Source organism: Oncorhynchus mykiss, chromosome 12 (assembly GCF_013265735.2).
Source record: "Oncorhynchus mykiss isolate Arlee chromosome 12, USDA_OmykA_1.1, whole genome shotgun sequence".
Lineage (NCBI taxonomy): Eukaryota > Metazoa > Chordata > Actinopteri > Salmoniformes > Salmonidae > Oncorhynchus > Oncorhynchus mykiss.
In genome coordinates, this window is record NC_048576.1 from 22506504 (window position 1) to 22567451 (window position 60948).

General features: G+C 43.2%; 2 protein-coding genes across 2 annotated transcripts; one reads left to right on the forward strand and one right to left on the reverse strand.

Annotated features, from left to right (window-relative positions):
* Positions 1-33528: 33528 nt before the first annotated feature.
* Positions 33529-40304, reverse strand: LOC110537218 (mucin-17). The gene is made up of 4 exons (XM_021623091.2): positions 39721-40304; positions 34945-38219; positions 34702-34776; positions 33529-34602 (listed from the first exon to the last, which is right to left on the reverse strand). The coding sequence occupies exons 2-4, from the start codon at positions 38151-38153 to the stop codon at positions 34350-34352; spliced, it is 3537 nt and encodes a 1178-aa protein (XP_021478766.2). The 5' UTR covers positions 38154-38219; positions 39721-40304; the 3' UTR covers positions 33529-34349.
* A 13678-nt stretch (positions 40305-53982) lies between these two features.
* cbln17 (cerebellin 17) lies at positions 53983-60430 on the forward strand. The gene is made up of 4 exons (XM_021626102.2): positions 53983-54259; positions 54360-54422; positions 54648-54776; positions 60073-60430. The coding sequence occupies exons 1-4, from the start codon at positions 54010-54012 to the stop codon at positions 60354-60356; spliced, it is 726 nt and encodes a 241-aa protein (XP_021481777.1). The 5' UTR covers positions 53983-54009; the 3' UTR covers positions 60357-60430.
* The last annotated feature ends 518 nt before the right edge of the window (positions 60431-60948 follow it).

Here is a 60948-nt window from a genome sequence, read left to right on the forward strand (position 1 = left end):
TACAGCCTTATTCTAAAATTATATTACATTATTTATTTGTCTCATCTATCTACACACAATAGCCCATAATGACAGTGAAAACAGGTTTAGACATTTTTGCAAATTTATAAAAAAAAATTAAAAAACGTATTTACAGCGGGGCAAAAAAGTATTTAGTCAGCCACCAATTGTGCAAGTTCTCCCACTTAAAAAGATGAGAGAGGCCTGTAATTTTCATAATAGGTACACTTCAACTATGACAGACAAAATGAGGGAAAAAAATCCAGAAAATCACATTGTGGGATTTTTAATGAATTTATTTACACGACTGATCCGTGTAAAGGAAAGAATGAATGGGGCCATATATCGTGAGATTTTGAGTGAAAACCTCCTTCCATCAGCAAGGGCCTTGAAGATGAAACGTGGCTGGGTCTTTCAGCATGACAATGATCCCAAACACACCACCCGGGCAACGAAGGAGTGGCTTCGTAAGAAGCATTTCAAGGTCCTGGAGTGGCCTACCTATGATGAAAATTACAATTACCTCAGTAAAAGTCACCTAAAGACTCAGACCATGAGAAACAAGATTCTCTGGTCTAAGGAAACTAAGATTGAACACTTTGGGCTAAATGCCAAGCGTCACGTATAGAGGAAACCTGGCACCATCCCTACGTTGAAGTATGGTGGTGGCAGTATCATGTTGTGGGGATGCTTTTCAGTGGCAGGGACTAGAAGACTAGTCAGGATCGAGGGCAAGATGAACAGAGCAAAGTACAGAGAGCTCCTTGATGAAAACCTGCTCCAGAGCTTTCAAGATCTCAGACTGGGGCCAAGGTTCACTTTCCAACAGGACAAATACCCTAACCACACAGTCATGACAACGCAGGAGTGCCTTCGATACCGACAATTGCCCCGGACTGGGCAATCCAGGAAGGATATAACTCCACCCACTTTGCCAAAGCACGCCCTCCACACCACTAAAGGGATATCAACAGACTACCAACTTACTATCCTGAGACAAGGCTGAGTATAGCCTACAACGAACTCCCACACAACACGAGCCCGAGGGTGTGGAAGACCGGACAGGAAGACAACCTCAGTGACTCAACCCACTCAAGCCAAGTATAGCGAAAAAGCCTGGCAAGACATGATGCACCCCTCCTAGGGACAGCATGGGAGATTACTAGCAATCCAGTGACTCATCCCCTGTAATAGGGTCAGAGGCAGAAAATCCTAGTAGAGAGAGGGGCGCCGGCCAGGCAAAGACAGGAAGGTTGATTCATCACTCCAGTGCCTTGCCATTCACCTTCGAACGCCTGGGCCAAACTACACTCAATCATAGGACCTACTGAATAGATGAGTCTACAGAAAGGACTTAAAGGTTGAGACCGAGTCTGCGTCTTTCACATGGATTGGCAGATCATTCCATAAAAATGGATCTCTATAGGAGAATGCCCTGCCTCTAGCTGTTTGCTTAGAAATTCTAGGAACAATAAGCAGGCCTACGTCTTGTGACCATAGCATATGTGTAGGTACAGTATGTCCGGCAGGACCAAATCAGAGAGATACACTACATGACCAAAAGTATGTGGACATCTGCTCATCAAACATCTCATTGCAAAATCATGAGCAATAATATGGAGTTGGTCCCCCCTCTGCTGTTATAACAGCCTCATAGATACAATGTTCCCCTAACTAACGGAAAACTGGAAGAACATTACGGGTAACATTGCAAAAACATCCTCTCTCCCTAGAATTGTTAGCTGGGTGAATGGTCACTTCATACTCAGTAATGGTGAAGCGGGCATGGACAAACAAGCAGACACTTGCCCCAACTACTGTAGCACAGCACAGCAATGAGACCTGATGGAGAGGAGGGGACTGTGACAGGTATGCACTGAAACATATCTATCATGCAGCCCAAATCATCCAATTGTGGTTATTGATCTTATCATGGGAGGACAGGTCAAAACACTGCTTATGTTCCTATCTGGAGCCGGAGGGACAAATGGTAAATAGGCAGAGTCTGAGGACCAATGGGCTTATGTAAACTAGGCATATCAAATCACTCATGCCTTAGCTCACCTCCATAATCCAAACATAATTCTTCATAGATGGAGGGGCACACACACAAATGTACAGTAAATGTGAGCTAAATTGTGCCATTCCATTTTCTTTCTTGCATAATATCCTCCGTATGAATTTTTGTATGTTTGACTGCAGTGGTATCAAAAAAATAGAATTCAGTTAAAAGGCCAAAAATGGCAAGTCCATAAACATTGATTTGACAATAACAATCTACCATAGTCTGGACATGGCATTACCACCCTACAGAATGTAAGCAAACATTGACATTTACAGTAGGCTTTGACAAAAGACATGTCTGTACGGTTAGTGGCAATTAAGCCATTTCTTAATATAAATAGAGAGAGGGGAGAGAGGGAAGGGAGATGGGGGAGATAGTGTTTGTGAGAGACCAAGAGAACGAGAGCAATAATGTATAATCTGCAATATAGATATTGATTTACACAAACAACAGTGGAAAAGTGATATTGATTATCGGAATGGATTGCACTTTGTAAAGTATCATAGCCTGACAAGCATTTGAAATGATTAGGATTTAAAATGAGGAGTCCATGGCCTCTCACTGTATTAGAACATTGTAAATGTCTCACCTGCATTGTGCCCTTTAGAAAAACCAAGTGAAACCTTCAAGTCAATATAGATTCCTCTGTGGAGTGAACTCTTGTCTGTTTCCATGGTGACTTGGTCTCCCAGTCCCTGGTAATTCCAACCTCCAACGTTGTCTTGATGCCACATGAGTAGGGTTCTAGGTACTGTCAGGGAAGGGACAGAGTTCTGAGAACAGAAGTGAAAATTTAGCCTGTTCTGGGAACATTTGTTTTTACGTTTCAGGGAGGTTCTGAGAACGTTTTACTCTGGTTCTTTGAAGGTTTACCTGGGAGGTTTTATTAATGCTCTGAAAAATAGAAATGATAGGTTATTTGGACGTTTTTGAATAACTTCCTTAAAACTTTCACTGAATGTTTCAATAAGACTTTTAATAACTCTGCTAGGTTATTTTGGGTTACAGATAGGACACATATAAATTAATTTCCTTTCTGAACTGCTGCACTATAGCCATCGGTCATCCAGCATTGCCATCAGCCATTGAGGAAATGCTTCCTTTGAAATCAATGAAAGCTGCTAAACCGCCCGTGTTGCGCTAACGTTGCATCACATCCAACGGCAGCGTCCAAACTCAAGAATCATGGAGGTTTAATTCTCAATGGCTGACGTGCAAGTTCATTCTATCGTATTAATTGAAATATTGAGAAATAATGTAGATTTTTGTTGAATGTACTCTCGACTATACAGCATTGGATGTGGTACTAATATTTATAAAGTCAAGAAGCTACTAGCTAACAGAAACTATAGCTAGCTAGCTACATTGACTGTTCACAATATAAACAAAAGCAACTTCTGTAATTAAGAGTACAGCCACTAGCAACAATTTAATGAGTACTTGCGAAAAACTGGACCAACGCTATTGTACTTACGCATAATCAATAAATATGGTACAATACATTACGGGCAATAGAATAAAGACCCTCTTCTCCTCTACTCTCCACTTTCAAAACAATGCGCTCTGTGTAGCAGTTAGAACGTCACATTGACAGGAAGCTGATGGCTACGCAACTCAAATAGTGGAGCTGAAGTGTTACAGGCTGACTACACCGCTCGCGTTGCAAAATAAATTTAGAAATTTGTATTATTCAATTATTGCACCCACACTGCTCGGGTGCGCCAACGAACGTCTGCGTTGCCAAGGGCTAAAATAGAAGTCAGTTCTATTTGTGACGCAGATCACGCAGCAAGTCTTGTCTCTCCCATCTCCTCATTGGTTATACCCACGTGGGTGACTGAAAGACGAACGAGGTCAGTGGCGGTAATGCACCTAATTTATGAAAGTTGCCAATCACAATATAAAGTCAAGAGAAGAAAAAGCCTAGGAGGAGAGATGACTAGAAACGATTCGGTTGACCGTTTTATGTGTGGATTAATTGTCGGAGTAGAGGATCTTGTGCATTTCATGTAAAATAACAACTCAATGTTTATATCCCAGGACCAATTAGCTATCAACAGCAAGCTAGCTAAATAGGACAAATTAGCTAGCAGGTCCAAGCTAGAGGAAATTGCCATAAATGTTTAATGCTTTTCGACCTGTCCCCAAATTAATGTAATTGGATCAGAGTTTGTTTTGATATTTAACCTGCGTGTCGTGATCGCGTTTGGTGTAGGGGGACAAAATAAATGTAGGCACCATGGCGCACGCACCCAGCCGGTTTGGGTTCCGTGTTAGGCATTAATCATGCAAACACATAAAAACAATTATTGTGACACAGCTTCAGTGAGATTCTAACCTATAATCTCCTGTTCTCCAGCTATGGAATTTGTCCACTGCACCACCAGGATGGAGCTAGCATGCCATGTCTTTTTACTCATACAAAGCTGTTCATTTTAGTATGTTCAAACAGACCCTATTTCAAAGGAAACAAGCACTCATTAAGATTAGTTGTGGCCAAATAGTGGGTGCAGCCAACACGCCTGAACACACTTAACAAGATAGAAGCTAGAGTGTTTTGTTGCTGCTGAGAATGAAATGTATATGTTTTTAAAAAACATTCTTAGACCGTTTTAACGGGTTCCCACTAGATAACATAGCTACAAAGTCTGTGAAGAGCATGAGGATGCTGCATGGCTGCACATGCTCCATCTGTTCCTTGTTTACATCACACTTCCTCACCAACACCTGGTCTGGAATGTAATTACATGCTAACTTGTGGCTAACATGGTTTGCCTGAGCTAGCTACCGAGCGAGCATATGAACTCGTTAGCACAGAGTAAATTCTCCATATCATGTTGATAAATAGTGCATTGTAGGTAGTTTAGAAGAATTAGGGAAATAAATTAATAAATATGTAATAACCCCAAAACATAACTATGTTTGTAATTACAGGTAACCAAATCGTGACTATAACTAAGTTACTAAGTCTTTGACCACACTTTGGTGAGTAAAAACTCATGCTTTTGTCAAGTTCCTTAAAGGGATACTTCAGGACTTCCCCAGAGTTAGATTAACACGTGGGTACCATTTTTATGACTCTGCATACAGTTTGAAGGAAGTTGCTAAATAGAGTTAGCACAATGACAGACAGTCTATGGTAACTGCTAGCATGCTAGTAGATACCATAGACTTCCAGTCATTGCTCTAACAGTATTTAGCTTGGCTCACAAAATGACCTCTAACTTCCTTCATACTGGATGCAGAGACATAAAAATGGTATGAATTAGATTGGTAATCCCGAAGTATCCTTTTAAATGGGCTGAGAATGCTCCAAAGCTAAGTAACTATCCTGCACCATTCCCAGAAAGTTGAAGGTTGTAAGCAAAATAACCATAGAACAACCACACTCTCACCAAGCTCTAAGAAACACATGGTTCTAGCTGGGATAATTTAGATGCACCCTTAAACTGAACCAACTCATGAGCTATTAGGTCTACCTTTTAATTTCGCTCACGTTACTTATGTGCCCCAGAACAAAGGGAATGGGTGAAATATGGCAAGGGTTTTTTCTTGAGGCAAGTGTTCGGAAGCTGAAGTTTACACCCTTTGTCAGTGATTAGTCAACAGTAATATTGTCTTTTATTCTAGTTTTTCGAGAAAGTTATTTCGGGAACACAGACGGTTGCTTATTTTAGAAGTAAACCAAACGTATGTACGCGGACACATTTACAGTAAATTATACTTAACAAAAATGTTCACGCAACATGCAAGAATTTCAAAGATTTTACTGATTTGCAGTTAATGAGGAAATCAGTCAATTGAAATAAATTCATTAGGCCCTAATCTATCGATTTCACATGACTGGGAATACAGATTTGCATCTGTTGATCACAGATACCTAAAATAAATTGGCCTCACAATGGGCCTCAAGATCTCGTCACGGTATTTCTGTGCATTCAAATTGCCATTGATAAAATTGATTTGTGTTCATTTTCCGTAGTGTGTTAGACCAGTGGGTTGGATCAAAACGTTTACACAGATCAGGCACAGTCAGAGTAGGATTAGCTCAGTTTCGAAGGTGTTTATTAAAATAATAGTTCAAAAGAAAATAATGGGTCTCCTCCATGAGACCCTCTCCGGGATACCGTCTTCTGGGCTCTGGGTCTTGCTGTATCCTGTGGGGATCAAGCACTGAACTCACTCCTGTTACCTCTGCAACCGTCCCCAACTATAGGGGTGTCCTTTGTTCCCCCAGCATCTTCCCTGTGTGCTGCCTTTATGGGACTTGTACAGCGGGTGAGCAATCAGCCCTTGATTACTCACAAACTCCCAATCAGCCCCGGGAGAGCCCGTCGAGACCTGGCACGTCCAGCAGATGGAGCCATCGCCTTGACGAGTCTCCCCCTGGTGGCTGACCTGATGTACGGGGAGGGGACTGTCATCAGTGCAACGTATGTCTCCCTTCTCGATAGGGCATCCATGTTTCCATGCTATGCCCCTGCCCTGTGAACAACAGAAAAAGAGAAGCGTTGAAGGGACAAGAACCACCTGGTGACCCGATCATTTGTGTCCGTTCCCCTGGCCATCCAGACCAGGGGAGCATGGTCCGTGACCAGGGTGAAGTGGGTACCTAACAGGTGATACTTGAGTGTCCCACTTCACCGCTAGATGTTCTTTCTCAACAATGGAGTATTTTTTCTCTATGGGTATCAGCTTTCGGCTGATGTACATGATGGGGTGCTCCTCCCCATCGTGTACCTGGGACAGAACGGCCCCTTGTCCCGTGTCACATGCATCCGTCTGGACCAACATCGGCACTTGGAAATCGGGCATTACGAGCATTGGATGGGAGCACAGCGCTTCCTTCAGGCGTCTGAACACCGCTTCTGTCTCGTCCGTCCATTTCACTGTTTTCAGGAGGCGGAGCCTGGTTAGATCGGTGAGGGGGGAAGCTATAGCCACAAAGTTGGGGATAAACCGGCTATAGTATCCTGCCAGTTCCAGGAAGGACTTGACCTGAGTCTTGGTGCGTGGAACGGGCCAGTCACATACCGCGTGAATCTTCCTCTCGTGGGGCTTGACATTCCCCCGTCTGATCAAATACCCCAGGTACTCCACCTCCACAAACCCTAGTTTGCATTCCTTGGGGTTCGTGGTCAACCCGGCTTGTCTAAGCGTGTCCAGCACCACCTGGATGTGCGTCAGGTGCTCTTCCCAACCTTGGCTGTGGATGATGATATCATCCAAATAGGCCGCTGCGTACTGCTGGTGGGGTAGAAGTACTTTGTTCATCAGTTGCTGGAATGTGGGCGAGGCTCTTTGGAGACAAATACAATCCGTCTGGTGTCGAAAACCTCGTCATCTCCCGGGAGGAGGCTGCCAACGGTACCTACCAATATCCTTTGGTCAGGTCAAGTGTGCTGATGTACCAGGCCTTTCCCAATCGGTCGATGAGCTTGGTAGGCGTCAAACAAGCTTATGTCGTTCACACCCTGGAAATCATTACAGAAGCGAAGGCTACCGTTTGGTTTGGGCACCAACACAATGGGGCTGCACCATGTACTGTGGGACTCTTCAATGACCCCACACCTCAGCATAGCTTCCACTTCCTGTTTCACGGCCTTCTTTCGGGCCTCCAGATTCCAATATGGCCTCTTTTGTACCGTTTCCCCGGGCCGGGTACGGATGTGGTGTGCAATCAGCCCTTGATTACTCACCAACTCCCAATCAGCCCCAATTAGTCCTGGCCGGAGAGCCTGCGAGATCTGGCACGTCCAGCAGATGATGCATACTGATGTATATGTGATCTATACTCCGTCTGTCACCAGGCCTCGACGAGTCTCCCCCTGGTGGCTGACTTGCTGGACGCCACAGTAGTTTATGCCTGCCCATACCATAATCCCACTGACACCATGGGGCACTCTGTTTACAACATTAACATTAGCAACCTCTCGCCCACATGACACCATGCACGTGGTCTGCGGTTGTGAGGCCAGTTGGACGTACTGCCAAATTCTCTAAAACGATGTTGGAGGCAGCTTATGGTAGAGAAATTAACTTTGTCTGGCAACAGCTCTGGTGGACATTCCTGTATTCAGCATGCCAATTGTACACTCCCTCAAAACTTTAGACATCAGTGGCATTGTGTTGTGTGATAATACTGCACATTTTAGAGTGACCTTTTATTGTCCCCAACACAACCCACTGTATAATAATCATGCTGTATAAAACGCTTCTTGATATGACACACCTGTCAGTTGGATGGATTATCTTGGCAAAGGAGAAATGCTCAGTAACAGGGATGTTAACAAATTTGTACACATTTTAGAGAATTAAGATTTGTGTGTGTATGGAAGATTTCTGGGATATTTCACCTCATGAAACATGGGACCAACACTTTACATGCTGCGTTTTATATTTTTGTTCAGTGTACATTATTCGTTTTCCTGGTAGATGTCCCATGAGAATTGGCCAAAAATCTACCCAGGGGATTTGTGTCCATTTACCAGCATGTGCAAGTGACTGTTAACTGGTGAGCCTGAGCCCTTATGAAGGACAATATCGGTGTGATCTGGAAGTGTCATGGAACTACAACACACCAGTTCCTAGGCAGTCACGATAGCTAAAGAAAACTACTGGGTCATCAGCTCCTGTCTGACCATCATCACAGTATTTCAGCAGTGCCACAAACACGTGTGACACTGTCCCATTCTATTCACCAGCTCAGAAGTACTATTAGGACTACTGAGGCGCTCACGTTGTGGGACCTTTCGTCAGATATTTATACTGACATGGTAAATCAATGTGAGGCTAAAGGTGGGATTATCACCCATTATAAACTGGGTGTTTTGAGCCCTTAATACAGATTGGCTGAAAGCCGTGGTTTTCAGACAGTATGAAAAAGAAACGGAGAGCCTCACACTCTAGGAGCTCAGATACAATAATTTAATAACCAACGTTTCGACAGACAAGCTGTCTTCATCAGGGTATAATGACAAACACTGCGGGTCACTAATTTATATAGTTTGGAAGGACACATACAGTGTGGAGAACAAGTATTTGATACACTGCCGATTTTTAAGTTCTGCTTTTCTGATGTATCAAATACTTATGTCATGCAATAAAATGCAAATTAATTACTTAAAAATCATACAATGTGATTTTCTGGATTTTAGAATCCGTCTCTCACAGTTGAAGTGTACCTATGATAAAAATTACAGACCTCTACATGCTTTGTAAGTAGGAAAACCTGCAACATCGGCAGTGTATCAAATACTTGTTCTCCCCACTGTAGGTTTCTGTAATCGTGGCTGGGTGTGACTTGATGTCATTGGTTGATTTACAGATATAAATAGAACATATAAAAAACATGAATGGATAACATGTGATCATAGTCAGAACTGTAGGATAAATAAAGGGGGCATATAAGCAGACAATGAAAGCTCTTACAATATTTGATGAGAGAATAATTAAGAAAAATTATAGATAAAATGTATCGGTGCTCGTCGGCCATTGGACATAAACCTTACACAACAAGTTGGAAAACGCAAATTCAACAATGAGTGGTTTGGAAGGAATCAGTGACAGTGGCTAACTGCAAGCATTGCAAAGCAATCACTAGCCTGCTATTCGGTGGAGTGGCTGTGTGGTCCCAAATCTGGGATTAAGGGGTTATTTTCCAAGTTTAAAATGATAAACATTCAACATTGGCCATGCTGTCAATGAAGCATGATTTGTGCTGCTTTCAAAACAATTGTTAACTCGAAACTGCGACAACTTGACTCAGGACAACTGGGAAGTCGGGAATAAATTAGCTTTAAATGGTCATCCAACTCGGAATTATAAATCCGGCTTCTTCCTAGAGCTACGACCTGAAGATCAATGACGTCATCATGATTTGAGTTCCCAGTTGTTTGAAAGTACCATAAATCCAGAGAATGCCAGACTTTAATGACAACATTTTCCCACGAAGGACAGCTGCGCCACCTTCCTGTTCAAGTGAGCACAGCAAAAATATATTGTATGCTGCTGCATAAATGATGTAATATGCCAGGGAGATAATACTATAGCTAAGAAAGTAATACTAAGTGTATGTTGTGTAGTAAGATGTTAGTAGCCCATGTGCCTCACCCTAATAATTTGGTCTATTTACCCCTCTTAATTTCACCTACTGTTCTGACTTGGTGGTGCACTTGTAGCCTATAACCTGTTTTAGAGAAATGTAATCATCAAATATTGTAAGAGCTTTCATTGTCTTCTTATATGTCACCTTTATTTATTCTACAGTTCTGACCTGGAGTACAGTGAGAATATTGTAAGAAATGGCCATGTTCTGAATTCTGTCACTGTAGATTTCAAAAGTGCTAAACAAATAGTTATATTGACCACGTCTGTCCTAGCTTGCTCATTAATGTCTTAATCAAAATTACGGCTTGCCTCTTATCTGCTTGCCATATTTTGTAAATCTCAATTGTCATTAGAAACCACATTTTGTTTAAGCAAGTTAGCCATAGCAGCTATGTTTTTTTAAAGGCAGTAAATGAGGCTGAATGAACTGTTTCGCTGCCAGACAAGGCTCCGCTGATAGCCAGGTGTAACAGTGGTAAGATGTGGGGACTGCTGTTGGGACATCTTTATGTAGGCTGTTTGTATGCACCGTTTGTCACCGTTATAGTGCAAATAAAGTATAGTATAGTTTAGTGTTGTGTTGTGTAGTGGCTTTGCTGGCATGCACCCAACTAATTTTCTTTTTTGCCCCACCAAGATTTACATGCTAAAACCGCCACTGACCAGCAGTATGAGCTCTATCATTGAATCTCTTGATCCTCTCCCTGAGAATACTTTGTTAGTTACTTTTGAGGTTGAGTCGTTATACACTAATATTCCACACAAGGGCTGTATTGAAGTCATGGAACATTTTCTTCTGCAACTTGACCCCAATGAACTACCTTCCAGTGAATGCATTACAACATTGGCTGAAATAGTACTCACACATAATTATTTAATGTTTCTAAACAATGTCTTTATCCAGACGAAGGGTACTGCTAAGGGATCCCCCATGACTCCTAACTATTCTAATTTGTATGTGGGTTACATGGAGAAATTCTCAATTCTCTCAAATTCGTTTTTTGCCTAACATTATTTGGAAACAGTATATTGATTATATTTTTGTTTTGTGGAGGGGTGACGTTAAACAGCTCCAGCTGTTCCATGCTTTTCTTAACTCTTGTTCTGAGCACCTGAGATTTATTATGCAATCTGGCACACGTCAAATCAGTTTCCTTGACCTTTTGATTTTGTGTGAGGATAATGTTCTATACACTGATCTTTACAGGAAACCTACTAATCGTAACAGTTTGTTTTGGGCTGATAGCTGTCACCCACTTTCCTACAGCCAATTCTGTCCAATCATATTTTTTTTGCAAAAAACGATCAGATTTCAACAGAAATATGGCTGAGATGCAAAGAAATTTCAAGGAGAGGGGGTACAAAAATGGTCAGATTAAATCTGCTACTGAGAAAATGAAACAAATTGAGACATGATCTCTTTCAAGGACAGTCTGGCAAAAATAAGCATTCATGTGTTACACGCTATTCAAAGTGCTCTGAACAAATTAAGGGATTCCACGCTCCAAGACTGCTTCCATCACGTGGACTGGGATATGTTTCGTATTGCGTCAAACAACAACATTGACGAATACGCTGATTCGGTGAGCGAGTTCATTAGAACGTGCGTTGAAGATGTCATTCCCATAGCAACGATTAAAACGTTCCCAAACCAGAAACCGTGGATTGATGGCAGCTTTCACGAGAAACTGAAAGCACGAACCACTGCTTTTAATCAGGGCAAGGTGATGGAAACATGACCGAATACAAACAGTGTAGCTATTCCCTCCGCAAGGCAATCAAACAAGCTAAGCGTCAGTATAGAGACAAAGTAGAATCACAATTCAACGGCTCAGACACAAGAGGTATGTGGCAGGGTCTACAATCAATCACGGATTACAAAAAGAAAACCAGCCCAGTCACGGACCAGGATGTCTTGCTCCCAGGCAGACTAAATAACTTTTTTGCCCGCTTTGAGGACAATACAGTGCCACTGACACGGCCCGCAACCAAAACATGCGGACTCTCCTGCACTGCAGCCGAGGTGAGTAAAACATTTAAACGTGTTAACCCTCGCAAGGCTGCAGACCCAGACGGCATCCCCAGCCGCGCCCTCAGAGCATGCGCAGACCAGCTGGCTGGTGTGTTTACGGACATATTCAATCATCCTTATCCCAGTCTGCTGTTCCCACATGCTTCAAGAGGGCCACCATTGTTCCTGTTCCCAAGAAAGCTAAGGTAACTGAGCTAAACGACTACCGCCCTGTAGCACTCACTTCCGTCATCATGAAGTGCTTTGAGAGACTAGTCAAGGACCATATCACCTCCACCCTACCTGACACCCTAGACCCACTCCAATTTGCTTACCGCCCAAATAGGTCCACAGATGATGTAATCTCAACCACACTGCACACTGCCCTAACCCATCTGGACAAGAGGAATACCTATGTGAGAATGCTGTTCATTGACTACAGCTCAGCATTTAACACCATAGTACCCTCCAAACTCGTCATCAAGCTCGAGAGCCTGGGTCTCGACCCCGCCCTATGCAACTGGGTACTGGAATTCCTGACGGGCTGCCCCCAGGTGGTGAGGGTAGGTAACAACATCTCCACCCCGCTGATCCTCAACACTGGGGCCCTACAAGGGTGCGTTCTGAGCCCTCTCCTGTACTCCCTGTTCACCCACGACTGCGTGGCCACGCACGCCTCCAACTCAATCATCAAGTTTGCGGACGACACAACAGTGGTAGGCTTGTTTACCAACAACGACGAGATGGCCTACAGGGAGGAGGTGAGGGCCCTCGGAGTGTGGTGTCAGGAAAATAACCTCACACTCAACGTCAACAAAACTAAGGAGATGATTGTGGACTTCAGGAAACAGCAGAGGGAACACCCCCCTATCCACATCGGTGGGACAGTAGTGGAGAGGGTAGTAAGTTTTAAGTTCCTCGGCGTGCACATCACAGACAAACTGAATTGGTCCACCCACACAGACAGCATTGTGAAGAAGGCGCAGCAGCGCCTCTTCAACCTCAGGAGGCTGAAGAAATTCGGCTTGTCACCAAAAGCACTCACAAACTTCTACAGATGCACAATCGAGAGCATCCTGTCGGGCTGTATCACCGCCTGGTACGGCAACTGCTCCGCCCACAACCGTAAGGCTCTCCAGAGGGTAGTGAGGTCTGCACAACGCATCACCGGGGGGGGGGGGGGGGGGCAAACTATCTGCCCTCCAGGACACCTACACCACCCGATGTCACAGGAAGGCCATAAAGATCATCAAGGACAACAACCACCCGAGCCACTGCCTGTTCACCCCGCTATCATCCAGAAGGCGAGGTCAGTACAGGTGCATCAAAGCAGGGACCGAGAGACTGAAAAACAGCTTCTATCTCAAGGCCATCAGACTGTTAAACAGCCACCACTAACATTGAGTGGCTGCTGCCAACACACTGACTCAACTCCAGCCACTTTAATAATGGGAATTGATGTAAAATATATCACTAGCCACTTTAAACAATGCTACTTAATATAATGTTTACATACCCTACATTATTAATCTCATATGTCTACGTATATACTGTACTCTATATCATCTACTGCATCTTTATGTATTACATGTATCACTAGCCACTTTAAACTATGCCACTTTGTTTACATACTCATCTCATATGTAGATACTGTACTCGATACCATCTACTGCATCTTGCCTATGCCGTTCTGTACCATCAAATCAAATCAAATCAAATGTATTTATATAGCCCTTCGTACATCACTCATTCATATATCTTTATGTACATATTCTTTATCCCTTTACACTTGTGTGTATAAGGTAGTAGTTTTGGAATTGTTAGTTAGATTACTCGTTGGTTATTACTGCATTGTCGGAACTAGAAGCACAAGCATTTCGCTACACTCGCATTAACATCTGCTAACCATGTGTATGTGACAAATAAATTTGATTTGATTTGAATCGTTTACAAATATTGGCACATTCTAAGATCCAATGACAGTATCGGTAATGTGTTTTGGGACCCTCACTATTCTCGCAGGGCAGAAATCTCAGATAAATTGCAGTGGCGAACTGTCATTCAGGGCAGGCGGGGCATAACATAGAGTGTCCAGGTGAATCCAGGTGAAGCTATGATCTTATTTATGTCTCCTGATAAATCCACTTCAATCAGTGTAGATGAAGGTGAGGAAAAAGGTCAAATAACAATTTTTAAGCCTTGAGACAATTGTGACATGGATTGTGTATGTGTGCCATTCAGAGGGTGAATGGCCAAGACAAAATATTTAAGTACCTTTGAACAGTGTATGGTAGTAGGTGCCAGGTGCACCGGTTTGAGTGTGCCATGAACTGCTACGCTGCTGTTTTTTTCACACTCAACAGTTTCCGATCTGTATCAAGAATGGTCCACCACCCAAAGGACATCCAGCCAACTTGACACAACTTTGGGAAGCATTGGAGTTAACACTGGCCAGCATCTCTGTGGAATGCTTTCAACACCTTGTAGAGTGAAACCCCTTACGAATTGAAGCTGTTCGAAGGGCAAAAGGAGGTGCAACTCATTATTTTTATTTCTACTTTGCACATTCTTCCACTGCACATCTACCATTCCAGTGTTTTACTTGCTATATTGTATTTACTTTTCCACCATGGCCTTTTTTTGCCTTTACCTCCCTTATCTCACCTCATTTGCTCACATTGTATATAGACTTGTTTATACTGTATTATTGACTGTATGTTTGTTTTACTCCATGTGTAACTCTGTGTTGTTGTATGTGTCGAAATACTTGGCTTTATCTTGGCCAGGTCGGAATTGTAAATGAGAACTTGTTCTCAACTTGCCTACCTGGTTAAATAAAGGTGAAATAAAAAAAATACAAAATAAAACAATTAGGAGGGTGTTCCTAATGTTTGTAAACTCATGGATTAAGTCTTTCTTCAGTTTTGAAAGAAGTGCATTTAATTGACCTTGGGTAATCCACCTGTGAACTTTTATCAGGAAAGGTCTACAGAGTGAGTGGCGTCTGGTCTCTGTACAGTAAGTGCACACTACAGCGCTCAAGATCAAGAGCAGATGGAGAACTGAACAGAGGGGCGATTATTTTAATATGCAGTGAATGGCTTCCACACAGACACTACCATCAACAAATATAACTAAAATAAAGAAAATTATAGAGAATGGAAATGGGGCAAGGGAATGAGAATGGAATTGTCACGACTTCTTCCGAAGTCGGTTCCTCTCCTTGTTCGGGCGGTGTTCGGCGGCCGACGTCACCGGTCTTCTAGCCATCGCCGATCCATTTTTCATTTTCCATTTGTTTTGTCTTGTTTTCCCACACACCTGGTTTTCATTCCCTCATTACGTGTTTGTATTTAACCCTCTGTTCCCCTTTAACCCTCTGTTCCCCCCCATGTCTTTGTATGGTATATTTTGTTGTAAGTGCTTGTGCACATTTGCTGTGTGGTGCGAGTCGTTTTTTTTGTACCCGTTCTTTATTATTCTGGATGCCGGTGGTTATATATTATGTATATTAAACTGCTCTGGTTATTACCCAGTTCTGCTCTCCTGCGTCTGACTTCGCTGCCACCTGTTACTCACCCCTTACAGGAATATTTGGGGTGGTGGGGATTGAGAGGAACAGCATAGGAGCAGGGACTTCAGAGGGAGAGTGAGGAGGACATGAAGACACAGGAGGTCAACATGGTCATGCTGATTAAGTAGACATGCAAATACACAACTTGGGCTCTTTTCAGCTGCCATTAAACCCATCTCTCACTCTGATTAACAGCTATGCTCCTGTGTCACAACACAGTACCTCACCACAGTGCCAACTGTCTACCCAGCAAACATGACCACATGTGCATGATTGTAGGATCGGTCCAAAACTATGTGCTCTCTGTCACCTGGGGCTGCATGGCAAATGGCCCAGGAACGCAAGGAAAACACAAGGGACAAAGATTTATGGGCCAGTACACCCTTCCCCCTCTGAGGGGCCAAAATGTATCTCTCTCTCTCTGCAACAGTAAACAGAGAATTGACTACAGAAATGTGTGTAGAATAACACTATTGCATCCATGTTTGGTGTCTATTTGAAACTTGTCCCCTGAGGAGAACTCTGATGCCATTTATATGGATGCATGATCTCTGTGGTCCCTTGTAGTTGTTCAGTATAAACTCTGACGACACTGTATGCAATTTTCCTACTCAGCCCAATCCCTCAGGTCATCACACATAGATGTGACCCCCTTCCTAGAGAATGTTGGCTGGTTTGATCTGATTGGATATCTTAGTTTTACTACCTTTCGTTTGGTCTTTGGATTGGTCAACAATTGATTTTGAATCCGAAGAAGTCAGAATTGGTATAAATTGATTTTTAGGTCTGTTGTTCTTGCTCATATCCTTCCATTGGAATAATGTTGTATGAAATGCTTCCCAGGCCTGAGTAGGTCTGATTAGTTCATGCTTTGTCTTGTTCTTAGGCTCTGTATGCTTAGATGAATGCTATCATAATGGCAGTATGGCCTTGTAACTTAAGCTTTATGCCTTGTATAATTAAATTATTAATTTTACAATGTTAATTCAATCTATCAAATCAAATTGTATTTGTTACATGTGTCGAAATCAACAGGTGTAGACTGTGAAATGCTGACTTACAAGCCCTTAACTGACAATGTAGTTCAAGAAATAGAGTTAATAAAATATTTACTAAATAAACTAAAGTAAAAAATACAATACAAAGTAACACAATAAAATAACAATAACGAGGCTATATACAGGGAGTACCGGTACCGAGGCTATATACAGGGAGTACCGGTACCGAGTCAACGTGCAGGGGTACAGGTTAGTCAAGGTAATTTGTACACGTAGGTAGGTGTAAAGTGACAGTGCATAGATAATAAACAACGACTTGCAGCAGTGTAAAATCATGTAGGTAGGGGGGTGTCAATGTAAATAGTCTAGGTATCAGAGAGAACAGTCTATGACTTGGGTGAAATATATATATTGAAATACAAGTTCATATAAATTAATTACTTAAAAATCATACAATGTGATTTTCTGGATTTTTGTTTTAGATTCCGTCTCTCACAGTTGAAGTGTACCTATGATACAAATTACAGACCTCTACATGCTTTGTAAATAGGAAAACCTGCAAAATTGGCAGTGTATCAAATACTTGTTCTCCCCACTGTAGTTTGTTTACTACATATTTGGAGAACTACATAATCAAAATGTATGTCTGTAAAGTAGAAACATAAGTACGATATATACTCGAGTGTACTACTATGATGATGACTATTATGACTTTACTTCACATTTTAAAAAAATCTGATATTGACAAGATCAGAGACGTACTGTTTATAACAAATCAAAACAAAGTGTATTGCTATGTACACAGATTAGCAGATGTTACAGCAGGTGCAGCGAAATGCTTATGTGTCTAGCTCCTATAGTGCACTAATACAATATCAAGACGATACCAATACACAAATAATCCAGAAAGTCCCCAAAAGAAAGAAATGCATCCCCTATACAGTAAACATGTGACCAAAATGAAGTTGCTGAGGTGTTTTTCATGGGTGGATTACAATACAGATGATTTTCATCTCCACGAGTCTACCACCCTTGGATTCGCCATGCCAAAATGATTTTCCCCAGGTGCATGAACAATGTGGATATATACTGCGATGTCGATGAGAATTTATGGCCAAATGCTCAAAACAATTTCTTAAATTTCTTTGATTTATTATGTTGTGAAAGATTTCTTCAACGATTACACCTTTGATCAAACATGGGATTATAGAAATCTGATGTTCAGTGAACTTTAATGGGTAGCTCAAGTGTATTGCCTAATGTGAAAACAGTGTAATGTACTCTATTTAAAGTACTGTTGTATACTACATTCAGATGGCAATTTTGAAACATGTATCTTATTTGTTTTTATGTGTGACTACCACATTTATGTTAATTACTATATCTCACACTTGGGCCTATCAGTGCAACTGTGTAAATGACAGATCCCTATGGCAAGACACCATCATTCACCCAAGTTTTGTCAAGATCAGGCAAGTGGTGTCTGAGATATCGCATGAGTTAGCTAGACTCATATCCATGAGCATGTGTGACAAATTTCATCACTCTGAGTCAAACAGATCAAGAGATATAAGCATGTGCCCATTATAACGTCACCTTGTGGTCGATATGAATGTTCTTTCATTTGTTGAGTATTGACAGGGTTTATCAAAGTTTGTTAAAATATGAATATCCTTGAATGATTTATATGCATTTACAGTGGGGCAAAAAAAAAATGTCAGCCACCAATTGTGCAGGTTCTCCCACTTAAAAAGATGAGAGAGGCCTGTAATTTTCATCATAGGTACACTTCAACTATGACAGACAAAATGAGAAAAAAAATCCAGAAAATCACATTGTAGGATTTTTTATGAATTTATTTGCAAATTATGGTGGAAAATAAGTATTTGGTCACCTACAAACAAGCAAGATTTCTGGCTCTCACAGACCTGTAACTTCTTCTTTAAGAGGCTCCTCTGTCCCCCACTCGTTACCTGTATTAATGGCACCTGTTTGAACTTGTTATCAGTATAAAAGACACCTGTCCACAACCTCAAACAGTCACACTCCAAACTCCACTATGGCCAAGACCAAAGAGCTGTCAAAGGACACCAGAAACAAAATTGTAGACCTGCACCAGGCTGGGAAGACTGAATCTGCAATAGGTAAGCAGCTTGGTTTGAAGAAATCAACTGTGGGAGCAATTATTAGGAAATGGAAGACATACAAAACCACTGATAATCTCCCTCGATCTGGGGCTCCACGCAAGATCTCACCCCGTGGGGTCAAAATGATCACAAGAACGGTGAGCAAAAATCCCAGATCCACACAGAGTGACCTAGTGAATGACCTGCAGAGAGCTGGGACCAAAGTAACAAAGCCTACCATCATTAACACACTATGCCGCCAGGGACTCAAACCTGCAGTGCCAGACGTGTCCCCCTGCTTAAGCCAGTACATGTCCAGGCCCGTCTGAAGTTTGCTAGAGAGCATTTGGATGATCCAGAAGAAGATTGGGAGAATGTCATATGGTCAGATGAAACCAAAATATAACTTTTTGGTAAAAACTCAACTCGTCGTGTTTGGAGGACAAAGAATGCTGAGTTGCATCCAAAGAACACCATACCTACTGTGAAGCATGGGTGTGGAAACATCATGCTTTGGGGCTGTTTTTCTACAAAGGGACCAGGACGACTGATCTGTGTAAAGGAAAGAATGAATGGAGCCATGTATCGTGAGATTTTGAGTGAAAGCCTCCTTCCATCAGCAAGGGCATTGAAGATGAAACGTGGCTGGGTCTTTCAGCATGACAATGATCCCAAACACACCGCCCGGGCAACGAAGGAGTGGCTTCGTAAGAAGCATTTCAAGGTCCTGGAGTGGCCTAGCCAGCCTCCAGATCTCAACCCCATAGAAAATCTTTGGAGGGAGTTGAAAGTCTGTGTTGCCCAGCAACAGCCCCAAAACATCACTGCTCTAGATGAGATCTGCATTGAGGAATGGGCCAAAATACCAGCAACCGTGTGTGAAAGACTTACAGAAAACGTTTGACCTCTGTCATAGCCAACAAAGGGTATATAACAAAGTATTGAGATACATTTTTGTTATTGACCAAATACATATTTTCCACCATAATTTGCAAATAAATTCATAAAAAATCTACAATGTGATTTTCTGGATTTTTTTCTAATTTTGTCTGTCATAGTTGAAGTGTACCTATGATGAAAATTACAGGCCTCTCTCATATTTTTAAGTGGGAGAACTTGCACAATTGGTGGCTGACTAAATACTTTTTTTGCCCCACTGTATGTGCCAGACCACACCTATAGGAATTATTATTGGTCAATATTATTTTAGGTACTAATTTGGAAAATATCATGCAGAGAGACCTTTGTCTCCGTAATCTGTAAAAAGCACACCCAACTACCTCATCCCCATATTGTTATTTATCTTCTCTTTTGCACCCCAGTATCTTTACTTGCATTTCATCATCTGCACATCTATCACTCCAGTGTTAATGCTAAATTGTAATTATTTTGCAACTATGGCCTATTTAGTGCCTTACCTCCCTAATCTTCTACATTTGCACATAATGTACATAGATTTTACTATTGTGTTATTGACTGTACGTTTGTTTATGTGTATGCACATGTCTGCCGCATGCACAAGTGTCCCAAAGCTGAGTGAGTGAAAATTATGGAGGGTATGGGGGCTAATTAGACCCTCCGATAACCACTTTGACCGAGCCAGCAATGCTGCATGCTTAAGAGTGAAGTGGAATCCCAAAAGACACTGTGTTATTTTTGAGTTTGCGCAATTCACACAAGTTCACACAAAATAATGGAGAGGAGCTTTGTTATGTCGGATTTCGAGATCTGACATGTAAAAGATGAAATACCTCCCAAATTAAGTATTTAACTGTTACTGAGGTTTATATCTTGCAATGCAACAGGGGGATTTGTTCATTTGCATTTCATTTTTGCTTTATTTTAAAAGCGGATCATGGATTCCATCATTCAAGTCACAATTGTCACGAAGTTAATGAGTTTACTGTGCTTGTTCGACATTGTAGCCGACAGAGCAGGCGACTGCCGACTGACTTATCTGCAAAGAACCTTGCATCATAAATAACTACTCATTATTATTTGTACATCAAAGTCAGTCACAATTTACCCATGACACATTAAGGTTTTGATTTGATCCCCTCAAATAGGGTTAATGATTCCCTCACCACTCTCTGGAAGTCAACCTTGGAGTTTCGTCAGCAACAGGTGAAAATGGAGGGCCCTTCGAGTGAGTTTGTAGGGGTGAATGGGGTGGTTTGGGATGTACAGTGAGAGATGAGAGCAATGTTACTATCTGCTTCTGTCTGCTGGCCATTGGCAGTATTGAAGTCATCTTTTGGACTATGAAAACCTGTTTTGACACAATTAATATCTCAGCTGCTCTCATTTTCAAGATTCTGGTATACAGAAACAAACAACACACTCACACACAATCACAATCACACACAATCACACTGAAACACACATTCTTTCATGCAAGCATAAGGGCACACATACACACACTGTGGAATAGCCACCCACCACCTCTCTCTCTGTGCTGATGTGATGTGTGATTCTCAGCTGTGAATTCCCCTGTTAACTGGACTCTAATGTAAGGTGAGGGTAGATATATTTATAGATCACACACATTATCAACAGAAAAGTATTTTCAATACAAGTATTAAATAGAGCGTGGAATGCAATACAATTACACACAGCACTAATTCAATTATGTTTTGTGCAATTGGAAATGTGCCATTGAGAAAATGTATGTCTGGCTCCCAGAGCCAGTACTAGTAACAAAAACATATGTTTGTGCATGAACGTGCTCACTGCAAAAATGTTGTTCACAGTGTGAAAATATTCATCTTTGAACTGTGTATGCATAAGTGGGTGAGTTCATGTATGTGAAAAGGTTTTCAGAATGTAAATACTGTACAGAGGTGTCATGCACATTGGGGGCAGAGGGGCATGTGCCCCCTCATATTTGTCCTGTAGGGGGGAAAAAACATTTCATTTTTTGTTGCTGGGTGTTTCTCTGGAATACTACTAGCCACCACGACATTTGCCTTTAGCTAGCCCAGATAGGTCCACAATCTCCCAACCTCATAACTGGCTACCAAGAAGCCATTTCAGGCTATCAAGTTAGAGTAGCTAGCTTGTCTAACTATCTTAGTTGGCATTCCTGCTGGACGGTTGGTAGACGTTGGAAAAGCAAGCAACTACTAAATGTACTGAATAAGACTCACATTCCTTTCAATCTTTTAGCAGTCAGCAGGGTACAGAAAGCTCAAGAGGTATGCTTAGATATACAGAAAAAGAAACATACATTTGACATAGAATTAAGCTTAATGATTACAGTATGGCTCTAGATTGCAGGAAAAAGTCATTTCGGGTGTGAAAAATGCAAAATTCTCCAACTGCTGGACGGGGTGGTCTAGAGAGGTGCACCCCCAACCATCCACACGTACTTTGTGCCCCCTCAGATTTTTGGGATGCATGGGCCTCCTCTGTTACTGTATGTACTTGTTTATTTGTATCCTGCCCAGTGTGTTTACATAGCATGGTGAGTGTGTATGTGTGCGTGTGTGTGTGTGAGTAGGCTATGTGTTACTCAGGAGGACATGTCGTGTCACTAAGATAATCTAGGTTGTATGACTCTTCTGGGCCAATTAACAGGGATTAAACAGGTCTCCTAGCGCTAAATCCCTGTCTCTGTCCATCATGCTCATCCTCTGCTGTGTGCTAACAAGCTGTTAGTGGACTGCCTCCCACGTCGTTCTCCTGACTATACTGCTCTTTCAGTCCTGTGTAAGTCACTGCTGTTTGATTCTCTACATGGTGGTACTGGACCCAAGCGTTATTGTCACTGAGCACATTTGTCATTACTGTAATTACTGAATAGTGTCAGAGTACATCCTAAGCCTGACCAATACTTACCAATCAGGATCGACTGGGATCTAGAAACCACACCTCTCTGGAGCTCAAGACCACCCTCCCCCACCCCCCAAAAGCACAGCTAAGAGATACACAATCAGAAGAGGGAACTGGGCTGTTTTGCGATTAAAACAGAATTCACTAGTACAATGTGTTTTAGAGCCAACCCAAAGTGTAACCTAGACCAAAGCCTTTTTGGATAGCCACAACAGTCTGCAAGCTAGTTAACTACCGGTTAATATCTTTTTGGTTGCAAGCCCACTCACTATTTTTTTTAAAGAATTTTGGTAATACAGCTAGCTAGCTAAGTTAGCTAACAATTTCATTCAAATTGTAGTTATCTAAATAGCTAGCTAGCAATATTTTAGCGATTTCGATAATTTGTGCTAATTGGAACATTTTGTGAGTTTTGTAGGGTATGGTTAACAAAAACGAATAACTGGCAACTGTTGGTTCAATAATATTTTGTTGTTAATTAATAGGAGAACATTTTAATGGCCTCCATGCACTTCTTGGAGATGCTAGTTTGAGCATGACACACTTCCTGGGTAAGCCCAGATCTTGCGGATTTGGCCCTGAGGGTTTGAGGGTGCTTTTAGACGGCCCAAGTTCTTGGATAAGTCAGTACATCATTATGTTTTGATGAACCCTGTTTTGGAGGTGAGGGATGCTGTTTCGGCCTAGTCCAACACCATTACCGGTACGTTCAAGCACCAGGTTTAGCACACAGTGGAAAGAGGACTAATGTATACTATAGTGGCACTTGTGGCATACCTCCTTTGTAGTTCTCCTGCGCTAGTTTTTTTTATTAATACACAAGTTGAATATTGTTACGAAGTTTAGACGTACATTTTTATCTATTGTGATGTATATTTCTCAGCCACCGTTTGTCATTTTTTTCCCCGTGTTAGGTTATTACGTAAGTCAGGCCTGAACTTCAGCCAATCCTTGTATCTGTATCTAAATCCTGAGCTACAGTACCTGATGATTCCCCCTCCTTCCCCATCAGGCCACCTCCTACTATCTGCAGCATCATCCCTGGCCACTGATTCATGGCCCCTATCTATCCTATCTATCCCCTGTGCATTGTTGCGCGCCAGCAGCATTGAATATCACAGTGCTAACTTAATGATTTTTTTATTTTTGTGCCTTCCTCTCTTTCTTCTCCTCTGCTGTGCTCTGTCACATCGCATCATCGTCACAGGACACACCGACCTCGCATCTCTCCGGACAGAAGCTCCACTCAAACCCCCTGGAGAACACCCAGCCCAGAGAATACAGAGGGGGGAGTAATCCTCCGCCTGTCCCCCTACACCCCCCTGTCCCCCCCTCACTGTCCCCAGGGGCAGCCAATAGATCTCCACGTCAGAGTGAGTCACTAGTCCTCTCCAACTGAATCAAACCGGCAGCACTGTTTCCATTTTTAGGGAAGAATGAGTGGAAGAGTCTGTTCTGTTTATAAGATTATGCTGGGAGATTTTTATAGGGACAAGGCAGAGGAGAGAGAGGGTGGGGTGGGTGTGCAGGAGTTGGGGCGGGCACATTTTATTTTATTGCGCCGAATAGAACAAGTGTAGACTTTACTGTGAAATGCTTACTTACAAGCATCTTCCCAACAATGCAGTTGAATAAGGTTTCTCTATTGGACCAAGAAGCTCTGACGAAGGCCTTGAGAACGATACGTAAAGCTTATTAAAGATCAGTGATACTAGCAAGAGCAGTGTGCAGGTTTCTTCTTTTTTCTCAGCTTATTCAACTGTTACCATGCACCTGCAACAAAGATATCTCAGATGTGCGAGTGCCTTTTGAATTTTGAACCAACAATGCAGTTAAAAGGAAGAAAATGAACAACAGAATAAAAATAAAATAGTAACACAGTAAAATAACACAAAATAACAATAATGAGGCCATATACAGTTTACTGTATATACAAGGAGTACTGGTACTGAGTCAGTGTACTTGGTTACGAGGCAGTTGGGGTGATTGATTGAGGTAATATGTACATGTAGGTTTGATTAGGTGATTGTTTGAAGTACTATATACAGTACATGTTCCAAGATGGCGTCGCAGTCGACGTCTGTTTTTGTCTTGTCTTGTCCTGTCCTGTCCTGTGTATATATTGTTTTCATCGTATATATTTTAAATGTTTTTCATCTCAATTTCCATTTACGGACTGAACATACTCTCCTGCAACCCGCCTCACCCAATGTGGTATGGATCTGCTATATTTTATACTTTAGAACCGGAAACGCCATCAGAAGCTAGCAAGCTAACTAGCTACTAGCTAGTAGTTGGTTAGCCATTGCTAGCGGTCATCACCGTTAACTCGGACATCAGCCAATCTCAGCCCGGTCAATTCCTGCCAGTCTGCACAGTGCAACATCAACCCAGAGCATATCAAACTGCTTTTCTCTACCACATCTCCGGATTCCTACTGCAAGCTCTGAACCTTTACACCGGATCATTGCAGCTAGCTAGCTATTATCCGAGTGGCTACTCCTGGCTAACGCCTCTGTCCCAAAGAAACCAGTTAGCCTGGAGCAAGCCTGGACCTAGGCCCATCTCCCGGCTAGCCGAAGAGATTCCATCAGCCAATTGCTGGGCTACAATACCTCTTTTGCCAATTGGCCTGGACCCTTTTACTACCGTCACGGAGTCCCGCCCTTCCATTACGACTGGTCTGCCGACGTAACCGTCCGAGGGGGTTTCTACAGGCTCTTCCATTGCGTTGTCCCCTGCAGGCCCATCTGCTAGTCTGGTTGCCCCGGCCTGCTAGCTGTCTGAATCACCGTATCTCCAGCTCGCATAGCTACTCACTAGACACTATGATCACTCGGCTACACGTGCCTCTCCCTAATGTCAATATGCCTTGTCTACTGCTGTTTTGGTTAGTGATCATTGTCTTATTTCATTTTGGAGCCTCCAGCACTGCTCAATATGCCTTAGCTAGTCCTTTTGTTCCACCCCCCACACATGTGGTGACCTCACCTGGCTTAAATGGTGCCTCTAGAGACAGAGTTCTGTCATACTATCTAGGTCTGTGCACAAACAATTCAAGCTTCTTTATTTAAAAATCCACCTTTCCAGAAACAAGTCTCTCACCGTTGCCGCTTGTTATAGACCCCCTTCAGCCCCCAGCAGTTCTCTGGACACCATATCTGAATTGATCGCCCCCATCTATCTTCAGAGTTCGTACTGTTAGGTGACCTAAACTGGGACATGCTTAACACCTCTTAAGGATCTGCTTCTTTTTTTAAATTTTCACCTAAAATGACATACCCAAATCTAACTGCCTGTAACTAAAGCTCTGAAGCAAGGATATGCATATTCTTGATGCCATTTGAAAGGAAACACTTTGACGTTTGTGTAAATGTGAAAGGAATGTAGGAGAATATATCACAATAGATCTGGTAAAAGATAATACCAAGAAAAATCCAACCATTCTCTTTTTTGTACAATCATCTTTGAAATGCAAGAAAAGGCCATCATGTATTATTCCAGCCCAGCTGCAATTTAGATTTTGGCCACTTGATGACAGCAGTGAATGTGCAAAGTTTATTCTGATCCAATGAACCATTGCATTTCTGTTCAAAATTTTGTATGAAGACTGCCCAAATGTGCCTCATTTGTTTATTAATAACTTTTCATGTTCAAACTGTGCACTCTCCTCAAACAATAGCATGGTATTCTTTCACTGTAATAGCTACTGTAAATTGGACAGTGCAGTTAGATTAACAATAATTTAAGTTTTCTGCCAATATATGTCTATGTCCTGGAAAATGTTGTTGTTACTTACAACGTCATGCTAATTGCATTAGCCTACATTAGCTCAACTGTCCCGTGGATGGAACACCGATCTCAAAGAAGTCTTTAAACACCCCGGCCATCCTACAATCTAAACTAGATGCCCTCAATCTCACACAAATTATCAAGGAACCTACCAGGTACAACCCTAAATCCGTAACCATGGGCACCCTCTTAGATATCATCCTGACCAACTTCCCCTCTAAATACACCTCTGCTGTCTTCAACCAGGATCTCAGCGATCACTGTCTCATTGTCTGCGTGCGTAATGGGTACACGGTCAAACGACCACCCCTCATCACTGTCAAATGCTCCCTAAAACAGTAGAAGACGCCTGGTTGCTCTTGAAAAGTGCCTTCCTCACCATCTTAAATAAGAGTGCCCCATTCAAAAAATGTAGAACTAAGAGCAGATATAGCCCTTGGTTCACCCCAGACTTGACTGCCCTTGACCAGCACAAAAACATCCTGTGGCGTTCTGCAATTGCATCGTATAGCCCCCGCGATATGCAACATTTCAGGGATGTCAGGAACCAATATACTCAGTCAGTTAGGAAAGCTAAGGCTAGCTTTTTCAAACAGATATTTGCATCATGTAGAACTAATTCAAAAAAGTTATGGGACACTGTAAAGTCCATGGAGAATAAAAGCATCTCTTCCCAGCTGCCCACTGCACTAAGCATAGGAAACACCGATAAATCTACCATAATCGATAGTTTCAATAAGCATTTTTCTACGACTGGCCATGCTTTCCACCTGGCTACCCCTACCCCAGCCAACATCTCACACCCCCTGCAGCAACTTGCCCAAGCCCACCCCCGCTTCTCCTTCACCCAAATCCAGAAGACAGATGTTCTGAAAGAGCTGCAAAATCTGGATCCCTACAAATCAGCTGGGCTAGACAATCTGAACCCTCTCTTTCTAAAATTAACTGCAGAAATCGTTGCAACCACTATAACCAGCATATTCAACCAATCTTTCGTATCGTCTGAGATCCCTAAAAATTGGAAAGCTGCCACAGTCATCCCCCTCTTCAAAGGGGGAGACACTCTAGACCCAAACTGTTATAGACCTAAATCCATCCTGTCCTGCCTTTCTAAAATCTTCAAAAGGCAAGATAACAAACAGATCACCGACCATTTTGAATCCCATCGCATTCTTATCGGCAGACTCAATAGCCTTGGCTTCTCAAATGACTGCCTCGCCGAGGAAAATCCAACCAAGAATTATGTTTTTCCTAAAAGCTCTCTGTTCCATTGCATGCCTTCCCTCCGTTTAAAGGTACATCAACCAGATTCCTTTTCCTATGGCTTCCACATTGTGTGAACAGTTTTTAGAAATAGTTTCAGGCTTTTATTTTGACAAATGAGCGAGAAAGATCACATCGCATCATTGGATGGCTGGGTGCCAGCAGCATTTTGCATGCGCCAACAGAGTGGAGCAGACATTTTCTCTCTCTCTCCTATTGAAGAAGCTACAGTCCGGTTGAAATATTATCGATTACATATTGTAAAAACAACCTGAGGATTGATTATAAAAAACATTTGACATGTTTCTAAGAACTTTACGGATACTATTTGGAATTTTCGTCTGCCCCGTCGTGACCGCTCGAGCCTGTGGATTTCTGAACATAACGCGCCAACCAAATGGAGGTATTTTGGATATAAAAATAATCTTTATGGAACAAAATTAACATTTATTGTGTAACTGGGAGTCTCGTGAGTGCAAACATCCAAAGATCATCAAAGGTAAGCGAGTCCTTTTATTGCTTTTCTGACTTTCGTGACCAATCTACTTTGCTGCTAGCTGTTTGTAATGTTTTGTCTGCTGAGAGAGATGTCCTTACATAAACGCTTGGTATGCTTTCGCCAAAAAGCTTTTTTGAAATCTGACATTTCAGGTGGATTAACAACAAGCTAAACTGTGTTTTGCTATATTAGACTTGAATTTGGTGCTCTGCAATTCAGCGGATGTTGATGAAAAGGATCCCGCTAACGGGATGGATGCGCCAAGAAGTTGCATCTCCAATCCAAAATTAAATCTAGAATCAGCTTCCTATTTCGCAACAAAGCCTCCTTCACTCATGCTGCCAAACATACCCTCGTAAAACTGACTATCCTACCAATTCTTGACTTTGTCGATGCTTCCAACACTCTACTCAGCAAACTGGATGTTTTCTATCACAGTGCCATCAGTTTTGTCACCAAAGCCCCATATACTACCCACCACTGCGACCTGTGTGCTCTCCTTGGCTGGCCCTCACTACATATTTGTCGCCAAACCCACTGGCTCCAAGTCATCTATAGGTCTTTGCTAAGTAAATCCCCGCCTCATCTCAGCTCACTGGTCACCATAGCAACACGCCCCCGTAGCACGTGCTGCAGCAGGTATATTTCACTGGTCATCCCCTTAGCCAACACTTCCTTTGGCCGCATTTCCTTCCAGTTCTCTGCTACCAATGACTGGAACGATTTGCAAAAATCTCTGAAGCTTATATCTCCCTCTCTAACTTTAAGCATCAGATGTCAGAGCAGCTTACAGAGCACTGTACCTGTACACAGCCAATCTGTAAACAGCACACCAAACTACCTCATCCCCATATTGTTACTTATCCTCTTGCTCTTTTGCACCCCAGTATCTCTACTTGCACATCCTCATCTGCACATATATCACTCCAGTGTTAATGCTAAATTGTAATTATTTCACCTCCATGGCCTATTTATTGTCTTCCCTCCCTACTCTTCTACATTTGTACTGTTTTGCTTTATCTTGGCCAGGTCGCAGTTGTAAATGAGAACTTGTTCTCAACTGGCCTACCTGGTTAAATAAAGGTGAAATAAAAAATGTAAAATTAAATAAAAATGTAGGTAAGGAGTGAGAAGAAAGTATGGGTAGCCGTTTAATTAACTTCTCTGCAGTCACACCCAGTGAGATTGCAGAGCGGCAAATTCAAATACAGAAATACTCATTATAAAAATTCAGAAAACCAAACATATTTTACATAGGTTTAAAGATTAACGTCTTGTGAATCAAACCACGGTGTCAGATTTAAAAAATGCTTTACGGCGAAAGCATACCTTACAATTATTTGAGAACATAGCCCAGTAGACAAATCATTACAAACCAGCCAAGCAGAAGAGTTACAAAACTCAGAAATAGAGATAAAATGAATCCCTTACCTTTGATGATCTTCATAGGGTTGCACTCAGAAGACATTAATTTACTCAATAAATGTTCCTTTTGTTCGATAAAGTATATTTATATCCAAAAACCTCTGTTTTGTTTGTGCGTTTTCTTCAGTAATCCACAGGCTCAAATGCAGTCAAAACAGGCAGACAAAACAAACCAAATTGTATCCGTAAAGTTCATAGAAACATGTCAAACGATGTTTATATTCAATTCTCAGGTTGTTTTTAGCCTAAATTATATATAATATTTCAACCGGACAATAACGTCATCAATATAAACGGTAAACAAGAAATGCACTCTCTCGGGATTGCGTATGAAAAAGCTCTGTGACACGTCAGGGTCCATTCTATGAAGGGTCTCATTCAGACTGGTCTTACTCCCTCATTTATCAGAATTCAAGCCTGAAACAATTTCTAAAGACTGTTGACATCTAGTGGAAGTCATAGGAACTGCAATCCTAAGTCAATGGATACTGTAATGGCATTGAATAGAAAACTACAAAACCAAAATAAAAACTACTTCCTGAATGGATTTTCCCCTGCCAAATCAGTTCAGTTATACTCACAGACACTATTTTAACAGTTTTGGAAACTTTAGAGTGTTTTCTATCAGAATCTACCAGTTATATGCATATCATATCTTCTGGGCCCGAGTAGCAGGCCATTTAATTTGGGCATGCTTTTCATCCAAAATTCCAAATGCTGTCCCCTACCCTAGAGAAGTTAATGAAGCCGGTGACCAATGTGGTAAACTCCTTAATGCCATCGGATGAATCCCGGAACATATTCAGAACATATTCCAGTTGCACAGGAGACATGCTGATAGAAATGAGGTAAAAGGGATTTCAATTTCCCCGCATTCAAATCCCCAGCCACTAGGAGTGCCACATCTGGTTGAACATGTATTTGTTTGCTTATGGCCTTATACAGCTCATTGCGTGCAGTCTTAGTTCCAGCATCGGTTTATGGTGGTAAATAGACAGCTACGAAAAATAGCTACAGCTTATCATCAGGTATTCTAACTCAGGCAAGCAGAACCTCGAGACTTCCTTAATATTAGAGATCCCACACCAACTGTTGTTGGCATAGAGACACCCCCCCCCCCCACCCCTCAGCTTAACGAACGCAGATGTTTTGTCCTGCAGATGTAAAGAAAACCAACTATATTTATATTTTCCATGTCCTTGCTCAGGCACGACTGGGTGAAACACAGGATATTACAGTTCTTCAGATCACATTTATAGGATGGTCTCGAACTGAGCTTATCCAGTTTTTCCTAGCCACCATGCTTCTACATTGCATTGCTTGCTGTTTGGGGTTTTAGGCTGGGTTTCTGTATAGCACTTTGTGACGTAAATACATTTGATTGATATTTTCCAATGATTGCACGTTCGCCAATAGAAAGGAGCGGTCACAGTGTCGTTAGATATCCTGCACGACCTCTATAGCGCCGCCTCCTCCAGCATAGAAGGCATTTAGCTCGCCTTCTAGCACTGGGCAGCTCACAGCTGGCTTTCCCTTTGTAATTCGTGATAGTTTGCAATCCGAGCCGGTGTAGTAGGATTCGATCTTAGTGATGTATTGATGCTTTGCCTATTTGATGGTTCATCGGAGGGCATAGTTTTTTTTTAATAAACGTCTAGATTTGTGTCCCGCTCATTGAAGCGGCAGCTCTAGCCTTTCGCTCAGTGTGGATGTTGCCTCTAATCCATTGCTTCTGGTTAGGATATGTATGTATGGTCACTGTGGGGATTACGACATCAATGCACTTATTAATGAAGCTGATCTGGAATGAGCATTATGGCCTCTGATTCTTTGAAATAGAAGTCCTCAGCCAAATTTAGGTTAGTAATTGCTGTTTTGATGTCTAGATGCTCTTTTCAGTCATATGAAATGATGGCCAAAACATTATGTACAAAAAAAGTTAGGATCAACGCAAAAAAACCACAAAATAGCACAATTGCTTAGGAGCACGTAAAACGTCGACCATACCTTTCGGTACCATTACAAGAACCTGCGTAAAAATACACTCCCCCAAACCAATGCCTCCCAGACACACACACACACGCACACACACGCACATATGCGCACACACACACACAAATGCGCATTCTGTAGTCTGCCACAGTTCATAACTGAAATACTTTTTGTCGATTCATCATTGTTTTGTGTCTCAGTAAAAACATCACTGCAGATTGGGTGTATTGTTAAACAAGGCAGTAATAAGCAATATGCAAGAGAGCAGTTTAGTCTATAGTTATTTCTAAGAGGCATGGCCCTGTTTCAGTTACTATGGTCTCTCTTTGATCCTAGTAGGATAATTGCCTTCTCTTTATAGCTAGCTGCCTCATTTCCAATAGAATGTTTCTTTACCAAAACTTTAATCTCAAAGCCAGTTTGAACTGGAGGTTCGTGGGAATCGTGTGCTAACAGTGCAGGACAAGGATGAGCTTCCTCACAGTTCTCTGCTTTGACATCTGACAGGACATGAACACTTAAAACTTCAACAGAGTTGTATTACGTCACATCTGTTTAACTGCACCAGCCTAAAGCACACACACAACAACATTTTATTTTACTTGCATGCAATTTGAGTCTCCATCTCTCTCTCTCGCTCTCTCTCTAGCATCAGACACAGTACAAGATGAATAGTCTGACGTTTGTGTTGACATTTAAGAGATGAGGCTTGTTCTGGAGAAACAACATGAGGGAAAGCAACATGGAAGAATACACACCATTTTCTCCAGTGCTAGCAACATGGAAGAATACACACCATTTTCTCCAGTGCTAGCAACATGGAAGAATACACACCATTTTCTCCAGTGCTAGCAACGTGGAAGAATACACACCATTTTCTCCAGTGCTAGCAGTGCTCTGAAGCCAAAGGGAGTGTATGAGAGTGAGTATGAGAGGGGTAAGAGGGCACTACTTTGTCCTCGTCATGCAGCAATGCTGGCATAGCTGCCAGGGCTGCCAACAAATAGTTCACAACAAAACATGTCTGACAGGACTTCTCTAACAGCATGTCTCTCTATGTTTTTCATGATCTCTGGCTCAAGATGAATCTTTTCCAAAATGGCATGTACCCCTTGGCAGCTGCTTATTTGTAAGAGACATTCATTAGCAGCATGAGCTAAATTTATTAATGCTTACTTGAAGCCTGCCATTTGGTGCTTTTGGTGTAGGAGGTTGTGTATGAACACAGTAAGTGTGTATGTGCTGTGGTGCACACATGTGTATCTGCATGTGCCCATGGAACATTTTATTGTGGGATTTCCATGCGTCATTTTTATTTTACCTTTATTTAACTAGGCAAGTCAGTTAAGAACAAATTCTTATTTTCAATGACGGCCTACCAGGTAATAATGGGTTAACTGCCTGTTCAGGGGCAGAACGACAGATTTGTGTCTTGTCAGCTTGGGGTTTTGAACTTGCAACCTTCCGGTTGCTAGTCCAACTCTCTAACCACTAGGCTACCCTGCCGCCAGGTTCCAACCTGCCTTTGTTTAACTCCGTGGAATTTTAAGAAACCCTGTTAGGCTTTAGATTGTTTGGGGATTTGGAGACCTTCTGCATGAGCTTCATCTCCTCTGGGAAAAAGAGAATGAAAGTTTCTCCACTTCCAGGACGAGCTGGCTGCTGAGAACTGTCTAACAGTGTCAGGTCAGAGAACAGAGGGGACCTGGATGACTACAGTATGCATGAGTTTGATGGGTGGATTCCTGTGTAGCACCATGCGTGAGTGCTTGTATATGTCCCAGCACCTTATGTGTGTTTTATGTAAGAGATTATATTACAACCAAGGAAGGATAGACATTGATGTCAGCGATAAGATATTTAATCAAACATGAAAAGAAAATGTTTACAGTATGTACTGTGGGCTTTGGTTTATTTTTCAAAATTATGATGTATATACATTGACCCTGGGATAATCTGGTAGGGGAATCTGTAAGAGGACAACAACACTTCACTTGATGCTTAGCTACAATAAAATACTATAGAATATGGACTATCATCTACAATAGGCTCTGAAAATAGTGATTGCAATCTAGCAAACTTTTGGATGTTGTATCTAGTTCAACAACTAGTGCATGTGCTTTGGATGAAAGTTCATGATTTTAACCTGAGGGATGAAGTTTTCTCCATATGATAGACTGTTGCTAGACTGGGCAAAGGTCTATAGTTACTAAGGGCAATTCCTGTTCATGCTATGTCATGATTGGGCAATAGGGTGTCAATCAGTCATTAAGGAGCAAATCAGATTTCAGGACACCCATCATGTGGACAGGAAGGGATGTAGGTGTCTTCTACAAAGACAAGTGCTACTTGCTGTGATAGGGACATCATGCCGAGTTCAAAACAACTGGGAACTTGGAAATCTCTGACTTCCGACTTCAGTGTGCTCAAGACAATTGGGAACTCTCAGAAAAACTTACTCCGACAGGGAAAAATCATTTGGAACGTTCATCTAACTCAGAATTCCGACTCAGGAATTCCGCCTCTTTCAAGAGCTCTGGTTTTCCGACCTGGAGATTACTGACATCTTGATTTGACCTTGTATTTAACAGAGTTCCCAGTTGTCTTGAACACACCATCAGATCTTATATTACAGGGATACCTCAATACCTCATGAATAACATGCTAGGAATTCAAATGATCTGGAGAGAGTTGGTGAAAGGAGGACTTTGTTCCCTGAATTGTCCTTGGCAGCCATTGGAAAAGCATCTTGCACAACTTCTTGCTTTTAACCTTGGACTTGGTCATGGTCTTAGTGATGGCGTTTGTCAGCAGGGTGCTGTTGTGGGGCAGGGAGGGAGGAGTGTTGTTGTCAGCCCTCTGGGGATACAAAACCTCCAAGAAACGTCTCTCTTGCTGCCTGAAGTCATACTCCACACTGCAGGGACAGAGAGATAGAGCAAGAGAGGGTGAAAATGAGGAAAGCAAAAACAGAAGGAAAGAGTCCGCCGATCTGACCATGCTTCCTGTGTCTCACCTATATACGATACAAGCAGTCTTCTGACAGGTGGAGCACTCCCGGAGGTCCTGTCCTGTCCTGTAGCATCGCCGACTGAAACAAAGAGCAGGAGATGTTAACTAGAACAAAAGAGGCTTCTCTCTAATTCCTTCTCTCTTCTCTGTAATGTCATCCCGTTCACTTTCTCTACTCACTCCTTCTACTTCCCTTTCTATTTCTTCCCTTTCTCACATTCACTTTCTCTTCCCCTCTATCTCTTACCCCATGTTGAGAGCATGGCTCATCTCAAGGTCTTGGATGATGTTGAGAAGTGTAGTGATCCTGTCCTGGTTGGCTGCCAGGCTGGCCTCCACACACTGCAGCCTCCTATGGAAAGGGGCTGGCCTGCTGCACTGTGGGGAGGGGGGCAGCAGCAGCAGGTCTGTATCAGCCGGGTGGGAGTGAGCCAGCCTAGGGTCGTCTCGGGAGGGTTGTGGGATGGTACTTGACAACAAAAATACTGGATGGATCATCTGGTGTGTCTGATTGGAATGGGTAAGGGTGTAGGATTCTAGGTGTGCCATGCGTGATGGCGGCAAAAGGGGGTTGTACTTGGGGTTTACGGCTTTGTGTGTGAGGAGTTCAGTGATTGTGTATGGACGGGCCTGTGGTATGAGTCGGTGTGTGGGGCTTGTGTGTTTGTGTGGGGTTGGTGTGGAACGGAAGTCTTTGTTTATGTGATTTGGTGTTTCGGTGATGGGTTTGACATGTGCAGTAGTGTTTGTCTTTGATGCAATGAGGGGCTTAGGATCTGTTTGTGTCTGTGGTGTGCTGGAAGTTGGAGCATAATTTGTGTATATCTGCCTGTCAACGCTGAATCTAAATGTGGTATTTGCACGTGTATGTAACATGCTAGAGGGAATGTGCTCTTTGTGAGAATGTATCTGACACTCAGATCCAGGTTTTAGGTTTGTGAAAAGGTCTCCCTGATGTTGTGTGACAATGTGTCCCTGCTGTTCCCATTCTTTGTTTATCTTTATTTCAGTGATGTGTTTTGGAAGGTTAGTGACCTGTGATGCATTGAATATTCCAGAGTGTCTTTCCTGATGTGTCTGTGATACGATGACAGGACTACAGTGTCTACTTTTGTTATACAGAGACAATACTTTGGCATATACATTTGCATGCATTATTGGATCAACAACAAATCTGTTATGAGAGCTGGTGTGAAGGGCAGCGGTTTGTTCAATATGTGTATTTATAAATGTGCTGTTATTCTGCGTGTTAGTGGTTGATCTGTTTGATGGGTCAGGTGTTTTATTGTTGTGTATCTGTGTCATGATCAGTGGTCTACAGATCGTCAGTGACGTGGATGAGGACTGATGCTGCGTAGCTGTGCATAAGGCATTTGAACAGAGAGAGGATACAGTTGTATGTGATGCGTTATCAACGTTAGGGGGTGTTATGGGGGATGCATTAGCTGAGTCAGGGGAAATGGGAGTGTGTGATGTGTTTGACAGGTTAAGGGTATGGAACAAAGGTTTTGTAGGTGTATTTGTGTGTGATGGGTTATAATAGCTTGTGGGAGTAGTTGTGTGTGATGGGTTATAATAGTTTGTGGGTGTATTTGTGTGTGATGGGTTATAATAGCTTGTGGGAGTAGTTGTGTGTGATGGGTTATAATAGCTTGTGAGAGTAGTTGTGTGTGATGGGTTGTAAGGGTAAGAGAGAGTGGCTTTGCATGGTGTGTTTGCTGGTTTTAGAGTTGTAGCTATATGTAATGTGTTAGCGAGGCTAGGGAGTGTTGTTCTATGTATCGTTTTAGTAGCACTGTTTAGGAGTTTTGTGGTTGTCGTCAGTGTGCTTTCAGGGGTGGGAGGTGTAGCTGTATGTGAGTTTGCAGAGTTAAGGGGTTTAGTTGCGTGTGTGTTAGCAGGGTAAGGGGGTGCACTTCTATGTAATGTTGTAGCAGTGTTAGACCGTGGTGTTGTGTTTTCAGGCTTAGGGGCTCTAATAACATGGGATGGGTTAACATGGCTTGGAGGAAAAGTTCTGTATGGTGTGTTTGGACGGTAAGGGTGAGTAGATGTACATGATGTGTTTGATGGGTTGGGCTGTGTATTTGGGTGTGTGGGTGTCTTTGGATGTTTACGGTGTGCGTGTGGCGTGTTTGCCCTGGTGGCTATTGCGATCTGAGGATACATTTTGAGTATTTTCGGTCGAGGAATTTTACTCCAGTGAGATGGGGTCTCAAGGGTGTTGGCATCTGCACGCCTGGGTTCAATAGTTGCCTTAGTGACTGTAATAGATTTTGTGTGTAAGATGGTTCTTTGGTGGGTTGGCTTGTCTGAGTGTGTATGTGAAGGTGTAACTAGGGTTTCTACTGGGTCTCTGATAGAGGTATGCAGGGGGTATGTATAATGTGAGGTATAACCATTAGTCTGTTTCAGATCTTTGGTTTTCCATGCAGGCGCTGGGTTTGCAGGCAGGTTGGGCTTCCTGTCTTTGTTGTTGTAAATTATGGGTTTACAGCGGGGGTGGGTGGATTGAGATTCTGTTTGTGTCGGCTGTCTTTGTATCAGATCCCTGTCTGCAAGCCTCGGAGTGGAGCATGTAGAGTTCCTCTCTTTCTCAGTATGTGAAGGGAGAAGGTGGTTTCTGTCTGTGAGTGAAATAGGTGTTTTCATGGCTGTTGTTCCTTCAGGGCATGCAGAGGAAGTGCTCTTAACTTCCAGACTGGCATCTTCATCTCCAGCTCCAGGGACCACAGTCTGTCTCCCTCCACAGTGTCTGCACATTTCCTGGAGCATCCAGAGAGGTGGGGGAGCAGGTAGTCGTTTTGCATTCCCACAATATGAATGTGCCACAGAATGTTCTTTAGGTTTTGATTGGTCCCTTCCTCGAGAGGACATGGTCGAGACAGGCTCCGCCTCATCACTGCCATCAATACAAATCCCTCCTATAGCCTCCGAGTCAACTACGCTGCCATTTGTGTAGCGCAAGTCCCGCCTCCCTTTAAGGTGTGGGTTAGTCTTGATTGCCCGGGCATAGCAATAAGTCCCACTTTTCCATTTGTTGAAGACCACATTCTCTGTAAGTTCACTGGAAATTTCTTCAAATGTCACACCTTTTTTGGTCTTGGAATCTAAACTCCTCTGTTTTGAAAGAACACCTCTTTGTCTGAAACTCTTAGTCTGTCTGATTCCCTCCTCTTCCTTTGCCTTTTTTGGGATGTAGCCATTGCATGTAGGAGTAATGCTTCTTTCTGATTGACTGGGGAATGTGCCTGTTAGTTTTGTCCCGTGCAAGATGGGTGGAGCTCTCATGCCGGGTGAAGTCTGCACTCCGATACTGCAGTGGGGACCCCATGTCAGTGGCAGCACTCCCCCAGCCCTCTCCCCCCCTGCTGTACTCCAACCACGCACCCCCACCAGGGCAGGAACTCCCAGTACTGGCACAGGAGTGGTCAGGTCAGCCGCCCGTCTCCCCATCACCTGGCCGACTGACTCAGTGGCCTGAAAACCCAGGAGAGCTTGTGTCCACCATCACCATCACATCTATGGGAAAGTCAAGGTTAGTTTATTGTAAAGAGCACATTATGATGTCTCATTTTGATAAGGCACTGTGAAAGGAATCCGTACCAGGGCAGAACAATTGGATTCCAACAAAGTACAAATCAAGGACACTGCCAGAGCTGCCCATATGCATCAGAAATAGAGGACAAACAAAGGTCTGAAGCCTTGACAGCAAATTGGAGATAGTCATGAATAATGGACATTTTCTCGTCTACCACAAGTTAGAACAAACATGAAAGAATTTAGAAGGATAAACCCTACACCGACAATGTGAGAGATAAACCCTACACTGACAATGTGATACAATATTATATCAGATAATGTAGAAGAGGTTGTTTTAGTATTGTGAGCTGGATTACAGTACCCTCATAACACCAAGGTGTCACAGAGCAGGACATGGGGGTGCATGACAGTCAAGAAACAGTCTTTGGAGTCCTGACCCTTGCTTACTTTTAGTCAAAGGAAACCCTTACTGGATTCAGCACATTATATTCAGAACATAAAAGCATGGTCTGCCCAGGTTCTGTTTCCTTCAGAGGTCATATTTCACAGAGATCATCTAGTCACAGCATGACTCCTGTGGTGACCTCTCTCTCTGTCTCCCTCATGGGCATCCTCTCACACCGTCCTGTCCCAACCTTGGGCGGGGGGATAATGTATGAATTTATGCTAACGACTTAATTAAAGCCTGACAAGGGGAAATGAATCAGTGACTCTGTGTGCATTTAACTGACGCAGTAAATGCCAGAGTAGCCGAGTGTGTATGTGTGTCTTTATTTGACTGATGCATGCAACTATAGTTTGTGCCAAAGCAAGGACAATTGTGTGTGTGTGTGTGTGTGTGTGTGCGTGTGTGTGTGTGTGTGTGTGTGTGTGTGTGTGTGTGTGTGTGTGTGTGTGTGTGTGTGTGTGTGTGTGTGTGTGTGTGTGTGTGTGTGTGTGTGTGTGTGTGTGTGTGTCTGTGTCTGTGTGTGTGTGTGTGTGTATGAGAGGCAGTGGGTGTGCCTAAAACATTATATGTGAGTTTGCATTTGCTGATACAGTAAAATACCTCAAGATAGCTGTGTGTGTGCGTGCGTGTGTGACTGAGTGTGTGCATGCAAAAAATATTTTTGTCCCACAGCTCACCCTCACCCCCCAGGCTTCATGCAGCGCTGTCAGAATTGCAGGCAGATCATCTAATCAGTTGTGCCTGCAGGCACCACTCTTTGACTGTCACATTGTAGATGTCAGTTGGTTGTAGTCCCAACTGACCCCATCTGATGTCACTACGGAACATTCCGTGTCAAATGCCTTAGCCCCTCCTCATACACAGTTGATCAATCTGCTAATAATTCCCTTTCTGACACTGTAAAAGAGGTGTAAACAGTGTCCTCTCATCATCACTATATAGATTTATATCCAGGACAGAGCAATGAGGAACCTGTCCCCTGCCTTCACAGTCAATCTTGACCGGGTCACTAAGCATGTTCAGGTGACTTACCATTGTCAGCATTTGTCAAACCTTGGGTTGAGCTGTGGCACGTTTCACTTTGTCCTTTAGGTGTTCTGCGTCCAGACGTGGGGGCCCACCTCTCCACCTGGCCTCCTCTCCACCTTGCCCCCCTCCCCTGTACTCCTTTACTCCAAGTCTTTGAGGAGGGGGGCACTGGGTGACTCCTTTTTGATGAGGTTGAACTCCTTCTCCCTTTCAGTCCCTCCGTGGCACCCACAAACTCACATGAGCATACACTATGCAGTCTAACAGTGGTGCAAAGCCATATTCCCTTCTGGTAAGTATTCCAAAAGCTCTGAGTCACCACTAATCTGGCTCCCTCAGACTAGACATGTAGTCCAGCTGCGTTCTCAGTTTATTCCCTCTCTCCTCCTCTTACTTTGGTCCCTCTCCTCCTTCCTGTCTCCCTGCTCACATCATAACACAATGATGCACTGCCCTACGTTCAGCACTCTGTCCAACTATCCCTCTCCCTTCCTCTCTTCCTCCCTCCCTCTCTCACTCTCTCTCTCGCTTCCTCTTTCTCTCTCACTATTCCCTTTCTCATGCGCACACACAGATCTATGGCTGGGTGACTGGCATCCGAAATTCATCTGAGGGGAAGGAGAGAGAAAGAGAGTGAGACAGAAGGAAGTGACTAAAATCACAAGGGAAGGGACTGGGTGAAAAGTACCACCAGACTTGAAAAACAAGATATGGCAAATTGCTGCAGGGTATCACACCAGCAGAGAAGACATGATATTTTACCCTGTGTCTCTCAACACATCATGTGGGTGATAGGGTGACAGCAGTTTCTTCATTGTACAGTTTTTAGTTCGATCAGAACGTTTTGTGATACAAGAAAGAAAAATACATTTTGGTGACATGTCCTGCTTATGATGATATTGTAGCGATCCTTGCTATATGAACCACTTTACAATTTCCACCATGGGGTTAATCCTGGTGGCCAAATACGTATGGTTTTTGCCTTTTCATGCCAGCGACCCGGATTCACTTCCCTGCCCCACCATTCGCTACAATAGTCTGGAGCTAATATTTCTGCCATGGACTGTGTATGTCCATAGTACATTGTGATACAATCTAACTACAGTACCCCCTACACATATTTAATACTCTCTCAGAATATAACATATTTGACAGAATTATTAACATTACAACTCATATAAAGCAACAGTGAAATCCAATATTCAACTTCACAAACAATTGTTCTCACTAGGTGGGGAATCAGGATAACTGTATAACTGTATAACTGAAATAGTATTTGACAATCAGATTTTTTTTTTTACAGCACAATCACCATGATCAATGTACAGTGTAATGGCACATTGTTTAACTCTGAGGTAATTACAGCTTTATATCCATATCTTATCATTGTTATTACCCCTATTCTGAGTTGTTAGTGCAGGCAGTGATTGTTTTATTGGGTATTGCTGCCATCTACTGTTTCAAAATATACAGTACCATCCCTCTGAACAACTCCACAAACATGCTCATGATACAAAGTTATTTCAATATGTTTACGTTTCATATATCCAGGAAATCCCAGATATTGACCAAAATAATATTGAATCATAAAGGTATCACGTTGTATAGTGCAATCGTGAACCAGAAACCGTGGATTGATGGCAGCATTCGCGTGAAACTGAAAGCGGAACCACTGCTTTTAATCAGGGCTAGGTGACCGGAAACATGACCGAATACAAACAGGGTAACTATTCCCTCCGCAAGAAAATCAAACAAGTTAAGCGTCAATATAGAGACAAAGTAGAATCTCAATTCAACGGCTCAGACACAAGAGGTGTGTGGCAGGGTCTACAGTCAATCACGGATTACAAAAAGAAAACCAGCCCCATCACGGACCAGGATGTCTTGCTCCTACAGGGATGAGGTGAGGGCCCTCGGAGTGTGGTGTCAGGAAAATAACCTCACACTCAACGTCAACAAAACTAAGGAGATGATTGTGGACTTCAGGAAACAGCAGAGGGAACACCCCCCTATCCACATCGATGGAACAGTAGTGGAGAGGGTAGTAGGTTTTAAGTTCCTCGGCGTACACATCACAGAAAAACTGAATTGGTCCACCCACACAGACAGCATCGTGAAGAAGGCGCAGCAGCGCCTCTTCAACCTCAGGAGGCTGGAGAAATATGGCTTGTCACCAAAAGCACTCACAAACTTCTACAGATGCACAATCGACGGCAACTGCTCCGCCCACAACCGTAAGGCTCTCCAGAGGGTAGTGAGGTCTGCACAACGCATCACCGGGGGCAAACTACCTGCCCTCGAGGACACCTACACCACCCGATGTCACAGGAAGGCCATAGAGATCATCAAGGACAACAACCACCCGAGCCACTGCCTGTTCACCCCGCTATCATCCAGAAGGCGAGGTCAGTACAGGTGCATCAAAGCTGGGACCGAGAGACTGAAAAACAGCTTCTAGCTCAAGGCCATCAGACTGTTAAACAGCCACCACTAACATTGAGTGGCTGCTGCCAACACACTGACTCAACTCCAGCCACTTTAATAATGGGAATTGATGGGAAATGATGTAAAATATATCACTAGCCATTTTAAACAATGCTACCTAATATAATGTTTACATACCCTACATTATTCATCTCATATGTATACGTATATACTGTACTCTATAGCATCTACTGCATCTTTATGTAATGCATGTATCACTAGCCACTTTAACTATGCCACTTTGTTTACATACTCATCTCATATGTATATACTGCACTCAATACCATCTACTGTATCTTACCTATGCCGCTCTGTACCATCACTCATTCATATATCTTTATGTCTTCAGGTAGTAGTTTTGGAATTGTTAGCTAGATTACTTGTTGGTTATTACTGCATTGTCGGAACTAGAAGCACAAGCATTTCGCTACACTCGCATTAACATCTGCTAACCATGTGTATGTGACAAATATTATTATTTTTTATTTTTGTTTTTTTTGAATCGTGCATTCAATCGTGCATTTATTAGTGAGAGTAAATTACACTGGTTGATTCGAGCGGTATTCCCAGCATCAATACACTTTAGTGAAGCTTCTCATCACAACATGGTGTTAATTTCCCATTGGGAAGAGAAGGAAGCCATTGAAGATAGTACGGTTATTTGAATCATCAGAAGCTCTCTCACTGGTTTTCATGTATAACACATCACTCTCCTCCAGATGTAGTACAGCTGCATTAGACACAAACTTTTTATGCCCACCGCTATTGATTTCATCAACATGCAATACTAACTTTTTTTATGCTGATATTTTTATAAAGCAAAGCACCCATCCATTTGTACCAATACCACAAAGGGTCAATCTGAAGTAGTAGACCCCTCTCACTGGTGCAGTGAAGATTTAATTAAAGGAGAGAGATCATTCCTAACATAGAGATGAGCTCCAGTTTAGTGTTTTATTAATCAGATAACTGTGTGCTTCAGTACACATTCTTGTGAGGACATTACCATACCTGTAATTAGGTTGTAGTGGTTGCTGATGTTTGTGAATACAGTGCCTTGCAAAAGCATTCATCCCCCTAGGCATTTTTCATATTTTTTTGCATTACAACCTGTAATATAAATTGATTTTTATTTGGATTTCATGTAATGGACAAACACAAAATAGTCCAAATTGGTGAAGTGAAAAAATAAATAATAATAACATGTTTTTTTTAAAATCATAAATAGAAAAATGGAAAAGTGGTGTGTGCAAATGTATTCACCCCTTTTGCTATGAAGCCCCTAAATGAGATCTAGTGCAACCAATGACCTTCAGAAGTCACATAATTAGTTAAATAAAGTCCACCTGTGTGCAATCTAAGTCTCACATGACCTCAGTATATGTACACCTGTTCTGAAAGGCCCCAGAGTCTGCAACACCACGGAGCAAGGGGCACCACCAAACAAGCGACACCAAGAAGACCAAGGAGCTCTCCACAAGTCATGGACAAAGTTGTGGAGAAGTAAAGATCATGGTTGGGTTATAAAAAAATATCCGAAACGGAACATCCCACGGAGCACTGTTAAATCAATTATTAAAAATTGGAAAGAATATGGCACCATAACAAACCATTGCTTAATTAAAGAAAAAAACAAGCAAACAGGTTTGGTGTTCGCCAAAATGGCAGCATCATGCTGTGGGGATGTTTTTCATTGGCAGGGACTGGGAAATTTGTCAGAATTTAAAGCAACACTTGAATGGTTTAAGGGGAACATTTAAATGTCTTGGAATGGACTAGTCAAAGCCCAGACCTCAATCCAATTGAGAATCTGTGTTATGACTTAAAGATTGCTGTACACCAGCGGAACCCATCCAACTTGAAGGAGCTGGAACAGTTTTTCCTTGAAGAATGGGAAAAACTCCCAGTGGCTAGATGTGCCAAGCTTATATAGATACATACCCCAAGAGTCTTGCAGCTGTAATTGCTGCAAAAGGTGGCTCTACAAAGTTTTCAGTGTCTTGTCTTATTTCTTGTTTGTTTCACAATAAAAAAATATTTAGCATCTTGTGTAAATCAAATCACCCCCCAAAAAATCTATTTTTTTATTTATTTTTTACCCCTTTTTTGTGGTATTGTTGTAATAGCTACTATCTTGTCTCATTGCTACAACTCCCGTACAGGCTCGGGAGAGACGAAGGCTGAATGTCATGCGTCCTCCGATACACAGCCGTACTGCTTCTTAACACAGCGCGCATCCAACCCGGAAGCCAGCCGCACCAATGTGTCGGAGGCTACACCATGCACCTGGCAACCTTGGCTAGCGCGCACTGCGCCCAGCCCGCCACAGGAGTCGCTGGTGCGCGATGAGACAAGGAGATCCCTACCGACCAATCCCTCCCTAACCCAATTGTGCGTCGCCCCACGGACCTCCCGGTCGCAGCCGGTTACGACAGAGCCTGGGCGCGAACCCAGGGACTCTGATGGCACAGCTGGCGCTGCAGTACAGCGCCCTTAACCACTGCGACACCCGGGAGGCCCAAAAAATCTATTTTAATTCCAGATTGTAAGACAACAAAATAAGAAAAATGCCAAGGGAGTGAATACTTTTATAAGCCACTGTATGTTTTTATAGACCATGGTGGTTCCACTGTTGAAGGGTCCCAATTCTCCACTGATTCCCAGTGAGGCAGAGAATGCTACCTTTGGTCTGTCTGTGAATAAATAATCAAAAGAAATGGACAATATACAGAAAGTAACATGAGGCAACATACAAAGTGCATTCAGAATGTATTCAGACCCCTTGACTTTTCCACATTTTGTTACGTTGCAGCCTTATTCTACAACAGATTAAATTACCCCCCCCCCCCCCCCCCCCCCCCATCAATCTACACACAATAACCCCATAATGACAAAGCAAAAACAGGTTTTTAGAAATGTTTGCAAATTTATAAAGATTAAAAAGCTGAAATAGCACATTTACATAAGTACTCAGACTCTTTGCTCAGTACTTTGTAGAAGAACCAATGGCAGAGATTACAGCCTTGAGTCTTGGGTATGATGCTACAAGCTTGGTACACCTGTATTTGGGGAGTTTCTCCCATTCCTCTCTGCAGATCCTCACAAGCTCTGTCAGGTTGGATGGGGAGCGTTGCTGCACAGCTATTTTCAGATCTCTCCAGACATGTTTGATCGGGTTCAAGTCCGGGCTCTGGCTGGGCCACTCAAGAACATTCAGAGACTTGTCCCAAAGCCACTCCTGCGTCGTTTTGGCAGTTTGCTTAGGGTCGTTGTCCTGTTGGAAGGTGAACCTTCACCCCAGTCTAAGGTCCTGAGAGCACTGGAGCTGGTTTTCATCAAGGATCTCTCTGTACTTTGCTCCGTTCATCTTTCCCTGGATCCTGACTAGTCTCCCAGTCCCTGCCGCTAAAAAATATCCCCAAAGCATGATACTGCCACCACCATGCTTCACCATAGGGATGGGCCCAGATTTCCTCCAGACGTGATGCTCAGGCCAAAGAGTTCAATCTTAGTTTCATCAGACCAGAGAATCTTGATTCTTGTGGTCTGAGAGTCCTTTAGATGCCTTTTGGCAAACTCCAAGCGGACTGTCATGTGCCTTTTATCGAGGAGTGGCTTCCGTCTGGCCATAAAACCTGATTGTTGGAGTGCTGCAGAGATGGTTGTCCTTCTGAAAGGTTATCCAATCTCCACAGAGAAACTCTGGGGCTCAATTTGGCCAGACGGCGGTACCCTTCCCCCGATCTGTGCCTCGACACAATCCTGTCTCAGAGCTTTATGGACAATTCCTTTGACCTCATGCCTTGGTTTTTGCTCTGGCATGCACAGTCAACTGTGGGACCTTATATCACAGGTGGACACCAATCAAGTTGTAGAAACATCTCAAGGATGATCAATGGAAACAGGATGCATCTGAGCTCAATTTCGAGTCTCATAACAAAGGGTCTGAACATTTCTAAAGACCTGTTTTTGATCAGTCATTGTGGGGTATTTTGTGTAGATTGATGAGGAAAAAATGTTTTTCATCCATTTTAGTTAGAATAAGGCTGTAACGTAACAAAATGTGAAAAAGTCAAGGGGTCTGAAGACTTTCCGAATGCACTGTATATCTGTTATTACAATGCACATTCCCTGTTTTGAATTTCATGATGATTTTGTGGTAATAGCTTCCACCAGGGTAGAGTAAGACTTTCATTAAGTTTCACTTTAGCACAGACCTATTCAGTTATAACCGTGAAGGACTGTGACCTGTCATGGAACACCATCTCCAAAAAGGCAGCGGTAGTCTTGTGGAAGCCTTAAGTTCCACATATGAATAAAGAAGACTAAGTTAGTCAATAGGTTTTCAGCTAATACAGTACCAGTCAAAAGTTTGGACACACCTACTCATTCAAGGGTTTTTATTTTATTTTGACAATTTTCTACATTGTAGAATATTAGTGAAGACATCAAAACTATGAAATAACACACATGGAATAATGTAATAACAAAAAAAAAGTGTTTAACAAATCTAAATATGTTTTATATTTGAGAGTCTTCAAAGTAGCCACCCTTTGCCTTGATGACAGCTTCGCGCACTCTCAACCGGATTCACCTGGAATATTTTTCCAACAGTCTTGAAGGATTTCCCACATATGCTTAGCACTTTTTTGGTTACAACATGATTCCATGTGTGTTATTTTATAGTTTTGATGTCTTCACTATTATTCTACAATGTAAAAAATAGTAAAAAAAAGAAAGAAAAACCCTGGACCCTGGATGCTTTCCAAATTCCTAGTTGCTTGTTATACAGGTGTGTAGTCGCACTGACACGCAGATAATGCGTTTTAGAAATCATCCTAACGTTTAAAGAAATAATCTTATATTTGTGACAAGAGATGGACCTAACCTTCTTAGTATCCCAAATGATGCAAATAACTGTTGACAATGTTCTGAATGTATTGTGGTTTTGGGGGATGAGCCACATCCTTTTTTATTTTTTTCATGAGTTGTCCCTTTTCAAAGAGGAATCAGCCAAGAAATTGAAGAGGGAAAGAAGAGGGAAAATCAGAAGGAATCAGCCAAGAAATTGTAGACCTCCACATGTCTGGTTCATCATTGGGAGCAATTTCCAAACGCCTGAAGGTACCACGTTCATCTGTACAAACAATAGTACGCAAGTATGAACAACATAGGACCACGCAGTCGTCATATTGCTCAGGAAGGAGATGAGTTCTGTCTCCTAGAGTACTTTGGTGCAAGAAGGGCAAATCAATCCCAGAACAACAGCAAAGGACCTTGTGAAGATGCTGGGTGAAACAGGTACAAAAGTATCTATATCCACAGTAAAACGAGTCCTATATCGACATAACCTTAAAGGCTGCTCAGCAAGGAAGAAGCCACTGCTCCAAAACCGCAATAAAAAAAAACAGACTACGGTTTGCAACTGCACATGGGGACAAAGATCATACTTTTTGGAGAAATGTCCTCTGGTCTGATGAAACAAAAATATAACTATTTGGCCATAATGACCATCGTTATCTTTTTAGGAAAAAGGGGTAGGCTTGCAAGCCAAAGAACACCATCCCAACCGTGAAGCACGGGGGCACCAGCATCATGTTGTGGGGGTGCTTTGCTGCAGGAGGGACTGGTGCACTTCACAAAATAGATGGCATCATGAGGAAGGGAAATCATGTGGATATATTGAAGCAAAATCTCAAGACATCAGTCAGGAAGTTAAAGCTTGGTTCCAAAGTTGTGGCAAAATGGCTTAAGGACAACAAAGTCAAGGTATTGGAGTGGCCATCACAAAGCCCTGACCTTAATCCCATAGAAAATTTGTGGGCAGAACTGGAAAAGTGTGTGCGAGCAAGGAGGCCTACAATCCTGACTCAGTTACACCAGCTCTGTCAGGAGGAATGGGCCAAAATTCACCCAACTTATTGTGGGAAGCTTGTGGAAGGCTACCTGAAACGTTTGACCCAAGTCAAACAATTCAAAGGCAATGCTACCAAATAGTAATTGAGCGTATGTAAACTTCTGACCCACTGGGAATGTGATGAAAGAAATAAAAGCTGAAATAAGTAATTATCTCTACTATTATTCTGACATTTCACATTCTTAAAATAAAGTGGTGAGCCCCACTCTCTGATCCATCACAATGTCTCTCAGTTCTTTCAGCTCATTCCAGATCTTAAGCTGGTTGGTTGTCTGTTTTTCAGTATAGGTATCAACTTCATATCTTCCAATCTGACTCTATCCCTCTTCATTGATACCCAGCTGAGGGATATCATGCTCCCTGACCTCCTCACTGTCTTTCTGTCCCTGTGTCCCACACAAACAAACAAGTAACACCAGAGATACTAAAACAGCCCTCATCATCATTACACTGTATTATACAACCCGTTAGTGAAGTGTCTTTTCGGAACATGAACACCCTCTTTATACATGTCTAGATTAGTCGACATTATGTAACCATCATCTTTGTTATCTAGTACACAACAAGGTCAAACCTAATGATTAAATATGGACTCCATCCGATTATCTTCGAATAGTTTACACACTGATGTCTGGAAATGTTTGAAACTTTCCCAAAGTGTTGTGGGAAAGAATCAACCTGTGGAATATGTCAAGGTCTGGTGTTGTATTTTTGCCACGTGTCTCTGCCATGAGTAGCTGCTTTTAGAGTATCTACAGGGCCTCTGTCTGTCAGGCACATACTGTAATACAAAGAGAAGAGTGACTTTTGAAAAATAACGGTTTTACCTCTTTCTACAAAACAAATGTCCCTATTCTCATTACTCTGTAGCTCTCTTATTCTCATGTTTCCCCTGTATTTCCCTCTGCAAACCTGTTCCATAACTGTACAATAGAAGGAAGTATTGCCCCACAAATGTAACTGTCAGTTAAGAACAAATTAAAATTCTTATTTACAATTACTGCCTGCCCCAGCCAAATCCGGACGACTCTGGGCCAATTGTGCACCGCCCTATGGGACTCCCAATCACAGCCAGATATGGTACAGCCTGGAATTGAACCAGGTACTATACTGACACCTTTTGCACTGAGATGCAGTGCCTTAGACCAAATTGCCACTCTGAAAGCCCAAGCATTGAGACTGAATGTAATATGATGATGATAGTTCTATATGAATATACATTAGGTCCATTTCCAATAATAAGTATTGGAATTCTCTTTATGAAAAATGTACAGTCAATGACCAGTAATTTATGGGCCAATTCCTATGAAAAGGTTGTTTGGTTAAACACCAAATAGGATTGTCATTCACGTTTATTTCACATGTATTTAATGTTTTGAGATTACATGCATCCTTAAGTATTTAAAAAAGGACAAAATAGAAAGTCTGTATGTGTCCAACTGTATGATAATGAGCATTCAAAATCATAATGCATGGTTCATTATAGTATATAATGCCATCTATCCCCTATGGCCCATAATGCAACATAAAGCCAAATGTCATTGTTGATTTGTATATGGGGCCGATGATGTGGAGGTGACAACTGTGAAGAAGGGGGGTGTGAAGGGTTCAGTTAATTTTGCAGTAGCTTGCCTGTGTGTGATCCTAAGTGTGTGTTTAAGAATGTGTCTGTGCGTGTTTGTATGTGTGTGTGTTCGTATGCGTTTGTGGGTGTGCACATGCGTGCATTAATGTGTTTGTGTGGCATATCCACAACTAATTACCATAGCCTAGTCCCCATGGTAATCCATGTCAGTGTTAATTAAAGTACTTTTCTGTGTTTGATGTGGACTGAAGTCCTTTTTTTTGTTTACTGCATGTATTTACATCCCCATTTCCTGAAATTTGGGTGGCCAATAAAAGTTCATTTTAATACACAGTTAGCAAGTGGGACTATGGGGAGAGTCTTCTCTCCAGAAAATGGTTTTCACGTTTACGTATTTTGATGGGATTTAACCAGACAGGAATTGAGTGAGAGAGAGGGAATCAATAAAACATGACCCCTTGGGGTCCAGGTGACTTCTGCATGGCTTCTCTCACTCCTGGCTAATTGAAGTTATATTTCCAGAAACCCTTAACCTCCTTGTCTCTTTGTATGAGTACATGTGAGTCTGCTAGTGCAGTATAAATCTTTATTTGCCCTGAAGGGCAATTTGTCTGCAGCAGAAAAACAAACACTTGGCCTTGTGAATAACAAAAAACATTACTTGGGAAATAGGAAGGTAAATAAATTATTAAATGATAAAAACAAATATTAAAAAAATACTACAGTTTGTCCAGCTGCTTAAAATACAAGTATAATACAAATGCAACCATTCATGCAACATTATCATTTTTTGATTGTATGGAGACACACAAACACAAGTTGAGTGTGTCAGAAAAACAAACAGAAAGGACGGTACAATACCACATGCAAACATCTTCCTTTATGCTGAGTGTGCTGACAGGCCTTGACAGGGGCCATGTGTGTGGGAGAGGACACTGCCATGTCATCTGTCTGTTTGTGTTACTGTTAATGATTCTGTATAGTGTGAGCAGGGCCACTCTGTGCTTAGCCCTGTGCCATACCTTTAGAATCTGCTCAACTCTTTTAGTTGGGCCAGCTGCACAAGTCCTCACAGCCAGCAGTTACAGCCACTCTAACAGCCTGTTTGTTTACGACAAAGCCCTTACAGCCATGGCTTCCAGAAACATGTTTCATTCATGACAGGAAACTTGGTGGATGCTAATCAGGGTGCAGGTGCTTCTCAACTGGTTACAGACACAGACAGGAAACTTGGAGATATTCTGGTGCTATCTAAACTCACTGTGTGTCTGTGTGTGTGTGTGAATGTTAACCTACAGTTTATCTACAGTACCACAATGTCCTAAGAATTCACTAGAATGTCCTGAAAAGGTAAGAAAGCAAGAACTTTGGGGGGTTTTGGGGGTTCAGATTAAGTTTAAGTTTAGGATTAGCAAATACAGGTTTTTAGAAGGTTGTCAGGTTGGATGGGGAGCGTTGCTGCACAGCTATTTTCAGGTTTCTCCAGAGATGTTCGATGAGATTCAAGTCTGAGGTCCTGAGTGCTCTAGAGCAGGTTTTCATTAAGGATCTCTCTGTACTTTGCTCCGTTACTCTTTGCCTTGATCCTGACTAGTCTCCCAATCCCTGCCACTGAAAAACATCCCCACAGCATGCTGCTGCCTCCACCATGCTTCACCATAGGGATGGTGCCACGTTTCCTCCAGACGTGATGTTTGGCATTTAGGACAAAGAGTTCAGTCTTGGTTTCATCAGACCAGAGAATCTTGTTTCTCATGGTCTGAGAGTCCTTTAGGTGCCTTTAGGCAAACTCCAAGCAGACTGTCATGTGCATTTTACTGAGCATTGGTTTCTGTCTGGCCACTCTACTATAAAGGCCTGATTGTTGGAGTGCTGCAGAGATGGTTGTCCTTCTGGTAGGTTCTCCCATCTCCACAGAGAAATTCTAGAGCTTTGTCAGAGTGACCACTGGTTCTTGGTCACCTACCTGACCAAGGCCCTTCTCCCCCATTGCTGACTTTGGCTAAGCGGCCAGCTCTAAGAAGAGTCTTGGTGGTTCCAAACTTCTTCCATTTAAGAATGATGGAGGCCACTGTGTTCTTGGGGACATTCAATGCTACAGAAATGTTTTGGTACCCATCCCCCGATCTGTGCCTTGACACATTCCTGTCTCGGAGCTCTACGGAAAATTTCTTCGCACTCATGGCTTCGTGTTTGCTCTGACATGCGCTGTCAACTGTGGGACCTTATATAGACAGGTGTGTTCCTTTCCAAATCATGTCAAATCAATTGAATTTAACCCAGGTGGACTCCAATCAAGTTGTAGAAACATCTGAAGGATGATTAATTGAAACAAGATGCACCTGAGCTCAATAGCAAAGGGGCTGAATACTTATGCAAATAAAGTATTTTTATTTATATATTTTTGCAAACATTTCTAAGAAACTGTTTCTACTTTGTCATTATAGGGTATTGTGAGTAGATTGCTGAGGATTTTATTCAATCCAGTTTTGAATAAGGTTGTGATGTAACAAAATGTGTAAAAAGTGAAGGGGTCTGAATTCTTTCCGAAGGCACTGTACATATTGTTACTTTTTTATTATTTTTTTGGCACCGTGTATATGTCCCTCCAGACTCACAGCTCTGAATATTTTACTAGCTGGGCATTAAAAATGCAGCAGGGGCTCTAGTGAAACACTCATCAACTCAGATGTGTACAGTAGAGAGGGTTCCGTGACCTCCCTTGTTCCCCTCGCCACTACCCACAAAACACTTCTCCTTCACGCCATTCAGCTCTGCTCATGCACGCTGGGCATCACCAAACAACGCGCGCGCACACACACACAGCCTTGTATAACTAACCTTGTGGGAACACAACATTTTGTCCCATTCAAAACTCCTAACCCTAACCTTAACCCTAAAGCCCCTAGAAGTAGCATTTGGTCCAATATTTATTAGTTTACTATTTTTGAGGGGACCTCTTTTACAGAATAAAAGCAGGTGGACAACGGGCTAATGACCTAGTTTAAATATTACAGAAAGATAACAGGTAGACAAAGGGCTAATGACCTAGTTTAAATATTACAGAAAGATAACAGGTAGACAAAGGGCTAATGACCTAGTTTAAATATTACAGAAAAATAACAGGTGGACAACGGGCTAATGACCTAGTTTAAATATTACAGAAAAATAACAGGTGGACAACGGGCTAATGACCTAGTTTAAATATTACAGAATAATAACAGGTGGACAAAGGGCTAATGACCTCGTTTAAATATTACAGAAAGATAACAGGTAGACAAAGGGCTAATGACCTAGTTTAAATATTACAGAAAGATAACAGGTAGACAAAGGGCTAATGACCTAGTTTAAATATTACAGGAAGATAACAGGTAGACAAAGGGCTAATGACCTAGTTTAAATCTTACAGAAAAATAACAGGTGGACAACGGGCTAATGACCTAGTTTAAATCTTACAGAAAGATAACAGGTGAACTGTCACGTTCTGACCTTTATTTCCTTTGTTTTGTCTTTATTTAGTATGGTCAGGGAGTGAGTTGGGGTGGGCAGTCTATGTGTGTTTTTCGATGTTGGGGTTTTGAGTTCAGCCTTGTATGGTTCTCAATCAGAGGCAGGTGTCGTTAGTTGTCTCTGATTGAGAATCATACTTAGGTAGTCTGGGTTTCACTTTTGAGTTGTGGGTGTTTGTTTTCCGTGTGTGTGTTTGTTGCCACGGTACTGGTTCGTTCATGTTCACATTTATTTTTTTGTATTGTTTCATAGTGTTCAGTTTATATCTTGAAATAAACGTTATGGACACTTACCACGCTGCGCATTGATCCTCCGATCCTTCTCGCTTCTCCTCCTCCTCAGAGGAAGAGCAATGCCGTTACAAGGACAAAGGGCTAATGAACTAGTTTAAATATTACAGAAAGATAACAGGTAGACAAAGGGCTAATGAACTAGTTTAAACCTTACAGAAAGATAACAAGCGGACAAAGGGCTAATGACCTAGTTTAAATATTACAGAAATATAACAGGTAGACAAAGGGCTAATGACCTAGTTTAAATATTACAGAAAGATAACAGGTAGACAAAGGGCTAATGACCTAGTTTAAATATTACAGAAAAATAACAAGCGGACAAAGGGCCAATGACCTAGTTTAAATATTACAGAAAAATAACAGGTGGGAAAAGTGCTTATGGCCCAGTTTAAACCTTTTATGGGTGTACCAGAAGACCGCTAAATTCTCCAAGTTAATGGTTAACCACAAGGTGTTTTTAAAGAGACTGATGTTTGGAGTGTATTGCATACTGAACTAGCTCCATGCATATTTTCCCAATGAGAGCTTTTCTAACTCCACTGGTGTTGCTGATCTGTCATTTGGGAGTAGCTAAGGACATTCCAAGTGAAGATGAATCCTCTCACTTACAGACAGCCCTTCACTTTGACATCAAGTCTGAGCTGAGAGATCTGAGAGACATGGTGGTGCAGCAAAGAGCAGAGCTGAGCCGCACCATGACTGAACTACGAGACACTAAGACTCAGGTGGAGGTGCTGAAAACAGAGAACTCAGGTCATAGCAGAATACTAAGCCCCACTATCAGTTGACTGAGTCATGTTATACTCTGGTTAATTTCCATTGTTGACATTAAAATTATTTAATTTTGTCTTAGTAATGGGGTCCAGGCTGATGAGGTCTGAAGGACAACTTGAGGCATTGAAGACAGAGAATGCAGGTAAAAATGTACAGTTAAATATCAGTTTGTTTAGTTAGTTTGTACATCAAATGAACTATTGTTAATGTAGCCATAGAAACCAGGCAGAATGTAGGTACCTAATTATCTTGTCATTATGATTGCTAATGATCAAGACACTAATTTCATGTTCTCCGGGGTATTTTCCTGCAACTGTTTTCCTGCAAATGTTTGTCAATCATTCTCTTTATTCTCCTGCATTCACAGAGAGACCCAAGGTGGCATTTTCAACCTCTTTGGGAAAAACTGGACACCAAGGACCATTCAACACTGCCACCACCGTAGTCTACAAGAACATCTTCACAAACACCGGTGAACACTACAACCAAGCTACAGGTACTGTACTGTCTTCATCAACATCAGTCAACAGTTAGTGTAGACTATTGCCTACCTAGTCAAAAACAAGTGCATCTGAAGTTTAAAAAAACCCCAGCACAACTAGTAAAAACTGCTTGATGTTGGTGGCAGGTTGCATTTGATGCCCCATGATTTTGTTTAGTGCAATCAAGATCATACTTTTATGTCAATGTGCTACAGGTACGGTCATGTAGTGTGCAGCACAAGTCTTGATGATCTTGTCATGTATTGTCATGTTGTGTCTTTCTGTCCTTTCCTTTCACCCTGTCTCCCTCTGCTGGTCGTATTAGGTTACCTTTTCTCCCCCGCTTTCCCCCAGCTGTTCCTTGTCTCCTCCTAACTACCCATTCACCCCGTTTCCCACCTGTTCCCTTTTTCCCTCTGATTAGGTCCCTATATCTCTCTCTGTTTCTGCTCCTGTCTTTGTCGGATTCTTGTTTGTTGTGTTTCATGCCTGAACCAGACTATCGTCATGTTTGCTGTAACCTTGTCCTGTCCTGTCGGAATCTGCCGGTCTGTCTGAACCTACCTATGTTTGGTTATTAAAGAAGCTCTGTTAAGTTAATTCGCTTTTGGGTCCTCATTCACTCACCGTGACAGAAGAATCCGACCAAGAATGGACCCAGCGACTTCGGATCCTCTCCACTCAGCCGTCGAGATCCAGGGAGCGATGCTAGGCAGACACGAGCAGGAATTGTCTGCTGCTCGACATGCCGTTGAGACCCTGGCCACCCAAGTCTCCAACCTCACAGAACAGGTTCACCATCTCCGCCTCGATCCACCGGCCACTTCCAGGGCTTTCGAATCTCCGGAGCCCAGAATCAATAACCCGCCGTGTTACTCTGGGGAGCCCACTGAATGCCGCTCGTTCCTCACCCAGTGTGATATTGTGTTTTCTCTCCAGCCCAACACTTACGCCAGGAGCACTGCTCGTGTCGACTACGTCATATCTCTCCTTACTGGACGGGCTCGTGAGTGGGGCACGGCAATCTGGGAGGCAAGGGCTGAGTGTACTAACCAGTATCAGGACTTTAAGGAGGAGATGATACGGGTTTTTGATCGATCTGTTTTTGGGGAGGAGGCTTCCAGGGCCCTGTCTTCCCTATGTCAAGGCAATCGATCCATAACTGACTACTCTATTGAGTTTCGCACTCTTGCTGCCTCCAGTGGCTGGAACGAGCCGGCCTTGCTCGCTCGTCTTCTGGAGGGTCTCCGCGCAGAGGTAAAGGATGAGATTCTCTCCCGGGAGGTTCCTTCCAGCGTGGATTCCTTGATTGAACTCGCTATTCGCATTGAGCGACGGGTTGATCTTCGTCACCGAGCTCGTGGAAAGGAGCTCGCGCTCTCCGTTGCCCCCCTCTCCGCATCACTACCATCTTCCTCTGCCGGCTCGGGAGCTGAGCCTATGCAGCTGGGAGGTATCCGCATCTCGACTAAGGAGAGGGAACGGAGAATCACCAACCGCCTCTGTCTCTATTGCGGTTCTGCTGGTCATTTTGTCACTTCATGTCCAGTAAAAGCCAGAGCTCATCAGTAAGCGGAGGGCTACTGGTGAGCGCTACTACTCCTGTCTCTCCTTCAAGATCCTGCACTACCTTGTCGGTCCATCTACGCTGGACCGGTTCGTCAGCTTCCTGCAGTGCCTTAATAGACTCTGGGGCGGAGGGCTGTTTTATGGACGAGACCTGGGCTCGGGAACATGACATTCCTCTCAGACAGTTAAGGGAGTCCACGGCCTTGTTCGCCCTGGATGGTAGTCCTCTCCCCAGGATTCAGCGTGAGACGCTACCTTTAACCCTCACTGTTTCTGGTAATCATAGCGAAACCATTTCTTTTTTAATTTTTCGTTCACCTTTTACACCTGTTGTTTTGGGCCATCCCTGGCTAGTTTGTCATAATCCTTCCATTAATTGGTCTAGTAATTCTATCCTCTCCTGGAACGTCTCTTGTCATGTGAAATATTTAATGTCTGCTATCCCTCCTGTTTCCTCTGTCTCTTCTTCACAGGAGGAGCCTGGTGATTTGACAGGGGTGCCGGAGGAATATCACGATCTGCGCACGGTGTTCAGTCGGTCCAGGGCCACCTCTCTTCCTCCACACCGGTCGTATGGTTGTAGTATTGATCTCCTTCCGGGAACCACTCCCCCCCGGGGTAGACTATACTCTCTGTCGGCTCCCGAACGTAAGGCTCTCGAGGATTATTTGTCTGTAGCTCTTGACGCCGGTACCATAGTCCCCTCCTCCTCTCCCGCCGGAGCGGGGTTTTTTTTTGTCAAGAAGAAGGACGGGTCTCTGCGCCCCTGCATAGATTATCGAGGGCTGAATGACATAACAGTGAAGAATCGTTATCCGCTTCCTCTTATGTCTTCAGCCTTCGAGATCCTGCAGGGAGCCAGGTTTTTCACTAAGTTGGACCTTCGTAACGCTTACCATCTCGTGCGCATCAGGGAGGGGGACGAGTGGAAGACGGCGTTTAACACTCCGTTAGGGCACTTTGAATACCGGGTTCTTCCTTTCGGCCTCGCTAACGCTCCAGCTGTCTTTCAGGCATTAGTCAATGATGTCCTGAGAGACAAGCTGAACATCTTTGTTTTCGTTTACCTTGACGATATCCTGATTTTTTCACCGTCACTCCAGATTCATGTTCAGCACGTTCGACTTGTCCTCCAGCGCCTTTTAGAGAATTGTCTTTTTGTGATGGCTGAGAAGTGCACTTTTCATGCCTCCTCCGTCACATTTCTCGGTTCTGTTATTTCCGCTGAAGGCATTAAGATGGATCCCGCTAAGGTCCAAGCTGTCATTGATTGGCCCGCCCCTAAGTCACGCATCGAGCTGCAGCGCTTTCTCGGCTTCGCGAACTTCTATCGTCGTTTCATCCGTAATTTCGGTCAGGTGGCAGCTCCTCTCACAGCCCTTACTTCTGTCAAGACGTGCTTTAAGTGGTCCGTTTCCGCCCAGGGAGCTTTTGATCTCCTCAAGAATCGTTTTACATCCGCTCCTATCCTTGTTACACCTGACGTCTCTAGACAGTTCGTTGTCGAGGTTGACGCGTCAGAGGTGGGCGTGGGAGCCATTCTTTCTCAGCGCTCCCTCTCTGACGACAAGGTCCACCCATGCGCGTATTTTTCTCATCGCCTGTCGCCGTCGGAACGTAACTATGATGTGGGAAACCGCGAACTGCTCGCCATCCGGTTAGCCCTAGGCGAATGGCGACAGTGGTTGGAGGGCGCGACCGTTCCTTTTGTCGTTTGGACTGACCATAGGAACCTTGAGTACATCCGTTCTGCCAAACGACTTAATGCGCGTCAGGCGCGTTGGGCGCTGTTTTTCGCTCGTTTCGAGTTCGTGATTTCTTATCGTCCGGGCTCTAAGAACACCAAGCCTGATGCTTTATCTCGTCTCTTCAGTTCTTCAGTAGCCTCCACTGACCCCGAGGGGATTCTCCCTGAGGGGCGTGTTGTCGGGTTGACTGTCTGGGGAATTGAGAGGCAGGTAAAGCAAGCGCTCACTCACACTCCGTCGCCGCGCGCTTGTCCTAGGAACCTTCTTTTCGTTCCCGTTCCTACTCGTCTGGCCGTTCTTCAGTGGGCTCACTCTGCCAAGTTAGCCGGCCACCCTGGCGTTCGGGGTACGCTTGCTTCCATTCGCCAGCGTTTTTGGTGGCCCACCCGGGAGCATGACACGCGTCGTTTCGTGGCTGCTTGTTCGGTCTGCGCGCAGACTAAGTCCGGTAACTCTCCTCCTGCCGGCCGTCTCAGGCCGCTTCCCATTCCCTCTCGACCGTGGTCTCACATCGCCTTAGATTTTGTCACCGGACTGCCTTCGTCAGCGGGGAAGACTGTTATTCTTACGGTTGTCGATAGGTTCTCTAAGGCGGCTCATTTCATTCCCCTTGCTAAGCTTCCTTCTGCTAAAGAGACGGCACAAATCATCATCGAGAATGTTTTCAGAATTCATGGCCTTCCGTCAGACGTCGTTTCGGACAGAGGTCCGCAATTCACGTCTCAATTTTGGAGGGAGTTTTGCCGTTTGATTGGGGCTTCCGTCAGTCTCTCTTCCGGCTTTCACCCCCAGTCTAACGGTCAAGCAGAACGGGCCAATCAGACTATTGGTCGCATCTTACGCAGTCTTTCTTTTCGCAACCCTGCGTCTTGGTCAGAACAGCTCCCCTGGGCAGAATACGCCCACAACTCGCTTCCTTCGTCTGCGACCGGGCTATCTCCTTTTCAGAGTAGCCTCGGGTACCAGCCTCCGCTGTTCTCATCTCAGTTCGCCGAGTCCAGCGTCCCCTCCGCTCAGGATTTTGTCCAACGTTGCGAGCGCACCTGGAAGAGGGTCAGGTCTGCACTTTGCCGTTATAGGACGCAGACTGTGAGGGCTGCTAATAAGCGTAGAACTAAGAGTCCTAGATATTGTCGCGGTCAGAGAGTTTGGCTCTCCACTCAGAACCTTCCCCTTAAGACGGCTTCTCGCAAGTTGACCCCGCGGTTCATTGGTCCGTTCCGTATTTCTCGGGTCATTAATCCTGTCGCAGTTCGACTTCTTCTTCCGCGATACCTTCGTCGCGTCCACCCGGTCTTCCATGTCTCCTGTATCAAGCCCGTTCTTCGCGCCCCCGCTCGTCTCCCCCCCCCCCCCCCATCCTTGTCGAGGGCGCACCCATCTACAGGGTCCGTAGAATTTTGGACATGCGTCCTCGGGGCCGTGGTCACCAGTACCTCGTAGATTGGGAGGGGTACGGTCCTGAGGAGAGGAGTTGGGTTCCCTCTCGGGACGTGCTGGACCGTGCGCTGATCGAGGATTTCCTCCGTTGCCGCCAGGTTTCCTCCTCGAGTGCGCCAGGAGGCGCTCGGTGAGTGGGGGGGTACTGTCATGTATTGTCATGTTGTGTCTTTCTGTCCTTTCCTTTCACCCTGTCTCCCTCTGCTGGTCGTATTAGGTTACCTTTTCTCCCCCGCTTTCCCCCAGCTGTTCCTTGTCTCCTCCTAACTACCCATTCACCCCGTTTCCCACCTGTTCCCTTTTTCCCTCTGATTAGGTCCCTATATCTCTCTCTGTTTCTGCTCCTGTCTTTGTCGGATTCTTGTTTGTTGTGTTTCATGCCTGAACCAGACTATCGTCATGTTTGCTGTAACCTTGTCCTGTCCTGTCGGAATCTGCCGGTCTGTCTGAACCTACCTATGTTTGGTTATTAAAGAAGCTCTGTTAAGTTAATTCGCTTTTGGGTAATCATTCACTCACCGTGACAGATCTCTATGATTTCCCTGACATCCAGGTATCTTCACAGCACCTGTGAGAGGGGTCTACTACTTCAGCTTCACAATGGGTGATTTTCTCCAGTCAACAGTTATGGGCCTATCCCTGTTCAAGAATGAACAGCTAATAATTCATTCAGGGGAAGTAGGTGACCATCAGCAGTTTAGGAATGCATCCAATGCAGTCATACTACAGCTGGAAGTGGGAGATGTCGTTTTTATGCAACTCCCTGCAAACTACAGGATATATGATGATTCAAATCACCGTAACACTTTTATTGGCATTCTACTCTTCCCTGTTTGAGAAAAGTTTTAAATGTGTTGTGATGATGAACATCAATGAAGTGCTTTTGACCAATCTTGTTTCATTTAATTATTGCTGCACAGAGACATTATACACAAGCACCTGCGCTCTCACTTGCACACAAACGCACACTTCTGATCTACAACACATGCTGCATTATTCACTTAGACCAGTAGGGGGTAGTAAATGCCTATATTTGGTTGTGTGGTCTTTCAAGTGAGATGGAGACAGAACACAGACCTGTAATGTGAATGGATTGATGGATGGAAATTATTCAACCTCGCCATGGCAACACATATATTTGCTATGTATGGAGGCCAGTATAGCTTATTGCAAGGTGTAAGTTTATATACAATGTGCAATAGGATATTAAACTTTTCAGGAAGTTAGGAACCAATATACACAGGCAGTAATGGAAAGCAAAAGCTAGCTTTTTCAAACAGAAATTTGCATCATGTAGCACTAATTCCAAAGAGATTTGGGAGACTAATGTCCATGGAGAATAAGAGCACCTCCTCCCAGCTGACCACTACACTGAAGCTAGGAAACACTGTCACCACCGATAAATCAACGATAACCGAGAAATTCAATA

Bases quoted from the DNA above. Each gene is read 5' to 3' on its own strand.
- LOC110537218 (XM_021623091.2), bottom strand. From the start codon at position 38,153: ATGGGGAGACGGGCGGCTGACCTGACCACTCCTGTGCCAGTACTGGGA. The intron at 34,777-34,944 runs GTAAGAGATAGA...TCTTTGTTTCAG, and splicing joins AGCCATGCTCTCAACATGGG to TCGGCGATGCTACAGGACAG. The intron at 34,603-34,701 runs GTGAGACACAGG...CTGTCCCTGCAG, and splicing joins ACTGCTTGTATCGTATATAG to TGTGGAGTATGACTTCAGGC.
- cbln17 (XM_021626102.2), top strand. From the start codon at position 54,010: ATGCATATTTTCCCAATGAGAGCTTTTCTAACTCCACTGGTGTTGCTG. The intron at 54,423-54,647 runs GTAAAAATGTAC...CTGCATTCACAG, and splicing joins ATTGAAGACAGAGAATGCAG to AGAGACCCAAGGTGGCATTT. The intron at 54,777-60,072 runs GTACTGTACTGT...CCTGACATCCAG, and splicing joins ACACTACAACCAAGCTACAG to GTATCTTCACAGCACCTGTG.